Source organism: Oncorhynchus nerka, linkage group LG11 (genome assembly GCF_034236695.1).
Source record: "Oncorhynchus nerka isolate Pitt River linkage group LG11, Oner_Uvic_2.0, whole genome shotgun sequence".
Taxonomy (NCBI): domain Eukaryota; kingdom Metazoa; phylum Chordata; class Actinopteri; order Salmoniformes; family Salmonidae; genus Oncorhynchus; species Oncorhynchus nerka.
The window spans coordinates 55007515-55079603 of record NC_088406.1 but is presented as its reverse complement, the minus strand read 5'-3'; the positions used below and the strand labels follow the sequence as shown (position 1 = coordinate 55079603).

Below are 72089 nucleotides of genomic sequence, written 5' to 3'. Positions count from 1 at the left end.
TACAGCTGCAACATCGAGAGCATCCTGACTGGTTGGATCACTGCCTGGTACGGCAATTGCTCGGCTTCTGACCGCAAGGCACTACAGAGGGTAGTGCGTACGGCCAGTACATCACTGGGGCTAAGCTGCCTTCCATCCAGGACCTCTACACCAAGCGGTGTCAGAGGAAGGACCTAAAAATTGTCAACGACCCCAGCCACCCAAGTCATAGACTGTTCTCTCTACTACCTCAGGGCAAGCGGTACCAGAGTGCCAAGTCTAGGACAAAAAGGCTTCTCAACAGTTTTTACCCCCAAGCCATAAGACTCCTGAACAGGTAATCATATGGCTACCCGGACTATTTGCATTGTGTGCCTCCCCCCAACCCCTCTTTTCACGCTGCTGCTACTCTCTGTTAATCATATATGCATAGTTTAACTATACATTCATGTACATACTACTTCAATTTGGCAGACCAACCAGTGCTCCTGCACATTAGCTAACCGGGCTATCTGCATTGTGTCCCACCCACCACTCGCCAACCCCTCTTTTACACTACTGCTACTCTCTGTTCACCATATATGCATAGTCACTTTAACCATATCTACATGTACATATTACCTCAATCAGCCTGACTAACCAGTGTCTGTATGTAGCCTCGCTACTTTTATAGCCTTGCTACTGTATACAGCCTGTCTTTTTTACTGTTGTTTTTATTTCTTCACCTACCTATTGTTCACCTAATACATTTTTTGCACTATTGGTTAGAGCCTGTAAGTAAGAATTTCACTGTAAGGTCTACACCTGTTGAATTCGGCGCACATGACAAATAAACTTGATTTGATTTGATTTGAAGTAGCTCGTGGATGTGCGATTCAACAATACTTTGTAACTTCGGTAGGGCAAAATCTGAAAAGTAGTGCCTACTTGGTTGTGTGTATCGGGGCTCGAGGTGCTCGACCAGTCGGCGTAAACCAACATCATCCATGACAGAGAACGGTTGATTGTCAAGGGGAGTTAATTCCATTATCTTGGCGTTAATAGATTTCACCTTTGAGTTGTCTCGCTGAAATGTTCTTACTCTTTCAAGTGACTGCTAGACTTGAACTTGTTTAGTTGTTGGAAGTGTGCGCTTAGTAATTTTATGCTTTTGTTCAAAGTAGTCACTGAACATCTGGGGGTGATGCGCTTTCAAATGAGTAATTAGGTTTGTGGTATTGAAAGATTTTACTTTCTCCCCACCTCGGGAAATAATAGCAGCACAAATATTGCATAATGCCTTTTTGTTATCTTCCTTTGAAAGTTCAAAATAGATCTTCACCGCAGACATTGTGGGCTAGGTGAGGAATGCTGTGTTGCACATGTAGCTCTGTATTTTTCGTGGCGTCATTACATCACCCACCTACGTTATATGGGTATGCACTTCAGCTTTGACACTGGTTTTCGACATCGGCGTTAAACTAGACATCGGGTCGATGTTGGCATTTTTGTCTAATATCGTCTGATTCCGATATGCTCACCGATATATTGTGCATCCCTAACAGATAGCTCATCCCTGTATTGGTCATATGGGTATGGTATAGCTTGTACAGACCACTCGCATGTTATGGCTTGAATCACCATTTGCTAACACTCCTCTTCTGCAGTAGCACATGAAATAACTGTCCACATTTCATCTGAGACTGGGCAACTCTTTCTGATAAGGCTTACATGTATGGTCTCGTCCTGCTCATATATCTGGTTTGGTCCTGAGCTGTCAAAAGCTCTGGACAATGTGTCTGCCACTAACAATTCTTTCCCTGGCCTGTACACAAGTTAGGTCATATTTCTGAAGTTTTAAAAACAGTCTCTGTACCCTTGGTGGTGTGTATGTTAGACCCTTCTTTGCAATAGTTTTGTCCCACACTGTTGTACCATAGATTAACACATGGAATTTCTCACGTAGTCCTGAGGCATGGCTCCAGGGCTCAGGTCCTCAGGGAGGGGAGGGGGAGGGAGAGGGGAGAGAGCGAATTAGAGGGAGCATACTTAAGTTCACACAGGACATCGAATAAGACAGGAGAAATACTCCAGATATAACAGACTGACCCTAGCCCCCCGACACAAACTACTGCAGCATAAATACTGGAGGCTGAGACAGGAGGGGTCGGGAGACACTGTGGCCCCATCTGACGATACCCCCGGACAGGGCCAACCAGGCAGGATATAACCCTATCCATTTTGCCAAAGCACAGCCCACACAACACTAGAGGGATATCTTCAACCACCAACTTACTACCCTGACACAAGGTCGAGTATAGACCACGAAGAACTCCCCACGGCACAAACCTGAGGGGGGTGCCAACCCGGACAGGTAGATCACGCATCAGTAAGCCAGTGACTCGGCCCCCGTAATAGGGTTAAAGGCAGAGAATCCCAGTGGAGAGAGGGGACCCGGAAAGGCAGAGACATTGCCTTTCAGTTCACCTTCACACCCCTGTGCCAGACTATACTCAATAATAGGACCTACTGAAGAGATGAGTCTTCAATAAAGACTTAAAGGTCGAGACTGAGTCTGCATCTCTAACATGGATAGGCAGACCGTTCCATAAAAATGGAGCTCTGTAGAAGAAAGCCCTGCCTCCAGCTGTTTGCTTAGAAATTCTAGGGACAATAAGGAGACCTGCGTCTTGTGACCGTAGCGTACGTGTAGGTATGCACGGCAGGACCAAATCGGAGGGATAGGTATGAGCAAGCCCATGTAATGCTTTGTAGGTTATCAGTAAAACCTTGAAATCAGGCCTAGCCTTAACAGGAACCCAGTGTAGAGAGGCTAGCACATTATTTGGTTCTAGTCAAAATTCTAGCAGCTGTGTTTAGCACTAACCGCAGTTTATTTAGTGCTTTATCTGAGTAGCCGGAGCATTGCAGTAGTCTAATCTCGAAGTGACAAAAGCATGGATTTCTGCATCATTTTTGGACATAAAGTTTCAGATTTTTGCAATGTTACGTAGATGGAAAAAAGCTGTCCATGAAATAGTCTTGATATGTTCGTGAAAAGAGAGATCAGGGTCCAGAGGAACGCAGAGGTCCTTCACAGTTTTATTTGAGACGACTGTACAATCATCAAGATTAAGTGTCAGATCCAACAGAAGATCTCTTTGTTTCTTGGGACCTAGAACTAGCATCTCTGTTTTGTCCGAGTTTAAAAGCTAAACATTTGCCGCCATCCACATCCTTATGTCTGAAACACAGGCTTCCAGGGAGGGCAATTTTGGGGCTTCACCATGTTTCATCGAAATGTACAGCTGTGTATTGTCCGCATAGCAGTGAAAGTTAACATTATGTTTCCGAATGACATCACCAAGAGGTAAAATATATAGTGAAAACAATAGTGGTCCTAAAACGGAAACATGAGGAACACCGAAATGCATAGTTGATTTGTCAGGGGACAAACCATCCACAGAGACAAACTGATATCTTTCCGACAGATAAGATCTAAACCAGACCAGAACTTGTCCGTGTAGACCAATTTGGGTTTCCAATCTCTCCAAAACAATGTGGTGATTGATGGTGTCAAAAGCAGCACTAAGGTCTAGGAGCACGAGGACAGATGCAGAGCCTTCGTCTGATGCCATTAAAAGGTCATTTACCACCTTAACAAGTGCAGTCTCAGTGCTATGATGGGGTCTAAAACCAGACTGAAGTGTTTTATATACACTGTTTGTCTTCAGAAAGGCAGTGAGTTGCTGCTTTTCAAAAAATGTTGAGAGGAATGGGAGATTCGATATAGGCTGATTTAGTTTTTTATATTTTCTGGGTCAAGGTTTGGCTTTTTCAAGAGAGGCTTTATTTCTGCCACTTTTAGTGAGTTTGGTACACATCCGGTGGATAGAGAGCCGTTTATTATGTTCAACATAGGAGGGCCAAGCACAGGAAGCAGCTCTTTCAATAGTTTAGTTGGAATAGGGTCCAGTATGCAGCTTGAAGGTTTAGAGGCCATTACTATTTTCATCAATGTGCCAAGATATATTATTAAAAAACTTGAGTCTCTCCCTTGATCCTAGGTCCTGGCAGTGTTGTGCAGACTCAGGACAACTGAGCTTTGGAGAATACACAGATTCAAAGAGGAGTCCATAATTTGCTTTCTAATGATCTTGATCTTTTCATCAAAGAAGTTCATGAATTTATCACTGCTGAAGTGAAAGCCATCCTCTCTTGGGGAATGCTACTTTTTTAGTTAGCTTTGCGACAGTAAATTTGTGATTGTTCTTATTTTCCTCAATTAAGTTGGGTAAATAGGATGATCGAGCAGCAGTGAGGGCTCTTCGATACTGCACGGTACTGTCTTTCCAAGCTAGTCGGAAGACTTACAGTTTGGTGTTGTGCCATTTCCGTCCCAATTTTCTGGGAGCTTGCTTCAGGGATCGGGTATTTTATGTATACCAGGGAGCTAGTTTCTTATGACAAATGTTTTTTGTTTTTAGGGGTGCGACTGCATCTAGGGTATTACGCAAGGCTACATTTAGTTCCTAAGTTAGGTGGTTAGCCGATTTTAGTACTCTGACGTCTTTGGGTAGGTGGAGGGAGTCTTTTAAGGGCATCTAGGAATCTTTGGGTTGTCCGAGAATTTATAGCACGGCTTTTGATGATCCTTGGTTTGGGTCTAAGTAGATTATTTGTTGTGATTGCAAACATAATAAAATGGTGGTCTGATAGTCCAGGATTATGAGGAAAAACATTCAGATCTACAATATTTATTCCACGGGACAAAACTGGGTCCAGTGAGTTGGTCCGGAGACATGTTGGACAAAACCCACTGAGTCGATAATGGCTCCGAAAGCCTTTTGGAGTGGGTCTGTGGACTTTTCCATGTGAATATTAGTCACCAAAAATTTGAATATTTTCTGCCATGACTACAAAGTCAGGGAACTCAGTGAGGAATGCTGTATATGGCCCATGAGGGATAGATTTCATGACTAGAAGCTCAAAAGACGAAAACGCAGTAATTTTTAAATGTTTTAATTTGCTTTCGTAAATGTTAGCAACCTTTGCGGGATGTGCGGGGGATATGGTCAATAGCGTAACCAGGAGGAGAGGACTCATTTAACACATTCAATTCATCAGGCTTCAGCCATGTCTTAGTCAGGCCAATCACATCAAGATTATGATCAGTGATTAGTTCATTGACTATAACTGCCTTGGAAGTGAGGGATCTAACATTAACTAGCCTTATTTTGAGATGTGAGATATCATAATCACTTTCAATAACTAGCCTTATTTTGAGATGTGAGATATCATAATCACTTTCAATAATGACAGGAATGGAGGAGGTCTTTATTCCAGTGAGATTGCTAAGGAGAACACCGCCATGTTTAGTTTTGCCCAACCTAGATCGAGGCACAGACACAGTCTCAATGGGGATAGCTGAGCTGACTACATTGACTGTGCTATTGGCCGACTCCACTAAGCTGACAGGCTGGATAACAGCCTGCTGCCTGGCCTGCACCCTATCTCATTGTGGAGCTAGAGTAGTTAGAGCCCTGTCTATGTTAATAGATAAGATGAGAGCACCCCTCCAGCTAGGATGGAGTCCGTCACTACTCAGCAAGCCAGGCCTGGTCCTGTTTGTGGGTGAGTCCCAGAAAGAGGGACAATTATCTACAAATTCTATCTTTTGGGATGGGAAGAAAACAGTTTTCAACCAGCGATTGAGTTGTGAGACTCTCATCACTCCCCCTAACTGGGAGGGGGCCAGAGACAATTCCTCGATGCCGACACATCTTTCTACCAGATTTACACTCTGAAGCTATATTGCGTTTGGTGACCTCTGACTGTTTCATCCTAACATCGTTGGTACTGATGTGGATAACAATATCCCACTCTAGAGGCATATGCCATCTAGTGGGTGCCATCTAGTGCCACATTTCTGCAACAACACTTCACCTAAACCTGCTTTAGAGGCATATCCTGTGTCTTTGGTTTTGCACCGAACCTCAGTACTGGAGCATGCATGATTAATGCCTTCAGCTGCTCCAACTCTTTCTGTTCCAACACCACTCTGTAGTTTTACACAGTACACTTCTCATCTGACTCGTTTGAGTTGCCAAATTAGGTACATATTTGCCCACATAGTTAACCATGTCTAAGAATCTAAACTAGAAATAGATTAACAGAATCATAGATCACTACGTAATTATGCCATTAACTTAAATCGTAATAAAGAATTATTTTATTGATTATAAAAATTACTCTACAAAGGTATGGAATACAGTTATTGTCTTACTTGGTACATCTATCTCATCACGCCCATCTAGTGTGGAGGTTGATGAGAGAACAATAACAAAACCAGCTCATATTGACAATCATTTAGCAGATTTATTTACAATGAAAATGTATTTACTGAGCGATAATGTAAACACCCATTCTTCCAAACAAGCCATTGTCCAGATTTTAGTGAAGCATTTGATTTAGTGGATCATTAAATCATTGACAAAATGATTGTATTATGGGTTTAAGGAGGCAGCATTGAATTGGGTGCAGTCATATCTAACTGACAGAAAACAGTAAACCTATAATCGATGGGTTGTTTTCTTCCCCTCATGCTTTAAACTGTGGAATACCGCAGGGCAGCTACCTTGGGCCATTTCTTTACTATAGACCTTTCTTATGTAACTCAAGCTACTATATTTGCAGAGGATACTACAAGTTATACAGCAAGACAATTGTTTCAACAGGTACAGCAAACTCTGGGAAATATCAGGGAGTGGGTTTACCAAAGCAAACTAGTTTTGAACACCAAGAAAACCAAGGTTAAGTTGGTCTGTTCCTCCAGGAAAAGGCCAACACAGCATACAATTATGGGGGAGTACAAATTGAGGAAGTGGCAGAAACCAAACTACTAGGAGTGCAGCCAGACAACTGCTTATCATGGTCATCTCAAATAAGTCATTTATGTAAAAATATATAGATATAATTAACTGCATGCATGATCAGAAGGATAGCTAAATATTTACCAGGAAATAGACAAAAGAACAGAGCAATAAAGAAATTGAACAATTTATCTGAGCAAACCAGAAACCTTTCAATATATAAATTCAAACAGTACTTTAGAACCATTTAAATATAATACATTGGAAGGTTGTACAGGACTGTGGTAGTTGAAGGAATCTACTATTTTAGACTGTTAGAGTATTTATTTGGTCAATATGTCAATATGTGTGTTATAAGTGAACATGTGACCATATTAGAAACTGTATGTTTAAGGACTCTTGGAAGATTAGCCCAAATGAAGATTTTATCAAATAAAATCAGTTTAGTGCTCAGTGGTCTAAGGCACTGCATCTCAGTGCTAGAGGCATCACTACAGACCCTGGTTTGATCCCGGGCTGTATCACAACTGGCCGTGATCTGAGTCCCATAGGCCAGAGCACAATTTGCCCAGCGTCATCTGGGTTAGGGGAGGTTTTGGCCGGGGTAGGCCGTAATTGTAAAATAAGAAATTGTTCTTAACTGACTTGCCTAGTTAAATCAAATTAAATAAAAGTGTACACTTTTGTGCCTGGCACACTCAAATATCTGTTGGACTGTCCTATGAAAGACTTCTGTTGCTGAAGTGAGAATAAACAGGAGTACCTACCAAAAGGAGTATTGAAAGTACAAAGCCTTGTACTCTCCTTGTCGAGACTGGACTGCCAAAACCCTGAGGAGGCGTCTCCCTTTGAGAAGTATTTAGCTCTTAATATGTTCTCAAATATCTCCCCTCTGGTAGGCAGCTGAAAGTGTTCCTTTTTACATACTTGTTGAGCTCTTTTGGATCCCATACACAGTCCGAGCAAGCCATCTTTCTTGTCAACTACTACTAGTGAGTGGATCCATTCAGTAGGCTCTTCTACTTTGTCTAGGATATCTAAGGCCTCTAGCCTCTGTAACTCTGCTTTTAGCTGGTCTCTTAGTGATAATGGTACCTTTCTAGGTGCATGGATCACTGGTCTACAGTATTTGGCTGCTCTAACCTTGAGTTTTCCTATTCCCTGAAAAACATCAGCATATGCATCCTCAACATTAGTCTTTTCACCATTCACTGTATGAACCCGTTTCACTAGACCCAGTAAGTTACATGACATGTTTTTTCTCCCTTTACTATGTCAAACTGAACCTTGTGAGATTCATCATCTACCTCCAGCACCAATGTGCATGTGCCTGAAGTGGTAATTGCTTCACCACTGTAAGCTTTCAGTCTTCTCCTTTGTTTTGTGTTCACCACTGGTTTTACCTGTAACGGTAACAATTCAGTCTGTGCTCCAGTGTCAAGTTTGAACACAATGTCGGTCCATTACTCGTGTAGGTAGCAGTCCAGTCCTTGTCTGGTCCTGCAAGTGCGACTGTTCCCACAAAGAGGTCATCTAAAGACCCCTCACTGTACTCTGTTGTCACTGCTGTTGTCCTGGTCCTCATTGACACAGTGTACTGTATTTTGTTGTCTCCGCTGCCTGCATTTGAGTGCGAAGTGGTTCCACAGTTGTAACACTCATGCCACAGTTGTAACACTCTTTTCTATATACTGGGCACTGGCAAGGTCTGTACTCTCCTCCACAGCTGCCGCACGAGGGCTGGTTCCCTGAAGTGTGCTGCTGACTGCTGTCGGTGCTGTCCTTTGCAGTTAGCCATTTAGCTGTAGCTCTTCCTTTGCTAACATACTCCACTTTTCGTACGGTGTCACTACGAATACCTCTGTCCATTGACCGTATGCAACTCTGAGTCACCTGTCTAGCTTGACATCTGTATTGCTCTTTATAGTGTCAATTCATTTTCACCAATTAACTTGTCTCTCACCCCCATGACAATTCTATCTCGTATCAGCGGGTCTGCAATTTGACCGTAATTACGACTGACATTTCAGTGTCAAGTCCATAATAAATTACTCAGCAGTCTGTTTCATTTTGACATACAGTACGAGTCAAAAGTATGGACAAACCAACTCATTCAAGTGTTTTTCTTTATTTGTACTATTTTCTACATTGTGGAATAATAGGGAAGACATCAAAACTATGAAGTAACTGTCACGCCCTGATCTGTTTCACCTGTCCTTGTGATTGTCTCCACCCCCTCCAGGTGTAGCTGATTTCCCCCAGTGTATTTATCCCTGTGTTTCCTGTCTGCTGTTCCAGTTCGTATTGTATGTTTTTAGGCAAGTCAGTTATGAACAAATTCTTATTTACAATGACGGACTACTAAAAGGCCTCCTGCGTGGACGGGGGCCTGGGATAAAATAAAAACAAAAATACAATATAAATATAGGACAAAACACACATCACAACAAGAGAGACACAACACTACATAAAGAGAGACCTAAGACAACATAACAACAAAACATGACAACACAGCATGGAAGCAACACCACATGACAACATGGTAGCAACACAACATGGTAGCAGCACAAAAACATGGTACAAACATTATTGGGCATAGTCAACAGCACAAAGGACAAGAAGGTAGAGACAACATTACATCATACGAAGCAGCCCCAACTGTCAGTAAGAGTGTCCATGATTGAGTCTTTGAATGAAGAGATTGAGATAAAACTGTCAGTTTGAGTGTTTGTTGCAGCTCGTGCAAGTCGCTAGCTGCAGCGAACTGAAAAGAGGAGCGACCCAGGGATATATGTGCTTTGGGGACCTTTAACAGAATGTGACTGGCAGAACGGGTGTTGTATGTGGAGAATGAGGGCTGCAGTAGATATCTCAGATAGGGGGGGTGAGGCCTAAGAGGGTTTAATAAATAAGCATCAACCACTGGGTCTTGCGACGGGTATACAGAGATAACCAGTTTACAGAAGATTATAGAGTGCAGTGATGTGTCCTATGAGGAGCATTGGTGGCAAATCTGATGGCCGAATGGCAAAGAACATCTAGCCGCTCGAGAGTACCCTTTCCTGCCGATCTATAAATTATGTCTCCGTAATCTAGCATAGGTAGGATGGTCATCTGAATCAGGGTTAGTTTGGCAGCTTGGTGAAAGAGGAGCGATTACGATAGAGGAAACCAAGTCAACCAACCCTCCTGCTCCGTGGCTCGACGACTCATTGCGAGCTCACAGAACAGGGCTCCGGGCAGCCGAGCGGAAATGGAGGAAAACTCGCCTCCCTGCGGACCTGGCATCCTTTCACTCCCTCCTCTCTACATTTTCCTCTTCTGTCTCTGCTGCTAAAGCCACTTTCTACCACTCTAAAGTCCAAGCATCTGCCTCTAACCCTAGGAAGCTCTTTGCCACCTTCTCCTCCCTCCTGAATCCTCCTCCCCCTCCCCCCCCCCCTCCTCCCTCTCTGCAGATGACTTCGTCAACCATTTTGAAAAGAAGGTCGACGACATCCGATCCTCGTTTGCTAAGTCAAACGACACCGCTGGTTCTGCTCACACTGCCCTACCCTGTGCTCTGACCTCTTTCTCCCCCCTCTCTCCAGATGAAATCTCGCGTCTTGTGACGGCCGGCCGCCCAACAACCTGCCCGCTTGACCCTATTCCCTCCTCTCTTCTCCAGACCATTTCCGGAGACCTTCTCCCTTACCTCACCTCGCTCATCAACTCATCCCTGACCGCTGGCTACGTCCCTTCTGTCTTCAAGAGAGCGAGAGTTGCACCCCTTCTGAAAAAACCTACACTCGATCCCTCCGATGTCAACAACTACAGACCAGTATCCCTTCTTTCTTTTCTCTCCAAAACTCTTGAACGTGCCGTCCTTGGCCAGCTCTCCCGCTATCTCTCTCAGAATGACCTTCTTGATCCAAATCAGTCAGGTTTCAAGACTAGTCATTCAACTGAGACTGCTCTTCTCTGTATCACGGAGGCCCTCCGCACTGCTAAAGCTAACTCTCTCTCCTCTGCTCTCATCCTTCTAGACCTATCGGCTGCCTTCGATACTGTGAACCATCAGATCCTCCTCTCCACCCTCTCCGAGTTGGGCATCTCCGGCGCGGCCCACGCTTGGATTGCGTCCTACCTGACAGGTCGCTCCTACCAGGTGGCGTGGCGAGAATCTGTCTCCTCACCACGCGCTCTCACCACTGGCGTCCCCAGGGCTCTGTTCTAGGCCCTCTCCTATTCTCGCTATACACCAAGTCACTTGGCTCTGTCATAACCTCACATGGTCTCTCCTATCATTGCTATGCAGACGACACACAATTAATCTTCTCCTTTCCCCCTTCTGATGACCAGGTGGCGAATCGCATCTCTGCATGTCTGGCAGACATATCAGTGTGGATGACGGATCACCACCTCAAGCTGAACCTCGGCAAGACGGAGCTGCTCTTCCTCCCGGGGAAGGACTGCCCGTTCCATGATCTCGCCATCACGGTTGACAACTCCATTGTGTCCTCCTCCCAGAGCGCTAAGAACCTTGGCGTGATCCTGGACAACACCCTGTCGTTCTCAACTAACATCAAGGCGGTGGCCCGTTCTTGTAGGTTCATGCTCTACAACATCCGCAGAGTACGACCCTGCCTCACACAGGAAGCAGCGCAGGTCCTAATCCAGGCACTTGTCATCTCCCGTCTGGATTACTGCAACTCGCTGTTGGCTGGGCTCCCTGCCTGTGCCATTAAACCCTACAACTCATCCAGAACGCCGCAGCCCGTCTGGTGTTCAACCTTCCCAAGTTCTCTCACGTCACCCCGCTCCTCCGCTCTCTCCACTGGCTTCCAGTTGAAGCTCGCATCCGCTACAAGACCATGGTGCTTGCCTACGGAGCTGTGAGGGGAACGGCACCTCAGTACCTCCAGGCTCTGATCAGGCCCTACACCCAAACAAGGGCACTGCGTTCATCCACCTCTGGCCTGCTCGCCTCCCTACCACTGAGGAAGTACAGTTCCCACGCAGCCCAGTCAAAACTGTTTGCTGCTCTGGCCCCCCAATGGTGGAACAAACTCCCTCACGACGCCAGGACAGCGGAGTCAATCACCACCTTCCGGAGACACCTGAAACCCCACCTCTTTCAGGAATACCTAGGATAGGATAAAGTAATCCTTCTCACCCCCCTTAAAAGATTTAGATGCACTATTGTAAAGTGGCTGTTCCACTGGATGTCTTAAGGTGAACGCACCAATTTGTAAGTCGCTCTGGATAAGAGCGTCTGCTAAATGACTTAAATGTAAATGTAAATGTAAGTCTAGATTTAACATTAGGCTGCAGCTTTGATATGTGCTGAGAGAAGGACAGTGCACTGTCTAGCCATACTCCCAAGTACTTGTATGAGGTGACTACCTCAAGCTCTAAACCCTCAGAGGTAGTAATAACACCTGTGGGAAGAGGGGCATTCTTCTCAAACCACATGACCTTTGTTTTGGAGGTGTTCAGAACAAGGTTAAGGGTAGAGAAAGCTTGTTGGACACTAAGAAAGCTTTGTTGTGGAGCATTTAACACAAAATCCTTGGAGGGGCCAGCTGAGTATAAGACTATCATCTGCATATAAATGGATGAGAGGGCTTCCTACTGCCTGAGCTATGTTGTTGATGTAAATTGAGAAGAGCGTGGGGCCTAGGATTGAGCCTTGGGGTACACCCTTGGTGACAGGAAGTGGCTGAGTGTAAGGGTTTTCCTGTGGTGAAGTAGAGGAGGACCAAAACGCAGCGTGGTTATATTGATTCATGTTTAATAAAAACAGATAAACATGAACACTACAAAACAATAAACGTGGGGGAAAAAAACAGCCCTATCTGGTGCAAAACACAGAGACAGGAACAATCACCCACAAACACACAGTGAAACCCAGGCTACCTAAGTATGATTCTCAATCAGAGACAACTAATGACACCTGCCTCTGATTGAGAACCATACTAGACCGAAAACATAGAAATACCCCAAAACATAGAAAAACAAACATAGACTGCCCACCCAACTCACACCCTGACCATACTAAAATAAATACAAAACAAAGGAAATAAAGGTCAGAACGTGACACTGAGACAGGAGATTTTCTGACTTTATACACTGCACTCTTTGAGGGAGGTAGTTAGCAAACCAGGCCAAAGACCCCTCAGAGACACCAATACTCCTTAGCCTGCCCACAAGTATGGAACGGTCTACCGTATCAAAAGCTTTGGCCAAGTCAATAAATATAGAAATAGCAGAATCAAGGGCAATGGTGACATCATTGAGGACCTTCAAGGTTGCCGTGACACATCCATAACCTGATCGGAAACCAGATTGCATACCCGAGAAAATACTATAGACATCAAGAAAGCCGGTCAGTTGATTATTGACATGTTTTTCCAACCCTTTTGATAAACAGGGCAAAATAGAAATAGGCCTATAACAGTTAGGATCAGCTTGATCCCCCCCAGAGAGGAGAGAGATTAAAAAGGTTGGAGATAGCCTTGGTGATTATAGGGAGCAGCAACCTTAAAGAAGAAAGGGTCTAAACCATCCAGATTGTTTAGACCCTGAGAACCACCCAGATGGTTCTTTGGGGTCAAGTTTAAGGAGTTCCTTTAGCACCTCGGACTCAGTGACTGCCTGCTGGGAGAAACTTTGTAGCGGGGCAGGGGAAAAAGAGGGAGAAGCATTGGGGATAGTCACATTAGAAGGGGTGGGAGATGAGGAAATGTTGGACGAGCAAAGAGGCAGGAAATAGGAATAGGAATCATGCCTTAATGAAGTGATGATTAAAGAGCTCAGTCGTGTGCTTCTTGTCAGTAACAACCACATCATCAACATTAAGGGACATGGGCAGCTCTGAGGAAGAGGGTTTATTCTCCAGGAAGGAGGATAGAATTATGGTCAGATTTGCCAAATGGAGGGCGAGGGAGAGCTTTGTATGCGTCTGTGTGTGGAGTATAGGTGGTCCAGAGTTCTTTTCCCTCTGGTTGCACATTTAATATGCTGATAGAAATTTGGTAAAACGGATTTAAGTTTCCCTGCATTAAAGTGCCCGGCTACTAGGAGCGCCGACTCTGGGTGAGCATTTTCTTGTTTGCTTATGGTGGAATACAGCTCATTCAATGCTGTCTTAGTGCCAGCCTCTGACTGTGGTGGTATGTAAACAGCTACAAAGAATATAGATTAAAACTCTCTCGGTAGGTAGTGTGGTCTACAGCTTATCATGAGATACTCTACCTCAGGCGAGCAATATCTTGAGACTTACTTAGATATCATGCACTAGCTGTTGTTTACAAAAATACATGGGCCGCCGACCCTGGTCTTACCAGACGCCGTTGTCCTGCCAGTACATCATATACATCATAACCAGCCAGCTGTATGTTGATGTTGTCATCATTCAGCCACGACTCTGTGAAGCATAAGATGTTACAGTTTTTAATGTCCCGTTGGTAGTTTAATCTTCCGCATAACTCTTCGATTTTATTGTCCAAAGATTGCACGTTTGCTAGCAGAATGGAGGGAAGTGGGGGTTTATTCGATCACCTACGAATTCTCAGAAGGCAGCCCGACCTTCGCCCCTTCTTTCTCCACCTCCTCTTCACACAGACCACGGGGATCAGGGCCTGTTCCCGAGGAAGCGGTGTATTCTTCGCGTCGGACTCATTAGAGTCGTGAAAGGAAAAAGAGGATTCTGCTAGTCTGTGGTGAGTAATCGCATTCCTGATGTCTAGAACTTATTTTTGGTCATAAGAGACGGTAGCGGCAACATTATGTTAAAAAAAAATACAAAAATAGGTTACAGACAATGCAAATAAACAAACAAAAAAACACAATAGGCTGTGGGCACATAAAAAGTCTGACATCCTCTCCGGCGACATTTTTCAACAACACAAAAAGATGCAACAATTCAAGTTTTTCTGTCAATGAAGTATGCTCTCAATGGGATTTTATAGGAGTGACGCCAAATCCAAGCTGGCTTCCCTTGAAGGCAAGAGAAGCCAGCAAGCATCTGGCCTCCCTTGACTACAAAAAGTATTAAAAATGATCTAATCAGTGTTGAGCTAAAGTGAGCGAGCTCAACTGTGAATGGTCCTGGCGCACCAAAAAAAAGTATCAATGGAAGCCAGCTTGGATTTGGCATCACTCCTATCAAATGTTTTCCTTGTTTTCCTCCAATGGCTAGCTATCCAGCTATCTAAAATTGTCCCTTTCCTACATTAGCCATGGATGTAGATAGGGATTTGGACTTTTGGATTTGGGGATTTTACTTAATTCTTTGTACTAGCCAATGATTATAAAGGTGATTCTGATCCAAAAATTAATGCATACATTGATCTGCCCCTTGGCCTGAGAGGATGGAAGTTCAATATGTAGCTTGATGTAGAAGGCTAATGTTAACTAGCTAACATTGCCCATGAATGGAAGTTGGGCTAGTGAGCAATCATTTTAGCCAGGTAGCCAAGGACAACAAAAATGTAATGTGTGTACTGTATGACAGAGTGATTCATCAGCATGAAAGAGAGGAGGATGACATTGGCGTTTCTCTACAAGGAGGGTGAGTCAACATGTTTTTCTACTTGCACAAACATGTATGCACACACACATGCACACACAGAAATCAGAACCATAGACAGACACATTATATTTAGCATACGTTGACTGGACTAAATTGTTTTTGGTGTATTTTAGTTGCCACTGTATTAGACTGAGCAGACATTATTTGATGATGTTGAAATGGTGCTGGAATAGTGAAGGCAGCTCCTGTTTTCTTTGCAACTTGTGGTAACTCTATATGGTTCTACATCAATAGTTGTTTAGTGGTCAAGAAATTGCAGGAACATTTGTGTTTCGGGACCATGCTGTATAGGTCATGTAACTGTTACTGCACATGCAATTTGCTTTCTGGACCTCACCAGACAGAGTTTGCTATGCGGTTTTGTGATAAAAACCAAGATGTGGTTGAATTTATTCTGCCACTGCGTCTTCTTATTGTCTCGGCCTTTACACATATGTATCACGGTCGCAAGGCATATGAATTAACAGGTTATAGAGACAATCACTTTAATAAATAATGATTTCATAAATATACAACAGGCCTACATAGGCCGCACTGTGATGGTTAATGAATGCATGGAATTCTTCGACATCTCCACTAAGAACTGTGGAAAGCAAGCGCCCGAAGCAGTTGGCGGCAGCCAGTAGGAGCCACAATGTATGGAACCAGCGAAAAGACCGCTGATCAAAGCTGACAAGCATCGTCCCATTGCCGTTCTCGTAGCAGCAGGATATTATGGTGGCAGCACGATCGCAGGGTGCAACATTTAAAAATATATAATAAGAGTCCCCCTGCAAAGAAAGGCTCACCTTTGGGAATATCGACACTGTCATCCTTGTCATTGTCATTCTGAACCAATGATGGCCATGGCAAAAGGTAGGGGCAGATATATATGTTCTATTGGAAAAATTACTCTTATCTGCTAGTGGTAGATTACTATTCAAGATACATTGAAATAGCAAAGACACCCATAACCACATCAGATGGTGTTATCAGTACATTTTTGGTTACAGATAACGCTGTTCTCCGTGAGCTCCTTTTCTGCTTTTGCAGAATATGACTTCATACGTGACCAGTAGCCCCTACCATGCACAGAGCAATGGTGAGGCAGAGAGAGCTGTGAAAACAGTCAAGGGACTGCTGAAAAACAACAAGGATCCATACAGGGCTCTGTTAGCTTACAGAATTACACTGCATCGTGGGCCGTCACTTGCCGAGCACCTGATGGGCAGGAGGCTGCACTCCCCATTGCCTGTCTCGCTGGCTCAGTTTAAATCTCAATGACCTAACAGGAAGGCCTTGGCTGAGAGGGACAAACGGCTGAAGCAAACACAAACTGGAGACTTTAATCAGAGACACCGTGCTACGGAGAGACCAAAGTTACAGAAGGTCAACGTGTGTGGATTACAAACTCAAAGACACCAGCAATAGTGCTGAGAAAAGCGGATGCCCCATGTTCCTATATGGTGGACACAGGCTCAGAGGAGGTACGGAGGAACAAAACACACCTCAGAGCTCTTCCAGATCTACCAGCCACACAGGCTGAGGAGGCCACAGACAAGACACAAAAAGAGGGGGAAGGAGAGAATGCTCACAGAGCCACAAGCTCGCCCAAAAGGCATTCTCACAGAGCCACAAGCTCGCCCAAAAGGCATTCTCACAGAGCCACAAGCTCGCCCAAAAGGCATTCTCACAGAGCCACAAGCTCGCCCAAAAAGCATTCTCAGAAAGTCACAAGCTCGCCCAAAAGGCATTCTCACAGAGCCACAAGCTCGCCCAAAAAGCATTCTCACAAATCCACAAGCTCGCCCAAAAAGCATTCTCACAGAGCCACAAGCTCGCCCAAAAGGCATTCTCACAGAGCCACAAGCTCGCCCAAAAAGCATTCTCAGAAAGTCACAAGCTCGCCCAAAAGGCATTCTCACAGAGCCACAAGCTCGCCCAAAAAGCATTCTCACAAATCCACAAACTCGGCCAAAAAGCATTCTCACAGAGCCACAAGCTCGCCCAAAAAGCATTCTCACAGAGCCACAAGCTCGCCCAAAAAGCATTCTCACAGAGCCACAAGCTCGCCAAAAAGGGATGTGAAGCCACCAGTGGCATGAATAGAATACATATTGTTGAGGACCATACCCTGCAAAAAGAGACTGTGTAATTGAATGCTTTCATGCTGTTTCAGAATGTGAAGTAGCATGTTAAGAGAATAATACTGGTTCCAAATTATATTTCAGTTATGCTTCAGTGGTTCTGAATGTTGAATTCTTCTTCATTGGAGAGGGGAAGATGTAGTAGGAAGGCCCTTATGGGTATTCGTACCTACGTATAACATGCACAGACTAGGCTAGTAAAAAATGCTGAAACTAGAACCTTGTTGTCGTTCCTCCTTATTTTAGATGAAGCTACACTCTAGTGCAGTACACCTGTTTTTCACAGCATTGCAACCACCTTTGAAAAAAATGTATGGATAAGTTGACATACTTTTATTTGTAATATTGTATTATTTATACCAGCATTTCTTTAGAAAATTTACACACATACTGATATGTTGAAGCTATTGTATTGGCTATATTTAACGAAGTATACTTTTAATCAAATACAAATATATGTAATTAGAATTACGCAATAGAGTCTGCAAAACATAATTTGGTCTATTGTGCTGACCAACTGGTTTTATACAGAGTGCTGGTGACTCCTAACTCCACCAACTCCATTCGCTGTATATTAATTACATATTGGATCAGAGAGAAAAAAATATCTGGCGTTTCGTGGGAAGTCGAGTTGGAAGATTGATGCACTTCAGATTAAATGAGTAGTTAATAGAGAGAAATTCAAAAGTATATCTGTTGTTTTAGGTGGTGCCTGAAAAGGGGTGGTTGTTCGCTGTCTTTGAGCTGTCGAAACGGTACTTCTAGACCGGAACCCTGGCCACCTGACTAAAGCCCCAACTAAGAAGATCCACATTTCAATTGTGGGCTTTTATTTTGAAGGATTTAATATTACCATACGAAAGTGACGGGATTGTTTGTACTTCTGGCGGAATATTAATCACCGTCCCATTGTTGTTTGTTGAGGCAGCTGGCTAGCTAACTTAGGGTATGTATTAACACCACAAATATTAGCTAAAATATTTAGCGAGTTATTGGAAATAAGAACATGGCAATTATTTATTTTAGTTGAAATGTGTGTATTATGCTGAGCATTCATAAAACATTAGCTTGTTAACTAGCTATGGAAATGGGGGGCTAACAAAGACAGCGAACAACCACCCTTTTTCAGGCACCACCTAAAACGATTTCAGTAACGTTAGTTGCTTTTACAAACTCATGGAAGCCAGACATCTATCGAGCTATATTTGAGTACATCTAGAGAGCTACCTAACGTTAGTTATTTTTGCTATAGCTAGCTGGCTAGCCGTGGCTAACAAGCAAGCTTGGCTGCTGCGCTGACGTTAGGTAACGTTAACAGAGAGCATCTCGATTTTCTTGGCTGTAAACGTACTTGTTTTGTCCCATGTGATACGAGTCAGATTTTCAGTCTCGATTGAGTTTTTAGCAACACTAACACGTAACAACACTAACACGTTAGCTATAACGGTTCGCTAGCACACTGCAAGGCTACGGTTCGTTACCTACGACACAACAATGGGATGGATCCATGATGGCTAGCTAGTAACTATATGTTGAGGGGGCTGGATTCGAAGAACTGCCTTTGTAGCTAGCGACAGCACATCAACCCTCTGCACAATCGCACCGTTAATTAGTTGCAAACAGTATAAAAATATGTTTTGCATTTAGTTAGCATTATTAGTGATTACAAATGTTTATTTGCAAGAAAGGTCGCGACGTGTACCTCCAACCCCCATGATTTGTTATGGGCAGCTAGGGAGGGACACTCATTTAATATGGCCAAAGCTCAGGGTGACAAATTTGGCTTTATGTTTTTGAAACTGTATCTACTGTATCTCTCCTACTAGACCTACACAAGTCACCATGGGGAAAGATCCTAGGAAACCGAGAGGCAAGATGTCGTCATATGCTTACTTCGTGCAGACCTGCAGGGCGGAGCATAAGAAGAAACACCCCGAAGCCAGTGTCAACTTCGCTGAGTTCTCCAAGAAATGCTCAGAGCGATGGAAGGTAGCATTACACAACAGTGAATTACTGTGACATGTTTCTGGTATATACTTAGAATGATTATGGCTATATTTCCACCATAGTATGTTTTGTTACACTTGAGTGACCTTGTGGACAGTCTAGCGGTGGCCATGTAGATATGTAATCTGAATTTATACCTCTATATCCAGCCCATGTCTCCTAAAGAAAAAGGCAAGTTTGAAGACATGGCGAAGCAAGACAAGGTCCGCTACGAGAGAGAAATGAAGAACTACATCCCACCCAATGGCCAGAAAAAGAAGAGGTTCAAGGATCCTAATGCCCCCAAGAGACCACCGTAGGTTTGCATGGCAGCTAGACTGGATAGCAATTATAGAGGTGAATTAAACTTCCCTTTGAATTGACATGCGTTTGTTTTTGTTTCTCAGGTCTGCGTTCTTCATCTTTTGTGCTGACTTCCGGGCCAAGATAAAGAATGAGCACCCAGGCCTGTCCATTGGAGACACTGCTAAGAAGCTGGGAGTGATGTGGAACAGCTCTGCAGCTGAGGAGAAGAAGCCGTACGAGAAGAAGGCCGCCACGCTGAAGGAGAAATACGACAAGGTGAGTAAGGGCTTTGTTAAAATTGAAGTTGATATACAAACGTCTGATTTCCTGATCACGATGCAGTGACAATTTATTTGAATAAGATGGTTGCAGATATAAGATGGGTGCAGACAATTCCACTGATATTAAATAAATAGGATGGGGGGGGAAAAGGGAATCTAATGCTTATCTAAACACATGTGACCATTCTCATGTCACAATGTAACGTTTTAAGCATTTTCTTGGACAATTGTTCTTTTGGATGGCAATATGAGAATTCCGTGTGGGAAAAATTGCTTTTTAATTTTCCCGCTGTAAAACGGTATGTCTGCAGATGTCTTGGATCCCAGAAAAGCATATTGGTCAGGCTCTAAATAATTGTTGTTACACAGGATATCGCCTCATACCGCACCAATGGTAGAGTGGATACGGCCTCCTCCGCAGCTGCTGACGACGAAGAAGAGGATGATGAGGAAGATGACGATGAGGATGATGACGAGTAGCCTCTCTGCTGTTGTAGCCTACATACTTGTTTTAATGCTATGTAACTCTATTGTACACACCTTACATCTCTGAACAGACCCAGATGCAACGAGAACACATTAGGATGTGTGTATATTTAATGTTCTTAAGATGGATGGTGTTATGCTCCCTTAAAGTTAACACTACATGTCTTGAATTTGATGTTCTGATATTTTTGTTGTTGTTCCTGCCCTTGCCTGTGACTGCTTTGGAGGATTATGAATCAATATGGAAGTAATAGGTGTGCAACTCTCAAATCAGATTTCTGGGTTGGTAGCTAGTGTATTTTTTATTTTTTCCTGTATTTGTTTGAAAGAATATTTTTTCATGTTTGTCACAAGGTCTTTTTATTGTTCTTTGAATACCACTCTAATTGCAGCTGACATTCAGGAATGTCTTAAATAAAGGTCTTTTTTAATAAATGTGTTTTTCTTTTTGGAAGATTTACCATGAACTAAGGCATTTGGTTGATTTCGATAAATATGTACATAGTGCCTTCAGAAAGTATTCATACCCTTTTGACTTATTCCACATTTTGTTGTCAAAGACTGAATTCAAAATGGATTAAATATTTTTTTTCATCCATCTACACAATACCCCATAATGACAAGGTGAAAACACGTTTAGATATTTTAGCTAATTAATTACATGAAATACATACATTTCTAATTTACTTAAGTATTATGTTCAGAGTCAGTAATTTCAGCTTTGCACACCTGGATAGTACAATATTTGTGAATTCTTTAAAAAATTATTCAAGCTCTGAAGTTGGTTGTCAACCACTGCCATACAGACATGTTCAAATGTGGCTATAGACTTTCAAGCTGATTAAAGTTTTAATGTTCAATCTTGTAATGAAAGAAACTCCTGTGTTTTAGGTTATTGTCTGGTGGAAAGCAGACAATCAGGTTTTCCTCTAGGATTTTGCCTCTGCTTAGCTCTATTCCATTTCTTTTTATCCTAAAACACACCCTAGTCCTTGCCAATAACAAGCATACCCACAACATAATGCAGCCACCACAATGCTTGAAAATATGAAGTGGTATTCGGTGATGTTTTGTTGGATTTGCCCCAAACAACGCTTTCTATTCAGGATATTAGACATGGGGTTTTAAATGCCTTATTGCTAGCAGTTTTGGAATACTTGTATTGTGTACTGGCTTCCTTCTTTTCACTCTGTCATTTAGGTTAGTATTGGGGATTAACTATGTTGTTCTGTCCTCAGTTTTCTATCACAGCCATTAAACTCTAACTGTTTTAAAGTCACCATTGGCATCATGGTGAAATTCCTGAGCGGTTTCCATTCTCTCCGGCAACTGAGTTAGGAAGGACACCTGTATTTTTGTTGTATTGATACACCATCCAAAGTATAATTAATTACTTCACCATGATCAAAGGGATATTCAATGTCTGTTGTTATTTACACATCTACCAATAAAACAGTTACAGTTAATGGCTGTGAAAGGAGGAAACTGAGGATGGAACAACACCATTGTAGTAACTCCATAATACTAACCTATTTGACAGAGTGAAAAGGAGGAAGCTTCTACATAAGGAAACCTTTGTGAGGCATTGGAAAACCTCCCTGATCTTTGTGGTTGAATCTGTGTTTGAAATTCCCTGCTCAACTGAGGGACTTTACAGATAATTGTATGTGGGATACAGAGATGAGGTAGTCATTCAAAAATCATGTTAAACACTATTATTGCACACAGAGTGAGTCCATGCAACTTATTGTGGGACTTGATAAGCACATTTCTACTCCTGAACTTTTTTAAGCTTGCCAAAAAAAGTGGTTGAATACTTGTTGACTCAAAGACATTTCAGCTTTTCATTTTGTATTCATTTGTAAACATTTCAAAAATCAAAATTCCACTTTGACATTATGGGGTATTGTGTGTAGGCCAATGACACATCTCAATTTAATCAGTTTTAATTTTAAGATAAACAACAAAATGTGGAAAAAGTCAAGGGGTATGAATACTCTGAAGGCAGTGTAGATTTCATATGACCGTTTCAATAATCTCAGATGATAACCTTTATTTAATCTAATTATAAGAACGCTCTAATACATGTTTAGTATTAACCATAAAAGGTTCTATTTGTGTGATCGAGTTTCACAATAGTGGCAGTAGAATACAAGTGTACAGTCGTGGCCAAAAGTTTTGGGAATGACACAAATATAAATGTTCTGCTGCCTCAGTTTGTATGATGGCAATTTGCAATTAATTGCAAAGTCCCTCTTTGCCATGCAAATGAACTGAATCCCCCAAAAACATTTCCACTGCATTTCAGCCCTGCCACAAAAGGATCAGCTGACATCATGTCTGATTCTCTCGTTAACACAGGTGTGAGTGTTGACGAGGACAAGGCTGGTGATCACTCTGTCATGCTGATTGAGTTAGAATAACAGACTGGAAGCTTCCAAAGGAGGGTGGTGCTTGGAATCATTGTTCTTCCTCTGTCAGCCATGGTTACCTGCAAGGAAACACGTGCCATCATCATTGCTTTGCACAAAAAAAGCTTCACAAGCAAGGATATTGCTGCCAGTAAGATTGCACCTAAATCATCCATTTATCGGATCATCAAGAACTTCAAGGAGAGTGGTTCAATTGTTGTGAAGAAGGCTTCAGGGCGCCCAAGAAAGTCCAGCAAGCACCAGGACCGTCTCCTAAAGTTGATCCAGCTGCAGGATCGGGGCAACACAAGTACATAGCTTGCTCAGGAATGGCAGCAGGCACGTGTGAGTGCATCTGCACGCACAATGAGGCGAAGACTTTTGGAGGATGTCCTAGTGTCAAGAAGGGCAGCAAATAAGCCACTTATCTCCAGGGGAAACATCAGGGATAGACTGATATTCTGCAAAAGGTACAGGGATTGGACTGCTGAGGACTGGGGTAAAGTCATTTTCTCTGATGAATCCCCTTTCCGATTGTTTGGGGCATCTGGAAAAAGCCTGTCCGGAGAAGACAAGGTGAACGCTACCATCAGTCCTGTGTCATGCCAACAGTAAAGCATCCTGAGACCATTCATGTGTGGGGTTGCTTCTCAGCCAAGGGAGTGGGCTCACTCACAATTTTGCCTAAGAACACAGCCATGAATAAAGAATGGTACCAACACATCCTCCGAGAGCAACTTCTCCCAACCATCCAGGAACCGTTTGGTGATGAACAATGCCTTTTTAGCACCTTGCCATAAGGCAAAAGTGCTAACGAAGTGGCTCGGGGAACAAAACATCGATATTTTGGGTCCATGGCCAGGAAACTCCCCAGACCTTAATCCCATTAAGAACTTGTGGTCAATCCTCAAGAGGCGGGTGGACAAACAAAACCCCACAAATTCTGACAAACTCCAAGCATTGATTACACAAGAATGGGCTGCCATCAGTCGGGATGTGGCCCAGAAGTTAATTGACAACGTGCCAGGGTGAATTGCAGAGGTCTTGAAAAAGAAGGGTCAACACTGCAAATATTGACTCTTTACATCAACTTCATGTAATTGTCAATAAAAGACTTTGACACTTATGAAATAATTGTAATTATACTTCAGTATTCCATAGTAACATCTGACAGAAATATCTAAAGACACTGAAGCAGCAGACTCTGTGGAAATTAAATAGTTGTGTCATTCTCAAAACTTTTGTCCACGACTATATGTAAGTAGTATGTAAATCCAGCAAGTGGTGCCATGGAAAGGAAGGTTTGCTGTCCAAAGGAGATATGGAGAAGGACAAATGAGAAGGAAATGAAAATGGCAGGGACCACCTGAAAACCACAGCGTTTGACAGAGATGCACTGTTGAGGCCCATTGCTCCAAATATGAGCTGGAAGGAATAAGAAATAACAGTGTCTCTTGATAAATGCATATCACTAAATAATTCAAATAGAATCTATGTTCAACCATAAGACCTTTGATCAAATATGTGAAGCAATGCAATGGTATGCTGAGCTATACAGACTCCAGAACCTGGCATAGATATGCCTCCCAGCATCTGATGTATGAGTTGACCAAAAATAAAATGATTATTGAAATACAATCCAAAATGTACACATTGAATTCATTTGTTCAGAAGGCAATAGATTTTGACTGGTTGCAGGTTCATATCAACAAAGAACAAGAATTACAGTATCACAGAGACAAAGGACACGTTTGTGAGATGCAGGGCACAGTACTGTAAAAATAGGGGTACAAGGTCTGTACCCAAACAATTCAAGCTTCTATTTTTAAAAATCCATCTTTCCAGAAACAAGTCTCTCACGGTTGCCACTTGCTATAGACCACCCTCTGCCCCCAGCTGTGCCCTGGACTCCATATGTGAATTGATTGCCCTCCATCTATCTTCAGAGTTTGTGCTGCTAGGTGACCTAAACTGGGACATGCTTAACACCCCAGCCTTCCTACAACCTAAACTTGATGCCCTCAATCTCACACAAATTATCAATGAACCTACCAGGTACAACTCCAAATCCGTAAACACAGGCACCCTCATAGATATCATCCTAACCAACTTGCCCTCCAAATACACCTCTGCTGATGTCTGCAAGATCTCAGCGATCACTGCCTCATTGCCTGCATCAGAAATGGTTATGCAGTCAAACGACCACCCCTCATCAATGTCAAACTTCAGCGAGCAGGCCTTTCTAATCGACCTGGCCGTGGTATCCTGGAAAGATATTGACCTCATCCCGTCAGTAGAGGATGCCTGGCTATTCTTTAAAAGTGCCTTCCTCACCATCTTAATAAGCATGCCGCATTCAAAAAATGTAGAACCAGGAACAGATATAGCCCTTGGTTCTCTCCAGACCTGACTGCCCTTGACCAGCACAAAAACATCCTGTGGCGTTCTGCATTAGCATCCAATAGCCCCCGTGAAATGCAACTTTTCAGGGAAGTAGGAACCAATATACACAGGCAGTTAGGAAAGCTAAGGCTAGCTTTTTCAAGCAGAAATTTGCATCCTGTAGCACAAACGCAAACTCAAAACAGCACACTGTAAAGGCCATGGAGAATAAGAGACCCTCCTCCCAGCTGCCCACTGCACTGAGGCTAGGAAACACTGTCATCCACTATAATTGAGAATTTCAATAACCATTTTTCTACGGCTGGCCATGCTTTCCACCTGGCTACCCCTACGCCCGATCAACAGCCCTCCACTCCCCACAGTAACTCGCCCAAGCCTCCCCCATTTCTCATTCACCCAAATCCAGATAGCTGATGTTCTGAAAGAGCTGAAAAATCTGGACCCCTAAAAATCAGCCGGGCTAGACAATCTGGACCCTCTCTTTCTAAAAGGATCTGCCGAAATGGTTGCAATCCCTATTACTAGCCTGTTCAACCTCTCTTTCATATCGTCTGAGATTCTCAACGATGGGAAAGCTGCTGTGGTCATCCCCCTCTTCAAAGGGGGAGACACTCTAGACCCAAACTGCTACAGACCTATATCTATCCTACCCTGCTTTTCTAAGGTCTTCAAAAGCCAAGTTAACAAACAGATTACCGACCATTTCAAATCCCACCGTACCTTCTCCGCTATGCAATCTGGTTTCAGAGCTGGTCATAGGTGCACCTCAGCCACACTCAAGGTCCTAAACGATATCATAACGGCTATAGATAATAGACAATACTGTGCAGCTGTATTCATCGACCTGGCCAAGGCTTTCGACTCTGTCAATCACCCCATTCTTATCGGCAAGACTCAACAGCCTTGGTTTCTCAAATGATTGCCTCGCCTGGTTCACCAACTACTTCTCTGATAGATTTCAGTGTGTCAAATCGGAGGGCCTGTTGTCTGGACCTCTGGCAGTCTCTATGGGGGTGCCATAGGGTTAATTTCTCGGGCCGACTCTCTTCTCTGTATACATCAATGATGTCGCTCTTGCTGCTGCTGATTCTCTGATCCACCTCTATGCAGACGACACCATTCTGTATACCTCTGGCCCTTCTTTGGACACCTTGGAGAGAGTTGAAAGTCCGTGTTGCCCAGCAACAGCCCCAAAACATCACTGCTCTAGAGGAGATCTGCATGGAGGAATGGGCCAAAATACCAGCAACAGTGTGTGAAAACCTTGTAAAGACTTAGAGAAAACGTTTGAGCTCTGTCATTGCCAACAAAGGGTATACAACAAAGTATTGAGATAAACCTTTGTTATTGACCAAATACTTATTTTACACCATCATTTGCAAATGAATTAATTACAAATTCTACAATATGATTTTCTGGATTTCTTTCCCCTCATTTTGTCTGTCATAGTTGAAGTGTACCTATGATGAAAAAAATAAAGGGAACACTAAAATAACATATCCTAGATCTGAATGAATGAAATATTTTTCTTAATTTAACATGTGCTGACAACAAAATCACACAAAAATTCTCAATGGAAATCAAATCTATCAACCCATGGAGGTCTGGATTTGGAGTCACACTCAAAATTAAAGTGGAAAACCACACTACAGGCTGGTCCAACTTTGATGTAATTAAAACAAGTCAAAATGAGGCTCAGTAGTGTGTGTGGCCTCCACGTGCCTGTTTGACCTCCCTACAACGCCTGGGCATGCTCCTGATGAGGTGGCGGATGGTCTCCTGAGGGATCTCCTCCCAGACCTGGACTAAAGCATCCGCCAACTCCTGGACAGTCTGTGGTGCAACGTGGCATTGGTGGATGGAGCGAGACATGATGTCCCAGATGTGCTCAATTGGATTCAGGTCTGGGGAATGGGCGGCCCCCCAAAGAAATGCCACCTCACACCATGACTGACCCACCGCCAAACCGGTCATGCTGGAGGATGTTGCAGGCAGCAGAACGTTCTTCACGGCATCTCCAGGCTGTCACATGTGCTCAGTGTGAACCTGCTTTCATCTGTGAAGAGCACAGGGTGCCAGTGGCGAATTTGCCAATCATGGTGCTCTCTGGCAAATGCCAAACGTCCTGCACGGTGTTGGGCTGTAAGCACAACCCCCACCTATGGACGTCGGGCCCTCATACCACCCTCATGGAGTCTGTTTTTGACCGTTTGAGCAGACACATGCACATTTGTGGCCTGCTGGAGGTCATTTTGCAGGGCTCTGGCAGTGCTCCTCCTTGCACAAAGGCGGAGATAGCAGTCCTGCTGCTGGGTTGTTGCCCTCCTATGGCCTCCTCCACGTCTCCTGATGTACTGGCCTGTCTCCTGGTAGCGCCTCCATGCTCTGGACACTACGCTGACAGACACAGCAAACCATCTTGCCACAGCTCGCATTGATATTCCATCCTGGATGAGCTGCACTACCTGAGCCACTAGTGTGGGTTGTAGACTCCATCTCATGCTACCACTAGAGTGAAAGCACCGCCAGCATTCAAAAGGGACCAAAACATCAGCCAGGAAGCATAGGAACTGAGAAGTGGTCTGTGGTCACCACCTCCAGAACCACTCCTTTATTGGGGGTGTCTTGCTAATTGCCTATAATTTCCACCTGTTGTCCATTCCATTTGCACAACAGCATGTGAAATTTATTGTCAATCAGTGTTGCTTCCTAAGTGGACAGTTTGATTTCACAGAAGTCTGATTGACTTGGAGTTACATTGTGTTGTTTAAGTGTTCCCTTTATTTTATATATATATTCTGCACATCTACCATTCCAGTGTTTAATTGCTATATTGTAATTACTTCACTAACATGGTCTATTTATTGCCTTTACCTCCCTTATCCTACCTCATTTGCACATATTGTATACAGACCTTCTCTACTGTATGTTTGTTTATTCCATGTGTAACTCTGTGTTGTTGTGTGTGCTTTCGAACTGCTTTGCTTTATCTTGGCCAGGTCGCAGTTGCAAATGAGAACTTGTTCTCAACTAACCTACCTGGTTAAATAAAGGTGAAATAAAAATAAATAAAATAATCTCTCTGGAATAAAGACATCCCCCATTCCTGTCATTATTGAAAGAGATTGTGATACCTCACATCTCAAAATAGGGCTATTTAATGTTAGATCCCTCACTTCCAAGGCAGTTAACTAATCACGGATCATAATCTTGATGTGATTGGCATGACGGAAACATGGCTCAAGCCTGATGAATTTACTGTGTTAAATGAGGCCTCACCTCCTGGTTACACTATTGACCATACCCCCTTCACGTCCCGCAAAGGCAGAGGTGTACATTTCAACCCCCCACCGTTTTCGTCTTTTGAGCTTCTAGTCATGAAATCTATGCAGCCTACTCAATCACTTTTTATAGCTACTGTTTACAGGCCTCCTAGGCCATATACAGCGTTCCTCACTGAGTTCCCTGAATTCCTATCGGACCTTGTTGTCATGGCAGATAATATTCAAATTTTTGGTGACTTTAATATTTACATGGAAAAGTCCACAGACCCACTCCAAAAGGCTTTCGGAGCCATCATCGACTCAGTTGGTTTTGTCCAACATGTCTCCGGACCTACTCACTGTCCCAGTCATACTCTGGACCTAGTTTTGTCCCGTGGAATAAATATTGTGGATCTTAATGTTTTCCTCATAATCTTGGACTATCGGACCACCATTTTATTACGTTTGCAATCGCAACAAATAATCTGCTCAGACCCCAACCAGAGATCATCAAAAGTAGTGCTATAAATTCTCGGACAACCCAAAGATCCCTAGGTGCCCTTCCGGACACCCTCAGTCTACCCAAGGACGTCAGAGGACAAAAATCAGTTAACCACCTAACTGAGGAACTCAATTTAACCTTACGCAATACCCTAGATGCAGCTGCACCCCTAAAAACAAAAAACATTTGTCATAAGAAACTAGGTCCCTGTTATACAGAAAATACCCGAGCTCTGAAGCAAGCTTCCAGAAAATTGCAACGGAAATGGCGCCACACCAAACTGGAAGTCTTCCGACTAGCTTGGAAAGACAGTACCGTGCAGTATCGAAGAGCCCTCACTGCTGCTCGATCATCCTATTTTTCCAACTTAATTGAGGAAAATAAGAACAATCCCAAATTTCTTTTTGATACTGTCGCAAAGCTAACTAAAATGCAGCATTCCCCAAGAGAGGATGGATTTCACTTCAAGAGTGATTAAATGCAAGAACTTCTTTGAGGAAAAGATTGTGATTATTAGAAAACAAATTATGGACTCCTCTTTAAATCTGCGTATTGCTCCAAAGCTCAGTTGTCCTGAGTCTGCAAAACTCTGCCAGGACCTAGGATCAAGGGAGAGACTCAAGTTTCTTAGTACTATATCTCGTGACATAATGATGAAAATAATCATGGCCTCTAAACCCCCAAGCTGCATACTGGACCCTATTCCAACTAAACTACTGAAAGAGCTGCTTCTTGTGCTTGACCCTCCTATGTTGAACATAATAAACGGCTCCCTATCCACCGGATGTGTACAAAACTCACTAAAAGTGGCAGTAATAAAGCCTCTTTTGAAATAGCCAAACCTTGCCCCAGAAACTATTTAAAAAACTTTCGGCCTACATCGAATCTCCCATTCCTCTCATTTTTTTTGAAAAAGCTGTTGCGTAGCATCTCACTGCCTTCCCTAAGACAAACAATGTATACGAAATGCTTCAGTCTGGTTTTAGACCCCATATCATAGCATTGAGACTGCACTTGTGAAGGTGGTAAATTACCTTTTAATGGTGTCAGACCGAGGCTCTGCATCTGTCCTGTGCTCCTAGACCTTAGTGCTGCTTTTGATACCATCGATAACCATTCTTTTGGAGATTGGAAACCCAAATTGGTCTTCACCGAAAAGTTCTGGCCTGGTTTAGATCTTATCTGTCGGAAAGATATCAGTTTGTCTCTGTGGATGGTTTGTCCTCTGACAAATCAACTGTAAATGTCGGTGTTCCTGACGGTTCGGTTTTAGGACCACTATTGTTTTCACTATATATTTTACCTCTTGGGGATGTCATTCGGAAACATAATGTTAACTTTCACCGCTATGCGGATGACACACAGATGTACATGGTGAAGCCCCAAATTTGCCCTCCCTGGAAGCCTGTGTTTCAGACATAAGGAAATGGATGACTGCAAATGTTCTACTTTTAAACTCGGACAAAACAGAGATGCTTGCTCTAGGTCCCAAGAAACAAAGAGTTCTTCTGTTGAATCTGACAATTAATTTTGATGGTTGTACAGTCGTCTCAAATAAAACTGTGAAGGACCTCGGCGTTACTCTGGACCCTGATCTCTCTATTGGCAAACATATCAAACTGTTTCAAGGACAACTTTTTTTCCATCTAAGTAACATTGGAAAAATCAGAACCATTCTGTCCAAAAATGCAGAAAAATGTAACCATGCTTTTGTCACTTCTAGGTTAGACTACTGCAGTGCTCTACTTTCAGCTACGTGGATAAAGCACTAAATAAACTTCAGTTAGTGCTAAACACGGCTGCTAGAATCTTGACTAAATGTGATCATATTACTCCAGTGCTAGCCTCTCTGCACTGGCTTCCTGTTAAGGCAAGGGCTGATTTCAAGGTTTTACTGCTGACCTACAAAGCATTACATGGGCTTGCTCCTACCTATCTTTCCGATTTGGTCCTGCCGTACATACCTACACATACGCTACGGTCACAAGACGCAGGGCTCCTTACTGTCCCTAGAATTCTAAGCAAACAGCTGGAAGCAGGGCTTTCTCCTATAGAGCTCCATTTTCATGGAATGGTCTGCTTACACGTGAGAGACGCAGACTCGGTCTCAACCTCTGTCTCAAACCCTATTACGGGGGGGCTGAGTTACTGGCTTACTGGTGTTCTTCCATGCCGTCTCTAGGAGGGGTGCGTCACTTGAGTGGGTTAAGTCTCTGACGTGGTCTTCCTGTCTGGGTTGGCTCCCCCCCTTGGGTTGTGCCATGGCGGAGATCTTTGTGGGCTATACTCTGCCTTGTCTCAGGATGGTAAGTTGGTGGTTGAAGATATCCCTCTAGTGGTGTGGGGGCTATGCTTTGGCAAAGTGGGTGGGGTTATATTCTGCCTGTTTAGCCCTGTCCGAGGGTATCATCGGATGGGGCCACAGTGTCCCCTGACTCCTCCAGTCTCAGCCTCCAGTATTTATGTTGCAGTAGTTTGTCGGGGGGCTAGGGTCAGTCTGTTATATCTGGAGTATTTCTCCTGTCTTATCCGGTGTCCTGTGTGAATTTAAGTATGCTCTCTCTAGGAGGACCTGATCCCTGGGACCATGCCTCAGGACTACCTGGGCTTATGACTCCTTGCTGTCCCCAGTCTACCTGGCCGTGCTGCTGCTCCAGTTTCAACTGTTCTGCCTGCGGCTATGGAATCCTGACCTGTTCAGCGGACGTGCTACCTGTCCCAGACCTGCTGTTTCCAACTCTCTAGAGACAGCAGGAGCGGTGGAGATACTCTGAATGATCGGCTATGAAAAGCCAACTGACATATACTCCTGATGTGCTGACCTGTTGCACCCTCGACAACTAATGTGATTATTATTATGTATGAACATTTGAACATCTTGGCCATGTTCTGTTATAATCTCCACCCGGCACAGCCAGAAGAGGACTGGCCACCTCTCATAGCCTGGTTTCTTCCTAGGTTCTGGCCTTTCTAGGGGGTTTTTCCGAGCCACCGTGTTTCTACATCTGCATTGCTTGCTGTTTGGGGTTTTAGGCTGGGTTTTCTGTACAGCACTTTGATATATCAGCTGATGTAAGAAGGGCTATATAAATACATTTGATTTGAAGTTCTGTCATCTCTGCTTCATTGGCGGAGCAAAGACATTTAGGGGCCGGGGAGAAAATGCAATAGGAAATGGAAAGCTGTGAAAACAACCCAAATGGTTTCTGAAAATATTTAAATTTGGGCTTCGATGCATATTTTGTGGTTGAAATACTAACAGCTGTTATGATGCTGATAGAGATGGCACCCCTACAGACCAACTTCACATTTTCTTAAAATGCTAAACAAATATTATTTACCCACTCCTGTTCCCAGGTCCCAATCTTATCTACATTTGGTGTATAATTTTACTGCAAGAAATGGTTAATTCTACAGGAGTTAATATTAAGGCTGTGAGAGGTTATAGACCTACAGTCAGTGTCCAGATTTCAGACTCCATTTAACCTCTGAACAGCAGGCTACTGTTACCTTGACACACCATAGGACTATTTGAAGTCCCCGTCTTGTGACTGTCAAATTTGTATAGCTCCTCACAATCATCACATATAACATAGCCGGGACAGGCATCATCCTCTTTTACTACTTTCCCAAACAATTTCTGGCCCTCCCTTCTCTTTACTTCAACTCTCCATTTCACAGCTTTACTGTTTTTCAATTAAACTCAGATTATTTTCCGACGTGGACAACGTCCACTTTTTCTGCTGTTCCCCAAAGCATTTGGCATGTAGGTTATTTAACATGCACACGGTTATAGGCCCTAAAGCTTAGAGATTTACGCACTCATGCCAGAAATTATTTTATGCAAAATATAGCGTATTATGCAAAATATAGCGTATATATAGCGTAAAATACACAAGAATAATACATTTATGGATTTTTTATAAAGGTATTGTTTTCTCGGTCGGCTATAAAAGTGGAACTGACAGCGTTTTAACTACTTGCATATATGAAACAGACAGACAATCATATCAGTCATAAATATAAAATTGTTAGTTAACGTTACAAAACACACTTTATAAAGAGTTTTTACAAATACAGTACCAGTCAAAAGTTTGGACATCTACTCATTCCAGGGCTTTTCTTAAATTGTACTATTTTCTACGCATTCTGCCTCCTAGAGATGAGCGTACTATGGAGCGAAAGGTGCAAATCAATCCCAGAACAGCAAAGGACCTTGTGAAGATGGTGGAGGAAACAGGTACAAAAGTATCTATATCCACAGTAAAATGAGTCCTATATCGACATAACCTGAAAGGCCGCTCAGCAAGGAAGAAACCACTGCTCCAAAACCACCAGAAAAAAAGCCAGACGACGGTTTGCAACTGCACATGGGGACAAAGATCGTACTTTTTGGAGAAATGTCCTCTGGTCTGATGAAACAAAAATAGAACTGTTTGGCCATAATGACCATTATGTTTGGAGGAAAAAGGCTAGCAAGCCCGAACACCACCCCAACCGTGAGGCACGGGGGTGGCAGCATCATGTTGTGGGGGTGCTTTGCTGCAGGAAGGACTGGTGCACGTCACAAAATAGATGGCATCATGAGGGAGGAAAATTATGTGGGAATATTGAAGCAACATCTCAAGACATCAGTCAGGAAGTTCAAGCTTGGTCGCAAATGGGTCTTCCAAATGGACATTGACCCAAAGCATACTTCCAAAGTTGTGGCAAAATGGCTTAAGGACAACAAAGCAAATGTATTGGAGTGGCCATCACAAAGCCCTGACCTCAATCCTATAGAAAATTTGTGGGCAGAACTGAAAAAGCGTGTGCGAGCAAGGAGGCCTACAAACCTAACTCAGTTACGCCACCTGTCAGGAGGAATGGGCCAAAATTCACCCGACCTATTGTGGGAAGCTTGTGGAAGGCTACCAGAAATGTTTGATCCAAGTTAAATAATTTAAAGGCAATGCTACCGAATACTAATTGAGTGTATGTAAACTTCTGACCCACAGGGAATGTGATGAAAAAAATAAAAGCTATAGTAAATCACTCTTTTATTCTGACATTTTACATTCTTAAAATAAAGTGGTGATCCTAACTCACCTAAGGATTTTACAAGGATTAAAATGTCAGGAATTTAAACTGAGTTTAAATGTATTTGGCTAAGGTGTATGTAACCTCAGACTTCAACTTTGCTTATGAAATTAGTAAAGCAGTCCGTAAACATTAAAGTGACTAGTATTCCATTTTTAAAGTGGCCAGTGATTTCAATTCTATGTATATAGGGCAGAAGCTTCTTATGTGCTGGGTTGAGTAACCATGTGGTAGCGGCTGAGCACGCACCCTTGTGGGGCCCCAGTGTTACGGATCAGTGAAGTGGAGGTGTTGTTTCCTACCTTCACCACCTGGGAGCGGCCTGTCAGTAAGTCCAGGACCCAGTTGCACAGGGTGTGGTTCAGACCCAGGGCCCCAAGCTTGATGAGCGTGGAGGGTACATTGATATTGAAGGCTGAGCTAAAGTCAATGATAAGCAGTCTTGGGTATTCCTCTTGTTCAAGTGGGATAAGGAAGCATGCAGTGCAATAGCAATTGCATCGTCTGTGGATCTATTGGGGAGGTAAGGAAATTAAAGTGGGTCTAGGATGTCAGGTAAGGTAGAGGTGATATGATCCTAAACTAGCCTCAAAGCACTTCATGATGACAGAAGTGGGTGCTACAGGGCGATAGTAGTTCAGTTACCTTTGCTTTCTTGGGTACAGGAGCAATAGTGGAGACTAAAATTGAGCTTTTTGGCCATCAAGGAAAACGCTATATCTGGTGCAAACCCAACACCTCTCATCACCCCAAGAACACCATCACAGTGAAGCATGGTGGTGGCAGCATCACACTGTGGGGATGTTTTTCCATCGGCGGGGACTGGGAATCTGGTCAGAATTGATGGATGGTGCCAAATACAGGGAAATTCTTCAGTGAAACCTGTTTCAGTGTTCCAGAGATTCGAGACTGGTACGGCGGTGATTCCAGCAGGACAATGGCCCTAAGCATACTGCTAAAGCAACACTTGAGTGGTTTAAGGGTTAACATTTAAATGTCTTGGTCAAAGCCCAGACATCAATCCAATTGAGAATCTGTGGTATGACGTAAAATTGCTGTATATCAGCGGAACCCATCCAACTTGAAGGAGCTGGAGCGGTTTTGCCTTCAAATAGGCAAAGATCCCAGTGGCTAGATGTGCCAAGCTTATAGATACATACCCCAAAAGACTTGCAGCTGTAATTGCTGCAAAAAGTGTCTCAAAGTATAGACTAGTTATGCACGCTCAAATCCTGTTTTTTTGTCTTATATTTTGTTTGTTTCACAAAAAAAATATTTTGCATCTTCAAAGTGATAGGCATGTTGTGTAAATCAAATGATTCAAACCCCTCAATCTATTTTAATTCCATGTTGGAAGGCATCAAAATAGGCCGTCATTGTAAATAACCCCCCCCCCCCCCCCCCCCAGTAAAGGACTAGGACGGCTGACGGTGATTTTTTAAAACATTTTATTTAACCCGTACGTAACTAGGCAAGCCAGTTCAAAATTGTAAATAAGAATTTGTTCTTATTTAACTAGGCAAGTCAGTTGAACAAATTCTTATTTACAATGATTCATCACTAGGAACCGAACAATGACGGCCTACCCCGGCCAAACCCTAATGACGCTGGGCCAATTGTGCGCCGCCTATGGGACTCCCAATCAAGGCCGGTTGTGACACAGCCTGGAATCGAACCAGGATCTGTAGTGATTCCCCTCAGCACTGGGAGCAGCTCCTGAACGTGGGTGTGTTGACACCTACGCCCCAGTGTTTGAGGACATAGCAGGGCTGTCATGGAACAACCACCTTGCTGGGACAGGCAAAGCGATCTGGAGTTCATGACAGCCGACCACACGACAGGCTAAGAAAATAACATTTAAATGTACAAGAATTATGGTCAAGATCACTTTTTCCATTGTAAGAGAGCTGTGCCAGGGAATAAGTGTTGTGTTTTTATTCAAGCATGTGTTTGCATAGTAATTGAGGGTAAAGTCCTTCCCTGTCAATGTATGTGTTGTCAGTGTTGTGGACTTCAGAATGGACAGCAGAATGTACTGTAGGCAGAATATATGACTATATTTAAGCACCAGTATGATTTTACAATGTCAAAACATGTAACATTAATTAATACATTATGTAGTGACTCAGTTCGTCCTGAGGGGTATTCATCACTAGGAACCAAACGGAACCATAGAGGGAGGGACCTACCTGAATTTCTCCAATAGAAAACGTTTACTGTTTGCAAATGTACCCATACTGGCACAGGCAATGCTTTACTTCTGCCACTAAGAAGCACTGCTGTGTCAAACATCCTATCCCACCCATTTCTCTTCACCAACTGTTGCATTGAAATAGCCCGGGAGGCAGTCCGGTTCCCGAAACGAATGCAATCACTCTTTAAAAGAACCCCCTGTGTCAAGTGACTGACTAATCTCATTTTTACAGGTACACCAATCTGTAGAGAGCATTGAAATAATCGACTGAAATAAGTTCATATTGACAAGTCTGTAGAGAACCATATTCACATGCGCGCGCAGTCCACACCTTCAAGAACTCAAATTGTGACTGATTATGCATCGGTTTAGAATTGCCACAAAACATTGAGTATTTGTCGTTTGGTAGATACTCTATTGATACATCTTCTCTAGATTGTTATGATACAGGTTCCATTTTGTCTGAATAATAAAGTAATGAACCATAGAGAGCAGATCAGACCTGGCAGATGGATTATTAAAGCGGTTTAATTAGTATGGTGTTATAATTGAATAGCTCTTAAAACACCTATTTATAAGTTAGCAATGTAACAGGATGATTTAAAAATATATATATATTCTGAATTTCTTAGATAAATCAACTGGGTGGTTTGAGCCCTGAATAGCTAACAGTCGTGTTATTTCAGACCGTGTAGCATGGGTATGACAACACATTTTTACTGCTCTAATTATGTTGGTAACCAGTTTATAATAGCAATAAGGCACCAAGGGTGTGTGATATATGGCCACTATACCACAGCTAAGGGCTGTGTGCGTAAGAACAGCCCTTAGCTGTGGTATATTGGCCATATACCACAAACCCTTGGATCCTTTTTGCTTAAATACTTTACTTGGTTGGAGATTGTGGGGAAGAAGCAGCAGAGACCTGGAGCCAGCTGCTGCTGTTGTAGAAATCATTGTTTTTGTGCTTGTGGTTTCCCATGCTGACACAGATATGGATGTTTCCAGGATTGTCTTCATTCGGGCACGCAACAGGAAACATTTTGCAACAGAAAATGAGCATTTCTTATAGGACAAGTCCACGTAATCCCTCCCTGTTTCAGACTGTTTTATTTAATTTGGTGCCTAATGAACAAGACCAGGGGTGTCTGAAATGACACCATTTTGGCTAGTTGCCAAAATACTACACTATGTTGGGAACAGGGAGTCATTTCAGCTTCACCCCGGGTTCCACTGAAAAAAGAGATGCTCCCTCTCCTTCCAAGAACACACATGTTCAGGAGAAAAATCAATCCATATGCACTTGAAATGTATCCTCGCTCTCTCTCTCTCTCTCCCACTCAATCACATAAAACACATGCACACATATTCGACACGGATTAAGAAATCGAGAATTTTTGTTAATTTTCTGATGTACATATTCGGCCCTAAACTGATATTACTAAGAGCTAAAAGGATGTAGCATTATTCCAAGATGGCTGCCCACATGGGGTTAACAGTTAGAGGGTACAGCACCCCCACCTTCACAAGATGGACTATCCTCCTTGATGATAAGTGAACCAAACCAGCTCAAACTATTATGATGAGGAAGGTTGGGAGTGGGGAGGCCGGAGCAGTTTGAGTATACAGAGTGCACGCACAATTGACATTCCATTTGGACAGAGTTTGCACTCCATGTAGCCTAAAACCTGCCTGCTTCAGGACAATAGACAAGAGTATGTCACTTTGAACTGCCGGGCCGAGCTAAATGGCAAACAAAACACAAACGGTGGTGTGGGGGAGCAGAGAGGATGATGGGAAAGCAGCCAGTAAAACTCAGTTCTCACTCTGAGGATGATGATTGGCAGTCGGGAAATAGAGAGTGGGGGGGCTTTAGGTTATTGGGGTTGAAGTCAATTGGTAACTTGGCATGTCTGTCATAGTTGGCGTAATGGGCAAGTTGCCTGGGGTGGTAGGTTTTGGAAAGTCCTTCCTGTCCCTCACAGGTAGCCCTCCTTGCGGAACTGTTCCTGCAAGATATCCCGGTACTCGTCAAAGCCCCCCTCCACTCGCCGCACGTTCCCGTGCTCACAGACCCACAGCTCTCTGCACACCATCCGGATCAGACGCTCGTCGTGAGAGACAAGGACCACCCCACCCTGAGGAGAGGATAGAGTTTTAAAAAAGGGCATATATGCACATTAAAACTTCCAAGTGTTCAAGTGCTATCACTTCCATTGATTGTTAGCCAAATTAAGCTTGTAGTGGCTGTTTAAAGAAAACCAATTTCATGGATAAGTTTTCTCCAGATTTACTCTATTGATTAACATTGTGAGCTAAATAAAGACATTTTCTCAGCAACTTCTAGTTTAATCAACAAGCTTACTTTGAATTTGTTGAGCGCCTTCGCTAGCGCCTCGATCGTTTCCATGTCCAGGTGATTGGTCGGCTCGTCAAGGATATAGAAGTTTGGGCTGAGAGAGAAAACGTGAGTAAGAGACAAATTATAGCTGCAAGCAGCAATGAAACAGGATGCTGGTTTATGAGCAGGCTGAAAGAGACAGCTGCATTGAAGCATTATACATCCTTGTACATGTAACAATTCAAAATACTATGTGCAAGTGTTCACTAAATACACTGCTCAAAAAAATTAAGGGAACACTAAAATAACACATCCTAGATCTGAACTAATGAAATATTCTTATTAAATACTTTTTTTCTTTACATAGTTGAATCACACAGAAATCATCAATGGAAATCAAATTTATCAACCCATGGAGGTCTGGATTTGGAGTCACACTCAAAATTAAAGTGGAAAATCACACTACAGGCTGATCAAACTTTGATGTAATGTCCTTAAAACAAGTCAAAATGAGGCTCAGTAGTGTGTGTGGCCTCCACGTGCCTGTTTGACCTCCCTACAACGCCTGGGCATGCTCCTGATGAGGTGGCGGATGGTCTCCTGAGGGATCTCCTCCCAGACCTGGACTAAAGCATTCGCCAACTCCTGGACAGTCTGTGGTGCAACGTGGCGTTGGTGGATGGAGCGAAACATGATGTCCCAGATGTGCTCAATTGGATTCAGGTCTGGGGAACGGGCGGGTCAGTCCATTGCATCAATGCCTTCCTCTTGCAGGAACTGCTGACACACTCCAGCCACATGAGGTCTAGCATTGTCTTGCATTAGGAGGAACCCAGGGCCAACCGCACCAGCATATGGTCTCACAAGGGGTCTGAGGATCTCATCTCGGTACCTAATGGCAGTCAGGCTACCTCTGGCGAGCACATGGAGGGCCACCCCACACCATGACTGACCCATCGCCAAACCGGTCATGCTGGAGGATGTTGCAGGCAACAGAACGTTCTCCACGGCATCTCCAGACTGTCACGTCTGTCACATGTGCTCAGTGTGAACCTGCTTTCATTTGTGAAGAGCACAGGGCGCCAGTGGCGAATTTGCCAATCTTGGTGTTCTCTGGCAAATGCCAAACGTCCTGCACGGTGTTGGGCTGTAAGCACAACCCCCACCTGAGGAAGTCGGGCCCTCATACCACCCTCATGGAGTCTGTTTCTGACCGTTTGAGCAGACACATGCACATTTGTGGCCTGCTGGAGGTCATTTTGCAGGGCTCTGGCAGTGCACCTCCTGCTCCTCCTTGCACAAAGGCAGAGGTAGTGGTCCTGCTGCTGGGTTGTTGCCCTCCTACGGCCTCCTCCACGTATCCTGATGTACTGGCCTGTCTCCTGGTAGCGCCTCCATGCTCTGGACACTACGCTGACAGACACAGCAAACCTTCTTGCCACAGCTCGCATTGATGTTCCATCCTGGATGAGCTGCAATACCTGGGCCACTTGTGTGGGTTGTAGACTCCGTCTCATGCTAGAGTGAAAGCACCGCCAGCATTCAAAAGTGACCAAAACATCAGCCAGGAAGCATAGGAACTGAGAAGTGGACTGTGGTTATCACCTGCAGAACCACTCCTTTATTGGGGGGGGGGGGGGGGGGGTCTTGCTAATTGCCTATAATTTCCACCTGTTGTCTATTCCATTTGCACAACAGCATGTGAAATTTATTGTCAATCAGTGTTGCTTCCTAAGTGGACAGTTGACTTGGAGTTACATTGTGTTGTTTAAGTGTTCCCTTTATTTTTTTGAGCAGTGTATAATAAATTATTTATAGCGTCATGAAATGACTGACGTAGCAATTATTTCTTTGCAAACTTTGTTGGGACTAACAAACGCCGTAATCGCCAAATCTCTTGACCTTCTTTGAAGAATCTCTTTTTAGCATAAATGCTAGCTATCGGTTGGAGGTTTTTATATTAACACCTGTTTTGAAATACACCTTCCTACTAGAGTCGTCAAGAGCCTTAATCAGTTTAAAGGTGATACAGCGAAGACAAGTTATTCATATATATTTTTTTTTACAAAGTTGCCATTTTCTCTTCCATCTTTTGACGTATTGCTTTCCTCAAACTTCGTAAAGACATACATTGAGTTTCTAGTCAAGCCAACCGGATATATGGTTCATGAGAAGATTTGATTTAAAAAATCCAACATGTTGGAAAATTCAATATGGCGGACTTCATGGGTCCTTGAAGCAAATTTGTTCCTTATGAGAAACACTGATATACCAAATTCTGTGGTTATATGTCAAACGGGGTGGTGGGGCTGAGCATTAGACTCTAATACAACGCCACCTAGTAGTAGTGGTTTTGATATACACTGATACCGCCAAAGTCTACATTTTTTTGACCAATCGGGCATTGAGCTATTCCAACAATATTATTAGGGGTGCTTCACTGCCAGCAACCCTAATAATAAATTCTGCGGCGGATTATAACCATCTCATCAATAGGATCTTGACACTTCTCTAAATGAATAGTGTTCTTATAACCATCTCATCAATAGGATCTTGACACTTCTCTAAATGAATAGTGTTCTCATGTCCTCTCTCTCCAGTTCTGTTCCTAGTGTTATCACTTCTCTAAATGAATAGCGTTCTCGTGTCCTCTCTCCAGTTCTGTTCCTAGTGTTATCACTTCTCTAAATGAATAGTGTTCTCATGTCCTCTCTCTCCAGTTCTGTTCCTAGTGTTATCAGAGCAGTATATTTCTTATTTACAAGGTAAGTTGGTTGAAAACATGTACAGCAAGGACCCGTGGATGAGTTACAGGGGAGAGGAGAGGTTGAACAAGCCAACTGGAAGCTGGGGATGATAATTAGGTGGCCGTGGTGGTATGAGGGGCCATTAGGGAATTTAAGCCGGACACCGGGTTTATCACCACAACTCTTGCAACAACTACAATGGGTTCTTGAAAAGGCCACAGAGAGGGTTTAGCATCGGAAGGATAGAGAAATGTAATCCCATTATTAGACATCATGGTCAAGTTGTATACTGCTTGTACAAGGACGTTTTTTCAACTCAACTAAAACCAATTTACTACCATAAAATTACCATCTGACATTGTGAGAAATCATGTGTGAAATATTGCGGTCATGAAGTGTAATGATGAAAAGGCATTACCAAGGCATGGTCATCTGAGCGAAGGCCACCCGGCTCTTCTGCCCTCCTGACAGACTGGCCACCGGCCGAGTTGCCAGCTCACCGGTTATCCCATAGCCACCCAGTTGGTGCCTGTACTCCTCCTCGTTACGACCTGGGAGGGAGGGACGAGGAGAGAGAGAAAAGGGGTTACAAATTAAAGATTGCAGGGTATAGATGGGTTGGTTGTTAAGCAACATTGGCCCAAACAGACAAGGTTGGTTTAGATTGTTGTCAGCACGTAAAATAGATTTAATCTCCAATGTTTATTGACAACAAATACATTTGCTCACTTCTCTCAAATACATCTTTACAGTTGTTGGTTAGCTAGCTAGCAAATTTGAGTCATATTAGCATAGTGACAGTCAAAACACCTCAAGAACAAGATAAAACTAGCTGAAAAGAGCTACCTACGATTCCTCACGACAGCTTTATGTCATTTTTGCGAGCTATCTGGCCATCCAGAATCACAACACACTGCCTTTTGCACCATTGAAGCGTGTGCATTGTCTTTGTGACGTTGTCAGCTATGCCATCTACAGGGATCCATAACAACCACCAGGGTCGTGTTCATTAGGGTAGGCAACAAAAAAACAGGGCATTTCTTATTGGACCAAGTCCAGGTAGTCATGTTCCAATCAGTTTCCTTTGCATTTGGTGCCTAATGAACACAAGCCCAGGCTTTGATAGTAATAAGTATTTGTATGTTTTGGTGGTGGTGGTCACCTGGGAATTTGTTGAGTAGCAGCTCAATTGAACACACATTGAGGTCCAGTTGATCCACGTGGTGCTGACTGAAATAACCGATCTTCAGGTTCCTGAGCGAGAAAGGGAAATAAAGCTGTCCTTTACTTCCCTGCACGCACACCCACCGAGACACACACTAGCAGCAGAGGAACATGGCTGACGTCAAGCATGGAACCTCACCGATGGGCATGTCTGATGCCGTTGACAGGCGTTAACTCTCCCATCAGTAGCTTGAGCATGGTGGATTTACCCGCCCCGTTCTCACCCACCTGAGAGCGAGAGAGAGAGAGAGAGAGATCGACTGTAGGTACTACTTTAGCAGTTGGAAGGTTGCACAGAGCATTGTCTGTGGAAGTGTTTCACAGATTTAAAGTACAGTATTAAAGGATGCACAATATATCAGTGACCCGATGTGGGGGCAAAGATATGTTCTTACTAGCCTTATGAACATAGAAACTTGTTTGCAGTTCAGATCTGTGCTAGGATGGTTAAAAATTCGCTAATGTAAATGTTCGCTGCTCTGGCCCCCCAATGGTGGAACAAACTCCCTCACGACGCCAGGACAGCGGAGTCAATCACCACCTTCCGGAGACACCTGAAACCCCACCTCTTTAAGGAATACCTAGGATAGGATAAAGTAATCCTTCTCATCCCCCCCCCCTTAAAAGATTTAGATGCACTATTGTAAAGTGGCTGTTCCACTGGATGTCTTAAGGTGAACGCACCAATTTGTAAGTCGCTCTGGATAAGAGCGTCTGCTAAATGACTTAAATGTAAATGTAAAAATAGCCATAAAATGAAAAAAATGTCTGAATCAGTCGATATTGCAAAGAAAATATTGGCATCAACCCAGAATGATCACATCTGTGCACCCCTAACTATTAGCAGTACATGTGATTTAGAACTAGTCATCAGGATTGAGAGCAGTGTGATTAATACGTACGATGCAGATGCGAGACTCCAGGTCTGCAGACACAGACAGCTGTGTGAAGAGGCGCTGGTCAGTGTTATAGTAGAACTCCACCTCATCCAACTGGAGCACCGGGGGAGACAGCTTCTCAAAGTTATCAGGGAACCTGTGGACAGACGCACGTACGCACGTTAGCGCTCAGATTAATATGAGAATTGAAACCTGACTTCATTCGGGACAGGAGGAGCGGTCTCTTACTTTAAGGTGACTTCGGTTTCCTTCTCCAGAGGTTTGAGTTCAGGCCTGCAGGAGACAAGAGAAGAGTAGTGAGGGAATGGAAGACTGATGACAACAATAGATATTCTTCACAATGACCATTACCTGTGCACAGGCAAACAAACACGCAGAGGTCATCATGCATTGGCAAGACGGAAGTTATCCTTTACAATGAATTGGACTTTCAGGCTGTAATTCCCAAGGGAGCACGACATGAGAGAAAGCAGGGTGGGGCGCATGTTATCTTATTTTGAAATAGATGGTTACTCACAGTTTTTCTAAGAGCTTCAGTTTGCTCTGCACCTGTGCCGCTCTGTTGGCGTTGTATCTGAACCGGTCGATAAACACCTGGCACACAGAGGGAGGGGATCAATCCACAATTATAATGTATAGTAATAAGACACTATAATATATATTCTAATAGGCATATCAAGATCTAAAATAAACAAACACTAATCAGCAAAGATAAATGCTGAGAAAGTGCATTGTTATTACACTTGTCATAGGGCTTTTAGTTTGTCTGTATGTACGCAGGACGGTGTGTATAAGCCAGTGTGTGGGCTCCTAACCTGGATGTGCTCTCTGTACTGAAACTGGGCCTCGTACTCCCTCTGCTGGTTCTTCAGGCGGTCCTCTTTGGTCTTGACAAAGTTCTCGTAGTCGCCGCGGTAACTCTCCAGCCGCTGCGAGTGCAGGTGGATGATGTCAGTCACCACGGCGTTGAGGAAGTTCCGGTCGTGGGACACCACCAGGATGGTGGTCTGCCAGGTCTGTGGGGGGCGGAGGAGTTAAACAGGCCATATGGAAGTTGAACTTGTTGCTCATGCTTTATCTCTCCATCCTCCGAATGGAGGATTCGTTCACTTCAATTCACTGAAAATAAGTGGTATAAGAAATATGGTGGTAACTCCACCTAGCCAATACCTCCACCAATCCAATGTAGGTTTGTAGGAAGTATTGAACGAGTGCACACAATTTCATAAGTGGTGAAAGCAAACAATCCATTTGAAGCTAACTATGTATGCGTCACTGATGGGTGTGCCCCTCCTGCCAATTTAGCAGAGCCTCTTTTTGTTGTTGCCGGACCCCTTTTTGGCTCAAGAGCACCCCCAGAGGCAGAAGTTGACAGCAAATCAGAATTACCCACCCCAATCTAGCAATGCAAACTTCCATTTGTTCCTATTCTTCACCCTTCTCCCTGAAATGTCCACTCATTCACACCCCTTGCCTTGGACTGGTGTAAGAAATATGACGGAAAGCCCCTCTAGTCCACGCTTGCCCATGCTTTCACCAATCCAATGCTTTTAAATACTGTAGTAAGAATGTGCACACTTTGGGGAGAAGGGAACCCGATTGGATTTGGCATGCAATGTTAAGTGTGTCGGTAAGCAGGAGTAACCTACCTGCAGGTAATTCTCCAGCCAAAGAATGGCTCGGACATCCAACATGTTGGTGGGCTCTGAGAAACAAACAGACAGAAAGACAGAGACAGTCAGTCAAAAGGGCGTTTTGCACTGACTATTGGACACCGTCAAACTGTTCAAAGATACTCAATACAAAAATACTTAATGTGGTTTAATCACTCACCGTCAAGTAACAAAAGATCAGGCCTAAAAAAAGGAATGAAAAATACACACATTATTTGGAGAGTTGAAGCTAGCCTTCAACATTTAGCAGAGCCACATTTCTCTTCATAAACTGTCTGCTGAATTGATGGTCTATAAATTGAGATTCAGGAAACAGCTCATAAGAGTTATAAATGTACATCAATATTGTAATATCTCTGTCCTTGTATTTTAATTGGGTAGACTGTCCTTTGGATAAAAGAAGTGACAAGGAGAAACTCACTTGGCAAAGAGAGCTCTAGCCAGAGCTAATCTCATCCTCCAGCCTCCAGAAAACTCCCTGTGAAGAGCACACCGAGAGATCAGTTAATCACATGCACGCACACACACACACACACACACACACACACACACACACACACACACACACACACACACACACACACAGACACACACACACTAACTTACTTGGTTGTCTGCGTTTGCATTTTAGGAGAAAAACCTAAACCACATAGGATGATTGAAGCTCTGTGTAAAAGAGAGAGAAACATCAATCAATCATCTCATTAAATCAGAAAATGCATACACCCTGGCTACAATTCTACTGCATAGTCATCGGTTTTAGAAAACACCATTGACAATATGTATGAATATAAATGCTAATAGTGATGCAGATACTTTCCTTGCAAAAAACAAAACGATAGTTAATGTAGACAAATGTGGCCTTCTGTTGAATTGATGGTCTATACATTCGTCTATAAATTGAGAAATTCCTTACAAAAAAAACCCCTGTACCGATATTTTCTTAGCCAAACCCACCCAATACCGACATTTTCCTTGACAAAAACGCACCCCACCGATACCGATATTTTCACTGACAAAAACCCCCGATACCAATATTTAACATTTTTGCGGCCTTTTAAGCATTCCAGTACAGTTAAATAGTTAACACACATGGACGCAGTGGTCTAAGGCCCTGCATTTCAGTGCAAGAGGCGTCACTACAGTACCTGGTTCGGATCCAGGCTGTATCACATCCAGCCATGACCGATTGGCCCAGCGTCGTCCGGGCCGTCATTGTAAATAAGAATTTGTTCTTTATTTAACTTGGCAAGTTAGTTAAGGTTACACACACACTACCCTTAACAAAAAGTTATTTTGTTGGCATTTACATATGTCTCCATTACCAGTAAAACATAATCAAAACCTATTTCTTTCACTTACTTGGTGTGCTGTTTCATTGTTCAGTCGTTTCATTCTCAACCAGGATTTCTATGGAACGCTGTTTGGGTCTTTGTGTGTCAAAAAATATACTATTTAACACTGTCAAATAACAATATTTGACATGTAAAATAAGCTTGTTGACCAATTAAGACCTGAATATGACTGCACGTCACATAATACATTTAACGCGTTCATACATGTTTTACTCGTATTTCATATGTCACAACGATTCATCGATACGTATGCTATGATGCTGGTAAAGTTGTCTCGCACACCTACAGTACTGGTCATAAAAGAAAGTTAGCTTCCCCAAAAACTTAGCAAAACGACAATCTGTTTCAGTAGCTATAGCTACCTATATAGCTAGGTGTCATCTAAAATAACCCTCATTTATAAGACAGTTCTTATTTGATTAATGGTGGTCGGACCCATCTATGTTAAATTAGCCACATTAAGGATTAGCCACACTAGTGGACTTTGTAGTTAGCCTTCAAAATAAAAGTTTGGCATAAGTTTACTATTTGTATTAATTTAATTTCACTTTTATTTTGAAGGCAAACCACAAATTCCACTTTATGCCTAATCCTTATTGTGGCTTGCTTCACAACACAAAGCTAGCTGGCTGCTTATAACATTAGCTTTGGGCAATTTTCATGATCTGAAGTTCATTTTCAATAGGTGAACAACAAGTACCTACCAAGCTAATACTTAGTCACAAGGATTCCTAAATCATTGCTAAGAATAATGAAAATGACAGTTTCTACTGGTCATTGTTTACAGGCTGGATGTATTGTGGTGCCCCAGAAGTTGCAGTCAAACAAATAATTTATCAACGCGGTATTGTAAACACATTGTTCGTGGCCAGTGTGTGCTTGTTTGCAGACTTTTGTTGTACAGCTTTGACAGTGCTACTGTACCTTTTTTGACATGCAAAGATTCAAACGGTATTCCACAGTATGTCGTGAAGCTAATAGCAGTGACGCTATTACTGTAGGTAGGGTGACAAAATAGCACACTTGGTCGTGTGTACCAGTGCTAGTTCAGTCGGCGAAAGCAAACATCACCCACGACAGAGAACGGTTGATTGTCAAGGGCAACGAAGTCCATTATCTTGGCATTAATGGATTTCGCCTTTGAGTTGTCTCGCTGAATTGTTCATACTCTTTCAAATGACTGCTGGACTTGTTGACTGCTCAATCCACACAGCAGACATTTTGTGGGCTAGGTATGGAATGCTATGTGGTAGTGGTGGAGTAGGGGTTTGAGGACACACAGTGTGTTGTGAAATCTGTAAATGTATTGTAATGTTTTTAAAATTGTATAAACTGCCTTAATGTCACCTTCCGGAGACACCTGAAACCCCACCTCTTTCAGGAATACCTAGGATAGGATAAAGTAATCCTTCTCACCCCCCCTTAAAAGATTTAGATGCACTATTGTAAAGTGGCTGTTCCACTGGATGTCTTAAGGTGAACGCACCAATTTGTAAGTCGCTCTGGATAAGAGCGTCTGCTAAATGACTTAAATGTAAATGTAAATGTAATGTTGCTTTACCCCAGGAAAAGTAGCTGCTGCTTTGCATTGTGGGCTGTGTAGCGCAACATTTGACGTGGCGTTATTACGTCACATTATATAGGTACGCACGGTAGCTTTGACATCGATTTTTAACATGGCTGTTAAACTTGTCATCTGCCAATACCGATGCTAATATCGTACGATTCCGATATGTTCAGCGATATATCGTGCATCCCTAACTAATGTAACAAACACAGATATATTATATACAGACATGTTAAGTGTGGCTCTTTACCGGGCAGGTGCCTTGTCTGCTTCAATCTCCTCCAGTTTAGCATAGATCTCCGACAGTCGAACAGTTTCCATTCCTTCAGCACTAACATGGAATAGAATAAACTGCGAGTTAAGTGACTATTGCAGTTTCAAATCTAAAATTCCTGCAACAATAACATTTAAGTCTGCCAAGGCTGCCAGGATTGACTCCTTCCAATATGAGCCCTCCGTTGCCAACTTCGGGGAGAATTTGGGCAAGTAAGACTGACGTACGTTCCGTTGGCTATGCGCGCATTGAGCAGGCGTTCCTCTGTCAGGAGACCCTCCCGGACCGTGTCGCTCTCCAGCACGCTCTGAAGTGCCCCAGTGTCGTCTCCAGCGACCTCCTGCTCCACGTGCAGGATTGTGATGTGGGCAGGGACACGCAGGCTGCGGCTCGCCAGCATCTTTAGCAGCGTGGTCTTCCCCAGGCCGTTGCGGCCAATCAGGCCATAGCGGCGACCTGTTGACAGAGACAGCTCTGCCCCCTGCAGCAAAGACCTGGAAATACAGAGCGAGAGAGAGACAAGTTGCTTGCATATTGCTTTATGGTAGAGACTAAGAAGTGTCTCTCGCCTACTCTTTGTCTCTCTAGTATTAAGAAATTACATACAATTGTAATTACACAGTAATAACTTGATTTACTCAGTTTGTGATTTATTTAAACAAGCACTGCTACTCACCATTTTATATCAGGTAGTTGTGTTGAATTCTTAAGTCATTTGCAGAAAGTAGCGACCATAACCACAACAATGCCTTTTACATGCAAGGTAAATACCGGTGGAAACGGTGTCCAGCTAACAACATTGCATGATGCTAATTATAATGAATCACCTGCTCCAGTGCTGGATACAGTAGGGGAAAGCGTAAGTATGGTTTCATCCCAAATGGCACCTTATTCCCTATATGGCGCACTACTATACATTTGGCCCTTGTCAAAAGAAGTGCACTTAATAGGGATGGGGTGCCATTTGGGACGAAGCCTAGGGGTTAAACCCTCACCTCTCGCCAAACGACACATCAAAGTTCTCGATGCGAATATCGTAGCTGCGATTCTTCCCGGACAAGTCGACGCGACTGTCTTTCTTGCTACTGGCCTGGCTGGCTGATGCCTCCTCCAGTACCCTGAGACAAACAGAGACAGAGGGGTTAAGGACAGAGTGAGACAGACACAGAGGGACACGAAGAGATAGAAGTACAGAGAGCAAATACAGAAGAAGGTGTAAGAGGGAGAGAGAGGTGAAACATCAGTCTGACAGTATTACCAAACTTCATCACACATTGGTGAATGGAAAAGTGTATTTTGCTATTGCAATACCAAACCAATGATCAGTGGTGTAAAGTACTTAAGTGAACATACTTTCAAGTACTACTTAAACCATTTTTGGGGGGGCATCTGTACTTTATTTACACACACACACACACACACACATATATATATATATATATATATAGTACCAGTCAAAAGTTGACACACCTACTCAATCCAGGGTTTTTATTTGTACTATTTTCTATATTGTAGAATAATAGTGAAGACATCAAAACTATGAACTAACGTGGAATCATGTAGAAACCAAAACAATATTAAACCAATCAAAACATTTTATATTCTTCAAAGTAGCCTCTTGTTTCCTTTATGACAGCTTTGCACTCTTGGCATTCCCTCAACCAGCTTCACGAGTTAATCACCTGGAATGCATTTCAATTAACAGGTGTGCCTTGTTAAAAGTTACTTTGCGGAATTTCTTTCCTTTTTAATGGGTTTGAGCCAAATCAGTTGTGTTGTGACACGGTAGGGGCGGTATACAAAAAAATGACCTTATTTGGTAAAAGACCAAGTCCATATTATGGCAAAAACAGCCCAAATAAGCAAAGAGAAACAGCAGTCCATCATTACTTTAAGACATGAAGGTCAGTCAATGCAGAAAATGTCAAGAACTTTGAAAGAGCAGACTCAAAAAACCATCAAGCGCTATGATGAAACCGGCTCTCATGAGGACCGCCACAGGAAAGGAAGACCCAGAGTTCATTAGAGTTACCAGCCCTTGAAATTGCAGCCCAAATAAATGCGTCAGTGTTCAAGTAACAGACATCTCAACATCAACTGCGTGTCCTCATCAACTCATGCATTAACTCATGCTCTGGAACGCGGAATCCCCAAAGACATGGTAAATCTTCCAGAGGGCCATCCTCAGTAGAACACACACAGATGAGCATTCTAACAACCCCTTATTCTGTTTCATAAAACAACCGTTAGATGCAATAACAGCATTATAACAATCTTGTCATTTCCACAATATGATTCCAAATTTGAGATTTCTGGTTCCAGCCGGCGTGTCTTTGCGAGACGCTGAGTAGGTGAATGGATGATCTCCACATGTGTAGGCACGGAGGTGGTGGTGTGGGGTCTTTGCTGGTGACAGTCAGTGATTTATTTAGAATTCAAGGCACACTTAACCAGCATGGCTACCACAGCATTCTGCAGTGATACGCCATCCCATCTGGTTTACGCTTGGTGGGACTATAATTTGATTTTTTAACAGGACAATGACCCAACACACCTCCAGGCTGTGTAAGGGCTATTTGACCAAGGAGGAGTGATGGAGTGCTGCATCAGATGGCCACAATCACCCAACCTCAACCAATTGAGATGGTTTGGGATGAGTTGGACTGTAGAGTGAAGGAAAAGCAGCAAACAAGTGCTCAGCATATGCTGGAACTCCTTCAAGACTATTGGAAAAGCATTCCAGGTGAAGCTGGTTGAGAAAATGCTAAGAGTGTGAAACGCTGTCAAGGCAAAGAGTAGCTACTTTGAAGAATCTAAAATATATTTTGAATGAGGTGTGTCCAAACTTGACTGGTATTGAACATACATTTTTTTGTACATTCCACAAAAACAAAAAACGTATACATACGAACGACAACTTACAGACACGTACAATGACTACACATTCCCTCAAGGTCGTTCTGATGTCCAAAAGATTTCAAATCGAAATTGTGTTGCAATTTAAGTTTCATTGTATTCCAAACTATCTACACTGAACAAAAATATTTTAAAAAACAACATGCAACAATTTCAAACATTTTACTGAATAAGAATTGATAAGGAAATCAGTCATTTGAAATAAATTCATTAGGTCGTGATCTATGGATTTAACATGACTGGGAAAGGGCACAGCCACGGGTGGGTCTGGGAGGGCATAGGCCCACCCACTGGGGAGCCAGCACCAACCAATCAGAATACATTTTTCCCCACGAAAGGGCTTTATAACAGAGAGAAATACTCCTCAGAACCCCCACCCTATCCCACCGGTGAAGAAGCCTGATGTAGAGATCGTGTGCTGGCATGGTTACATGTGGTCTGCAGTTGTGAGTCCGGTTGGACATAATGTAAAATACTCTGAAACGATGTTGGAGGCAGCTTATGGTAGAAAAATGAACATTAAATTATCTGGCAACAGCCCTGGAGGACATCCATGCAGTCAGCATGCCAATTGCACACTCCCTCAAAACTTGAGACATCTGTGGCATTGTATTGTGTGACAAAACTGCACATTTAAGGGAGCCCTTTTATTGTCCCGGCACAAGATGCACCCGTGTAATGATCATGTTTAATCAGCTTCTTGATATGCCACAACTGTCAGATGGATTATCTTGGTGTAATGCTCACTAACAGGGATGTAAACAAATTTGTACGCAAAATAAAGAAATAAGCTTTTGGAAAATATTTCTGAGATGAATTATTTCAGCTCATGCAACCAACACTTTACATATTGCTTTTATATTTTTGTTCAGTTCAAAATTACTTTTTACATTTTGTCATGGAAAAAAACGTATTTCCTGTTACAAAGTCATTTACGGTTTCCATTCCTTTGGTTTTCCATGTGAACCAATTTAAAAATGGATGAATTCTGAAAAGCTATCCAAGGATTATTCCATAAAGTTCTGATTCTGGTTCTTGTAAAATATATTTCATTTTCTTCCATATTGTTATAATATTCTTAATTAAGAAGTTGTTACTGTTCTTTATCCTTTTTATATATTTCACAACTTTTACTTTATTACATTCCCAAAGACAATAATGTACTTTTTACGGCATACGTTTTCCCTGACACCCGAAAGTACCTGTTACATGTTGAATGCAAAGCAGGACAAGAAAATGGTCCAACTCACACTTCTCAAGAGAACATCCCTGGTCATCCCTACCGCCTCTGATCTGGAGGACTCACTAAACAGAGAACATCCCTGGTCATCCCTACCGCCTCTGATCTGGTGGACTCCCTAAACAGAGAACATCCCTGGTCATCCCTACCGCCTCTGATCTGGCAGACTTACGAAACACAAATGATTCATTTGTAAATGGTGTCTGAGTGTTGGTGTATCCCTGTCTATCTGTAAAAATAAAAGAATGTGCCATCTGGTTTGCTTAATATAAAGGAATTTAACATATCTACTTTTACTTTTGATACTTAAGTATATTTAAAACCAAATACTTTTACTCAAGTAGTATTTTACTGGGTGACTTTTACTTGAGTCATTTTCTATTAAGATATCTTTACTTCTACTCCAGTATGACAATTGGGTACTTTTTCCACCATTGCCAATGATAAACTGTTTGCATAGTCTTCGGGTATAGATGAAAAGCATATGAAACTCACAGTGGATTAGTCGTTTTTTGCGAATCCCGTTCATTCCTTCTCCCTTGTTTTTGCTTCAGCTTGGCTTCGGCCTTCTCTAGCTTCCTCGCGTCCACAGTCTGAGGTGGTGTGTGTGTGGAAGAAGAAAAAGTGGATGAAGTTGACAGGAGAATAACATAGCTACAGGGCTGACTTGAACCTTCAACAAAAAACATAATACACAAGAAGCTACAATGCAACAAAAATTATTCTAAAATACTTTACTGTATTCTGGCCCCTCTTCATCATCCAGATCCCTTGGACATCGTTAGTGACAGATACTGAGGCGAGAAAGACAGAAGGAGTGGAATGAGACGCAACAATAAGTCAGGGAGGATATTAAAAAGACATGGGAGAGGGGGTAGGAAGGGTAGAGAAAATAGGAAGTACGAGCAGTAGTGGACGGGAAAGATGTATAATAAAAAATTAAATATATATTTTTTTAAAGGCTAAAAACAGAATACATGTCAACAGGCTACCAAAATTCATATCAAACATTGACCGTAAAGCTAACAAAGAGGAATACCTAAATCCCCCTGCAGACAAGGGACTCACCACACTCTGCAGATATCTGAGACAACCGCACCGGAGCGTCGAGCAGCACTTGCTTTGAAGCGGCATGGCCGTTATTCCTGATGGAAAAGACAAGTATATTTTTAATGAGTCAGCAAGCGGAAATACATCAAATATTAGCTTTTGGTGTGTGACAATTAGTCTTTGTGTTGTATATTGGTTGTGAAAGAGGTCTCTGGGTCCAATCTCCACCCGGCACAGCCAGAGGAGGACTGGTCACCCCTCATAGCCTGGTTCCTCTCTAGGTTTCTTCCTAGGTTCTGGCCTTTCTAGGGAGTTTTTCCTTGCCACCGTGCTTCTACACCTGCATTGCTTGTGCTGTTTGGGGTTTTATGCTGGGTTTCTGTATATCAGCTAATGTAAGAAGGGCTTAATAAATACATTTGTTTGATCAGTGTTAAGGTTGTGTGTGTGTGTGTGTTGCACTTACAGTTTAAGAGTGTTGAACATCTGCTGACAGATGTCCCGAATGTCATCCTCGTTTTTACAGTCAGCCGACGACCCCTGCAACAGCCCTCCAATCGCATCATACACCTCCTCTCCATCCTCAAACTCCACCCCTCCACAGTCCAACACACCTATCACAGAGGAATGCCACAGGCTAGAAATCAGAGGAGCATTTAGAAGGATGCAGCTTTTAGAGCCTTCAGATAGAGAAATGCTAATCATGTGGCCCTCTGACATGTAGAATAAGGAAACACGTTGGTTCTATTCATTCATTCTCCCCAATTTCGTGGTATCCAATTGGTAGTTACAGTCTTCTCTCATCGCTGCAACTCCCAAATGGACTTGGGAGAGGCGAAGGTCGAGAGCCATGCGTCCTCTGAAACATGACCCTGCCAAGCCGTACTGCTTCTTGACACAATGACCGCTTAACCCGGAAGCCAGCCACACCAATGTGTCGGGGGAAACACTGTACACCTGGCGACCGTGTCAGCGTGCATGCGCCCGGCACGCCACAGGAGTCGCTAGTGCGCGATGGAACAAGGACATCCCTGCCGACCAAACCCTCCCCTAACCAGGATGATGCAGGGCCAATTGTGCGCCACCCCATGGGTCTCGCCAGTCGCGACAGAGCCTGGACTCAAACCAGGATATCTAGTGGCACAACTAGCAACTGCGATGCAGTGTCTTCGACCACTGCACCACATCATGAGATTTCTAACTGCAAATTTCAGCTACTGAACATGGCTCAGGATCAATCTTACCTGTAGATTCTCAGACAAAGTAACACACTGAGGGACACTACGCAACATGTTATCATGAAGCAGTCTTGTAAGCAGCTAGACTTAGCCTGGTTCCAGATCGGTTTGTGCTCTTGACAACTCCATGCGCTGGTGTACAAAGATGTTTGGTGTCCATTACTGGGGGTTTACAGGAAAGCCCCACACAAACCACAGGCATAGATTTTTCACCTCAAGTTCAGTGGGGCAAAAAAGTATTTAGTCAGCCACCAATTGTGCAAGTTCTCCCACTTAAAAAGATGAGGCCTGTAATTTTCATCATAGGTACACTTCAACTTTGACAGACGAATGAGAAAAACAAATCCAGAAAAATCACATTGTAGGATTTTTTATGAATTTATTTGCAAATTATGGTGGAAAATAAGTATTTGGTCAATAACAAAAGTTTCTCAATACTTTGTTATATACCCTTTGTTGGCAATGACGGTCAAACGTTTTCTGTAAGTCTTCACAAGGTTTTCACACACTGTTGCTGGTATTTTGGCCCATTCCTCCATGCAGATCTCCTCTAGAGCAGTGATGTTTTGGGGCTGTTGCTGGGCAACACGGACTTTCAACTCCCTCCAAAGATTTTCTATGAGGTTGAGATCTGGAGACCGGCTAGGCCACTCCAGGACCTTGAAATGCTTCTTACGAAGCCACTCCTTCGTTGCCCGGGCGGTGTGTTTGGGATCATTGTCATGCTGAAAGACCCAGCCATGTTTCATCTTCAATGCCCTTGCTGATGGAAGGAGGTTTTCACTCAAAATCTCACGATACATGGCCCCATTCATTCTTTCTTTTACACGGATCAGTCGTCCTGGTCCCTTTGCAGAAAAATAGCCCCAAAGCATGATGTTTCCACCCCCATGCTTCACAGTAGGTATGGTGTTCTTTGGATGCAACTCAGCATTCTTTGTCCTCCAAACACAACGAGTTGAGTTTTTACCAAAAAGTTATATTTTGGTTTCATCTGACCATATGACATTCTCCCAATCTTCTTCTGGATCATCCAAATGTTCTCCAGCAAACTTCAGACGGGCCTGGACATGTACTGGCTTAAGCAGGGGGACACGTCTGGCACTGCAGGATTTGAGTCCCTGGCGGCGTAGTGTGTTACTGATGGTAGGCTTTGTTAATTTGGTCCCAGCTCTCTGCAGGTTATTCACTAGGTCCCCCCGTGTGGTTCTGGGATTTTTGCTCATCGTTCTTGTGATCATTTTGACCCCATGGGGTGAGATCTTGCGTGGAGCCCCAGATCGAGGGAGATTATCAGTGGTCTTGTATGTCTTCCATTTCCTAATAATTGCTCCCACAGTTGATTTCTTCAAACCAAGCTGCTTACCTATTGCATATTCAGTCTTCCCAGCCTGGTGCAGGTCTACAATTTTGTTTCTGGTGTCCTTTGACAGGTCTTTGGTCTTGGCCATAGTGGAGTTTGGAGTGTGACTGTTTGAGGTTGTGGACAGGTGTCTTTTATACTGATAACAAGTTCAAACAGGTGCCATTAATACAGGTAACGAGTGGAGGACAGAGGAGCCTCTTAAAGAAGAAGTTACAGGTCGGTGAGAGCCAGAAATCTTGCTTATTTGTAGGTGACCAAATACTTATTTTCCACCATAATCTGCTAATAAATTCATTAAAAATCCTACAAAGTGATTTCTGGATTTTTTTTTCTCATTTTGTCTGTCATAGTTGAAGTGTACCTATGATGAAAATTACAGGCCTCTCTCATCTTTTTAAAAGTGGGAGAACTTGCACAATTGGTGGCTGACTAAATACTTTTTTGCCCCACTATGTTAGAAATGTCCGTTTCTGGAAAAAGGCATTTCTAAGATGCTTCTTCGTTCTCAATTCGGTGAAAAGGGTGTCACCAAAAACAGGTTAGTTAAATTCATGGTGGCAGTTTCTACGGTTATATCACATATAGCATTGGCTTGCGTAACTTCTAACTTCCTTCATACTGTACAAAGAGACACAAAAATGGTATCCACAACTTCCTCTGACTACGGGGAAGAAGATAAAGTAGGGCCCTATGAGTTCCGTGATGCGGAAAATGAGGACGGAATCGCGGAATTTGGTCATAAAAATTGAATCAAAAGTAAAACGTGGAATATTGAAGAATTTTCCATAATTTGGCTGAAATGTATTAATAATCACAAGTAGGCCTAATTATTGTAGTAACCAGCCAAGTCGCCAAAAAAACGAAAATTCAACCCTAACCCCTAAATTCAGAGCAGAGCAATACCCAAAGGAATATCATGAGTCAGGGATAAGCTGTTTTGCAAATTGTCAACATACTAATGATTGGAGGCGTAAAAATCCTTGTGAGGACTACTTAAAGTCTAAAGCCCATGTGAAGAACAAGGAAAAGCACCGTGTTAAAACAACCATTACCAGTGTAATGAGCATCAGCAGATTCAAGACGATCATTTGTTCAGTACTTTGTAACTGTGTGCGCCGAGTCTGACATCCCCTTAGAAAAGCTTCTAGTGAAGCATTGCAAACAGGGAGGAGCGTTGCCCGAAAATCACAGCAGCCTCCGTCAAACTCACCTGCCCCGTATGTTTGACCGACTGCCGTTCGACAGAAGATCAGCGGGAAGAAGTTTGCAGTGGTTGTTGACGAGACAACAGATACAAAGGGATTGCAGCGTTCTAAACATTGTCATTGGTGAGTTGAACTTAACCTATTAAATATACAGTTGCAATAACCTACATTTACATTCTGCAATGTGAATTGTCCACATGCAAATTGTGTTATTCCAAACGACGAGCTACCGTGGTGAAATATAGCGATGCATTATGTCAGCAGCAGTCTGCCTCTCCATCTAGCTAACTATCGCTGTATCTATATTGTGTTAACACTTAATTTAAATAACACTTATTTAGTCACAATATTATTTTAGGTTAAAACATAAAGTTGTTCCTTATCTTTCATTGCAGGTGTTGAAAACCAGTACTTTCTGGCAGATGTCATTTTCATGGACAGATGCAACTACTCAATGTTTTCCTAAGCAACACTAGCCTCCCTCCACAGCAACGATCTGAACCTGAATGATGTCTGGGAAGTGGTCACAGATAATGTCTCCTACTGCCTGAAGACATACAAGGAGGTTCTGAAAGGAGTGATGCCCAACGGTGTCCATGTAACCTGTCTCTGCCATGTCATCAATCTGGTGGGTGAGACCTGGCAGCGCTACAAATACTTCTCTGAAGTTGCATCTCTTGTGACATGGATGAGATCTGTCTCCTTCAAGAAGCCTGCCAGAAAGAGAAGATAGGTGAGCTTCCTCATTATGAAGGAGTTTGTGCAGGCCAAGGCTCCTCCTGAAGCAGTGACCTCCAGATGGAATAGCTGGTTTGAGGCAGTGAAGTACCATTCAGAGCATGTTCGTTCATCTGTAGAGTTTTTGTTGGCAGAAAAGTCATCACCCCAGGCAGTTACAAACATCCTCAGCCAGCTGGAAACAGAGAAGGTGCAGGCCCTCACTGATAAGATAACCTTCCTCTCGGACGGCTGCTCCAAACTGAAGACAGCTCTGTCAATCCTGTAAGGAACCCACTGTCCCACAGCAGTGTCTGCTTACAATGTCATGGAGGATCTGGGCTCTTACCTAGTGAATGGAACGGAAAAAACACGTGGGTATGGAGCCAAGACAGATGAGCTATTGAGAAAGATGGGGATTGGAGAGAGGAGGGAGGTGCTTGACCATCTCCATGATGCATTCCACTTGGCCTTCAAAGTTGTCAAAGCACTGGGACATACATCCAGCCAGAGAGGTCTACAGGCTGGCTAGTGTGTTCGATCCTAGGCAGGATCCAGCCATGGAAAAGCAGATTGAAGTCTACACACAACTGAAACCCATGGCAAGCCCTTCAACAGAGCTCAGTGAAGAATGGATTGCCTATCAGCACTGTGTCCAGGGAGACCTCATATGCTTTGGAGCTTGCTGATTACTGGAGGGGCCTGAGTGCAAGATTCCCAACAGCTGCAGAAGTTGAAGTGCCCTACAGTCAGCTCAGTCGACTGTGAGGAGTTTCAGCAAATACAAGACTCTACTCACAGACAAGCGAGGCTCTCGCCGAGCTCAACACAAAGTGGCTGACAATCATGTACTTCAATAGAGATGTCTGTGATAGATGGAAATGGACATAGGAGCTCATAAGGTAGTCCCATAGAGTTTGCCTATTGCTGCATTATTTCCTAGATTCTTGCATGAATCTTTTTTTCATTGTAAATGAAACACTTATGTGAAGCACTTTATGTTACAAAAAACAATGAATGCAAGTTACACAAGTGTAACTCTTGGTTTTGCCTATTTCTTGCTGCGTTGTTTCCTAGATTCTTGCATTACTTTTTTCATTTATAATGAAACACTTAGTAGAACTCTGTATTGAAGCACTTGCCTTGATAAAAAGAATAGTGCACTGTATTGCATCATTACACATTTGCTGTTATATCTTATTCAATGTTTGCTGTTTTATTTATTCACATTATTAGACACACTATCTGATGATCAAATGTGCGTAAATCACAGAAATCAGAAAAAAAAACAAAAAAAAGGTTATTTCGGGGAAAAAAGGAGTTAATAGGGCCCTAATAAAGGGCCTTACTGCCAAAATCCTGAATAATCCCTTTAAACCACATTAGGAGCCGTTTTGGGTGTAGTTACCCTTTAACCATGAAGAGTCTATGCCTGGGGGGGGTTCTACTAAGCAATATAGAATTGTTTTATGGTCATACGAAGGTTATTTTTGCTATTTCATTTGGAATTTTAAGACCCCTTATAGTATCAAAAATATCTATATTTTAACTCCTTATTTTTGGCACTAAACAGTCCCTTATATACGCTTCCATAAATTTTTTCAACTGGTACCGGGGACTTTGAAATGAGCAAAACAACTGACATGTACGTTTGTGAGAGTCTCACCTTTGCACAGAATGGTCATATTAGTGTGTAATCCAAACTATACGGACACTACAGACAGAAGTTGGCAGATCGGCTGTACCGACTTCAGATGAGTTCCAAGACGCTCCAGACGATTTTGTGAGAATACTGATTTTAATGATGTTTCATGGTCTGACAAACACCACTCTAGCTCTGTGAAATAGGCAGATGCAGTGAATTGAGACGCAGCCAATGCAACAAAAAAAAAGACAGACTACATGACCAAAAGTATTTGGACACCTGCTCGTCAAATCTCTCATTCCATTAATATGGAGTTAGTCCACCCTTTGCTGATATAACAGCCTGCAATGTTCTGGGAATGCTTTCCGTTTGCCACAAAGTCCCGTCATTGGAACTAAGGGGCCTAGCCCAAACCATGAAAATAAGCCCCTGACCATTATTCGTCCTCCACCAAACTTTACAGTTGGCACTATGTATTCGGACAAGTAGTGTTCTCCTGGCATCCGCCAATCCCAGATTTGTCCAGTGAACTGCCAGATGGTGAAGCGTGATTCATCACTCCAGAGTACTCGTTTCCACTGTTCCAAAGTCCAATCGAACTTTACACCACAAATGCCGACACTTGGCATTGCGCATGGTGATTTTAGGATTGTGTGCAGCTACTCGGCCATTGCTCCCGAAGAACAGTTCTTGTGCCGATGTTGCTTCCAGAAGCAGTTTGGAAATAGTGAGTGTTGCAACCGAGGACACAACTCGGTGGTCCCGTTCTATAAGCGTGTGGCCTATCACTTCTTGGATGAGCAGTTGTTGCTTCTAGACGTTTCCACTTAACAATAACAGCACTTACAGTTTACTGGGGCAGCTCTAGCAGATTAGAAATTTGACTAAATTACTTATTGGAAACGTGGTATTCTTTGACGGTGCCACGTTGAAAGTCACCGAGCTTGTCAGTAAAGCCATTCTACTGCCAATGTTTGTCTATGGAGATTGCATGGCTGTGTGCTCAATTTTATACACCTGTAGGCAACGGGTGTGGCTGAAATAGCCAAATACACCACTTTGAAGGGGTGTCCACGTACACAGAGCATTCGGAAAGTATTCAGATACGTTAGACTTAAATTAAATTCCTCAATATACACACAAAACCACATGATGACACTGCAAACAGAGGTTTAGAAATGTGTTCAAATTCATTAAACACACAAATCTGAAAACGTTTTTTACATAACTATTCAGACCCTTTGCTATGAGACTAATTGAGCTCAGGTGCAACCTGTTTCCATTGATCCTCCTTGAGATGTTTCTACAACTTTATTGAAATCCACTTGTGGTAAATTCAATTGATTATTTGGAAAGGCACACACCTGTCTATATAAGATCCCACAGTTGACGTGAAAGTTAGAGCAAAAACCAAGCCATGAGGTCGAAGGAATTGTACGTAGAGCTCTGAGACTGGATTGTGTCGATGCACAGATATGGGGAAGGGCACAAAAAAAATTCTGCAGCATTTAAGGTCCCCAAGAACACAATGGCCTCCGTCATTCTTAAATGGAAGACATTTGGAACCACCAAGACTCTTCCTAGAGCTGGCCCCCTGACCAGCCTGAACAAACTGGGGAGAAGGGCCTTGGTCAGGGAGGTGACAAAGAACCCAATGGTCACTCTGACAGAGCTCTAGAGTTCCTCTACAGAGATGGGAGAACCTTCCAGAAAGACAACCATCTCTGCAGCACTCCCAATTAGATGTTTATGGTAGTGGCCAGACGGAAGCCACTCAACAGTAAAAGACACATGACAGCCCACTTGGAGTTTGCCAAAAGGTAAGAAACAGGTTTCTCTGGTCTGATGAAACCAAGATTAAACTCTATGGCCTGAATGCCAACATCACATCTGGAGGAAACCAAGCACCGTCCCTATGGTGAAGCGTAGTGGTTGCAGCATCATGCCGTGGGGATGTTTTTCAGAGCCCGGACTTCAAACCGATCGAACATCTCTGGAGAGACCTGAAAATAGCTACACTCCCCATCCAACCTGACCAAGCTTGAGGATCTGCAGAGAAAAATGGGAGAAACTCCCCAAATACAGGTGTGCCAAGCTTGTAGATTCATACCCAAGAAGAATAGAAGCTGTAATTGCTGCCAAAGGTGCTTCAACAATGCGCTGGGTTAAGGGTCTGAATACTTATGTAAATGTGATATTTTTGTTTTTACTTTGTCATTATGGGGTATTGTGTGTAGATTGATGAAGGGCCTCTGTCATAACCGCCATTTGGAGCCAGCGACCAGATTTTTGGATTAAGCATTAATTGGCTTTTAGTCTAAATTAGTTCACGGAGATACGGGCATATTTATTTTTATTTCAACATTTATTTTTAACTAGTTAAGGACAAATTCTTATTTTACAATGACGGCCTACGCCGGCCAACCCCTCCCCCAACCCGGATGACGCTGGGCCAATTTAACGCCCTATTGGAATCTCGACCACGGACGAGACACAGCCCGGGATTGAACCAGGAACGGTTGTGACACCTCTAGCATTGAGATCCAGTGCATTAGACCGCTGCGCCACTGGGAGACACCACTCGAAAGTTTGGAAGTGTAAGTGTATACTCGTCAGACGTCATGATACTTTATCAGTGTCCACCAAATTTGAGGGTTGAGGGTGTGTCTTAAGTGTTTGGACCACACACCATGACGTCTGACGAGTATTCACTTGTTGGGCAAGGGGCAAGGAATTTATTTTTAAATGGACCGCCCTTGCCAGGACATTTGTCACTGTTAATCCCGCGATGATTGTGTTTTCAGCCACCGGTAGCTTGTGTGAGCTTTATATGCGCTACAGTCAAATATGATTGCATGTCTAATTACACTGCTCAAAAAAATAAAGGGAACACTTAAACAACACAATGTAACTCCTAGTCAATCACACTTCTGTGAAATCAAACTGTCCACTTAGGAAGCAACACTGACAATACATTTCACATGCTGTTGTGCAAATGGAATAGACAACAGTTAGAAATTATAGGCATTTAGCAAGACACCCCCAATAAAGGAGTGGTTCATGCAGGTGGTGACCACAGACCACTTCTCAGTTCCTATGCTTCCTGGCTGATGTTTTGGTCACTTTTGAATGCTGGCGGTGCTTTCACTCTAGTGGTAGCATGAGATGGAGTCTACAACCCACACAAGTGGCTCAGGTAGTGCAGCTCATCCAGGATGGCACATCAATGCGAGCTGTGGCAAGAAGGTTTGCTGTCAGCGTAGTGTCCAGAGCATGGAGGCGCTACCAGGAGACAGGCCAGTACATCAGGAGACGTGGAGGAGGCCGTAGGAGGGCAACAACCCAGCAGGACCGCTACCTCCGCCTTTGTGCAAGGAGGAGCACTGCCAGAGCCCTGCAAAATGACCTCCAGCAGGCCACAAATGTGCATGTGTCTGTTCAAACGGTCAGAAACAGACTCCATGAGGGTGGTATGAGGGCCCGACGTCCACAGGTGGGGGTTGTGCTTACAGCCCAACACCGTGCAGGACGTTTGGCATTTGCCAGAGAACACCAAGATTGGCAAATTTGCCACTGGCGCCCTGTGCTCTTCACAGATGAAAGCAGGTTCACACTGAGCACATGTGACAGACGTGACAGTCTGGAGACGCCGTGGAGAACGTTTGGCTGCCTGCAACATCCTCCAGCATGACCTGTTTGGCGGTGGGTCAGTCATGGTGTGGGGTGGCATTTCTTTGGGGGGCCGCACAGCCCTCCATGTGCTCGGCAGAGGTAGCCTGACTGCCATTAGGTACCAAGATGAGATCCTCAGACCCCTTGTGAGACCATATGCTGGTGCGGTTGGCCCTGGGTTCCTCCTAATGCAAGACAATGCTAGACCTCATGTGGCTGGAGTGTGTCACCAGTTCCTGCAAGAGGAAGGCATTGATGCTATGGACTGGCCCGCCCAGACCTGATTCCAATTGAGCACATCTGGGACATCATGTCTCGCTCCGTCCACCAACTGTACAGGAGTTGGCGGATGCTTTAGTCCAGGTCTGGGAGGAGATCCCTCAGGAGACCATCCGCCACCTCATCAGGAGCATGCCCAGGCGTTGTAGGGAGGTCATACAGACATGTGGAGGCCACACACACTACTGAGCCTCATTTTGACTTGTTTTAAGGACATTACATCAAAGGTGGATCAGCCTGTAGTGTGGTTTTCCACTTTAATTTTGAGTGCGACTCCAAATCCAGACCTCTATGGGTTGATAAATTTGATTTCCATTGATCATTTTTGTGTGATTTTGTTGTCAGCACATTCAACTATGTAAAGAAAAAAGTATTTAATAAGAATATTTCATTCATTCAGATCTAGGATGTGTTATTTTAGTGTTCCCTTTATTTTTTTGAGCAGTGTATATTAACTATATAATTATTAATATGCCTACTGTATGATAGCTAGCAAATTAATTAGCTAACTAACGTTGGCCTGCCTAGTTACTTCTGAAGAAGGAAAAACTTTTATTTCCACAATTTCCAAAAGCTAACCAAACATTACTTTTATGGGACTTTTGTGCATTAGTTGCACAATTTCTAACTTATTTACATTAGTTTTTACTTACACTTGTATGTTGACTACATGTTGAGGTTTTATGTTTTGGCAGAATTTTCTTAGCGGATGTACAATCATGGCGAATTGAATTATGGGGGGTTTTAGGCCCTGAAGTGAACATGATTGTACACTCGCAAACTCCATTAAAACCGAGGGCTGAGCGGCTTACTTTGCATACTTCCCTTGCTTGGCTAATCATTTGGACCAACGACATATGGCCGAGGGGATACCCCCAAGGGTTTAGGACTGTCTACTTTGAGTTTGAAACGCAGTCCGGGTTCATATCCAAACCCCGTACCTCCCCATACACTGATAAATTACGCTTTCACTTCCCTGAGCCCACCCCTCTCCTTGTTCAGGTTTAGGCTGAGGTTGTTTTAACTCCCGTTTTGTTTTGCGACTTTGGGCCCATGAAAATCGCAATATTACTAAGTCCATTTAATTATTATTATTGCATGCCGGTAAACGTACACATTTTGTTGGCTATTAATTGAAGGCAATAAATTGGCTAGCCTAGCTCATCTGGTTAGTGGTTCAAATAGGCCGATTATTAGCTAACTACCGGCATGTTACGTGTAGGCTAACGTTAGATAGTCTCCCCCTTGACTGTGCCTCAATGCTGTGTGGGACGGCTATGCTAGCTAACGTTACTTCGCGTGGCAAAGAAGTCGTCCGCCACTCATCAAGCCCGTGGCATTTTAAAGTGTACGGGATCTACACACCATCTCCATTAATTTACAGTCTCTTACCCGTGATATATTCGAACACTTCGGTGTCAATTTCGGGAAACTCGCTCTTCAGAATATCCACGTATGTCGCCATGATACACCGGCTCTTCCACAAGAACAGCGCATGTGCACACAATGTGCGTCAAGGCATGTCCGGAAACGATGCATTATGGGTATTGTAGTATTTTGGTTAATGCGATTTGATCTCAGCTTTTACCTCCCTCCACCTCTAATTTGTGTTTGTTCCCTTCACCTCTAATTTGTGTTTGGTTCCATCAACCTCTCATGTAATGACATCAAAGTTCATTATAACTGAACTAACATAGATCACAGCCCGTCGTTTCGAATGGAAACAAATTAGTCATAGTTGGCAGAACAAGCACGAGCTAGCTAGATCCTATTGCCCCGTTCTCAACCCAGGTAAATAGTTTCATGTTGGATATTCGCCTGTAGTTTTCCTTACTTCCACCAACTGCACTTAGGGATCGTCAACATAGTGACAAATCAAAATTTTCACGTTTCAATAGCTGTTTAACCATTACTCAAAACTGGTTGTAGCTAACCTAATGGCATAGACACACATTGCACAACCTTTAGTTTGTCAATTTTAATGTCACAAGATTTTAAAGGAATTTTTCCAAATGTAGAATTTCAATAGCTCCTTGATCATGTGACCTGGTGACAAGGTTCAGAATGTCCACTCAGTGGCGCTACACATTGCACACCCTTTAGTTTGTCTATTTTCATCTCACATAATTGTACATACATTTTTCAAAATGTAAAATTTCAATAGCTCCTTGGTCATGTGACCTAATGTCCGCTGACAACCCTCCTATATTGCACACTCTTATTTGTGTACTGTAAAATCACGCAGTGTAAGTTACATTTTTTCATAGTTTCAAATTTGCAATAGCTCCTTGGTCATGTCAATTGCACACCTAAGAAGCATACAGTGGATATACACCCATATTGCATAGCCTCTAGTCATGTATCTTCTATATTGTGTACATTAATATTAGTTTGACAATTAGGGGGTTCAGTCCAGTGTTGTGTTTACCCTTTTCTTTAATATTTATGTACAATCATAGGTAGTTCTAAGTACTTATCCCCCCCCCCCACCCCACCACAGTATTTAACAGTGGTACACAATAGGAGAGAGACAGATATCTCCTTTCGTCGTCGCTCTGGATAAGAGCGTCTGCTAAATGACTTAAATGTAAATGTAATGTTAATATCAACCATAAAGGGAAAGGGCAAAGTACGAGAGTCATGCTATTAATTGTCCAAAGCAGGGTTGGAGAGTGAGCTAGTGAGGTAGGCTGCAGTGGGTTTGCTGGTCAATACATATACTAAACATGTAACCATAGTAATGGTGGCCAGTAAATCAATTAATAAAAAGGTCATCTTGACAAATTAAACAGAAATGGTAGACCTTTAATCTTTTACAACATGTCAACAGACACTTAACTTCAATTAACTACAAAACGTTTTACAGTGTTAACTTTCTCTTTATCCCTGGTTGAGGTACATTTCAGAGCCTCTTCAGTGTGGGTGGGGTATAGCATACATTTTCAACATCAAAGACTGCACTTCCAGTTTGTGTTCTTTACTCTGTTGAACTCTTTTGTCTTCATTCCTAGGCACAGCACATGGAACCACCGTTGGCATGCAAAACATTCAATCTAAAACAAAACAAAGCGTAACACGTTATAAATAATATCAAATATTAATGCAGTATGACGAATTAGCCATCCATTGTGTTATATCATAAGTTGTCTTACATCCAGTCACTGTTTTCAAAAGATTATAAACATGTTAATAACCTCTTAAGCCTACCCCCCCACTTTTTCCAATTTCTGCCTGAAGACATACCCAAATCTAACTGCCTGTAGCTCTGGCCCAGAAGCAAGGACATGCATATTCTTGGTACCATTTGAAAGGAAACACTCTGAATTTTGTGTAAATGTGAATTGAATGTAGGAGAATAGAACACCATAGATCTGGTAGAAGAAAATACAAGGAAATTAACATTCGTTTTCTGTTTTTATTGTTGCGGAATCATCTTTCAACTGAACAAGAACATCCAAACATACAGATGGGATGCTGGGGGTGGTAGAAATGGAGAACATAAGATGGCAACAGTATTTGAAAAAAGTTTTAGAAAGATATCTTCAGGAATGAGTGAGCTACATGACATTGAGCATGTAGTCACCCAGGTGTCCCACACAAGGTGCCCAAATGTACCCAAATGTACAGTGATACATTGAAGTAAATGACTATATACAAAACACTCAAATGCCATTCTAACATACCCCCCCAAAAAATGAACATTTGAAACATTTTCAAATAACAAGGGTAAACTATTTACACACATTCAATGTATAATGTACAATATTGTGAACACCCTCAGTCCTCTACACAATATTGTTCTCCTGATGCCATGCCCAATAGCAGTCTCTTTCTGCTGTAAAGCAGAGGGTTACTGAACAGCTGGTGCAGGTGATGGGGCATTTCCTGTGACAAAGGACACAACGACGTCTCCCTATTGTGCCCTTTTTGCCCTGAGGCACATTCATGCCTGCAGAGATGAATCTGGGCAGGTGAACACTACTGGTTGGAGCAGAGGGGCCAGACGTAGAGGGGACAGAAGGTGCTACAGTGGACTTGCTGTAGCTAGCAAGCTCATGGATGAGCAGCTCCCTGAAGGCTAGCTGTGAGATGGGGGGATGTCCACAGCTCTGAGCCATTTCCTTCTGGAGGATGAAGGCATTCACCACAGCAATGTCAACGAAATGATAGAAAAATGTCTTGCACCAATTCATTGTCTTGTTGAGAACATTGTAGTATCCTATAAGCGCATCAGAGAGGTCTACACCTCCCATGCTCTTGTTGTAGTCCTTGATTGCGTCAGGAATGGGGACATTTTTGGTGGTCCATGCCCCAGCAGCGTCCTTCACACGCCTGACGACGTGATCTCCACTGAAGGACTTGTGGATACTGGAGCACATGACCACCTCTCTGGTGTCCATCCACTTCACAAAGAGCAGGCCATCTTCACGGATCCATCTCATGGTACCCCTCTCAGCCCGCTTAGACATGTCATTCACCTTGGTTTTCGGAAAGCCCACTCTATTGGGCCGAATGGTGCCACAAGCCCACACATCCCGCTTCCTCAGCTCTGTAAACAGGGTAGGGCTTGTGTAAAAGTTGTCCACAAAAAGTTTGTAGCCCTTCCCCAGCAGTTGAAAATCTAATAACTGCATAACAGAGTCATAACTAAGTCCCTTACCGGTCGCAAAACTGCTCTTCCCCTCATAAACAAAAAAATTGCACGTGTATGCACACACCGAATCAGCCAAAACAAACAGTTTGTAACCCCATTTAGTTGGTTTGTTGCGCATGTATTGTTTTAGGCCAATTCTGGCTTTTGAAGCTACCATCCTCTCATCGATGGAAATGTTCTGGGCAGGCTGAAAATAGGTTTTGCAAGCCTCAACGATGCTGGGGTAGAGAGGTTTTATTTTGCACAGCCTATCAAACCTAGCTGTGCCTCTCTTCTTCTCGTTGTCCTCATCAACTTCTAGGTCACTGATATGAAGCGCCCCTGAGATTGTCATAAACCTTTTGCATGATATGACCGTGGATGGGAAAGGCAGTTGATAGAGGGAAGCAGTTTTCCAGTAGTCTTTCAGGGATTTTAGCTTCACAAGACCCATGTAAATGACCATTGACATGAACCCAAAAAAATCTGAAATGGAAATGGGCTTCCATCCCTCTTTCTTGCCCGCCTGCTTCTTAGCACCATACTTGTTTGTGTTCGACACCAGGGAATCAACAACTGCCGAGGTGAAAAACAGCTGAAAAAGTTGCATGGGGCTGTACTTAGAAGTCATGTCCAGCTGAGGTCCTGTTGGCCTCTTCGGTCTGAATACTGGAGGTGTAGGCAACACATCCTCCTCCAGCACAGAGTGCCAACGACCCTCCTCCTCTCTGATTGCAGGTTTAGCCCTTCCCCACCTCCGCTTCTTTGTCACAGACTTCACACCTTGCAGGGCAGGGGTAAGTGTGGAGCCGGAGACAGCAGGGGTCCGGCTAGATGGTCCAGCTCCTTTCAGTGGGGGCTCCCAATCAGAATCAGAGGGACTGGGACTGTGAAATAAAGACACAGAAACACAGATTATATTAGAGTAGGGAATGTAAATCACTCAGGTGAGGTTCAGACACAAGGCAAAGGGAAAGCCATGTGGCCACCTCTACAAACATTTCATGTTTAGATAAACTACATTATATTTAGGAACAGCGCAAAGGGAAAGCCATGTGGCCACCTCTAGAAACATTTCATGTTTAGATACACTACATTATATTTATGAACACACGCGCAAAGGGAAAGCCATGTGGCCACCTCTACAAACATTTCATTACTGAATATATAAATATATATATGTCAAATATTTCAAACAACTGCATGAGAAATACTTACCAATCGAGAATGGCATCCTCACCATGCATAAACATGTCCTCAAAGTGACTGTCCAAACTTGACACACAATCTGATAGATCATCTGTGTCACTTTCTCGTTCAATCTCGCAAATAATCTCATGGAGATACGTATACTTGGACTTTGTCTTTGCTTTTACAGATTTACTCGCCATAATTACTTCAATAAAAGAGAGGAAAATTATCTTGACTAAATACTGCGTCGCGCAAAGAAAATGGCTCCTTCTGGTAGAAATTCCAATGGCGAATGGCTGCTTTACGCTCGAGTTTCGGTCAAGAGCTGGTCTTCCCTGATACAAACATTTGCTATTTCCATTTCCATACAGTCATTCAAAGAAGCACAGGTGAGATCATTGGCGCGTATCAGGTCATTGTTTGCTGGGTTCAGATCACCTCCTTTCGGTCAATACGCACCTAACAAGAGCCATCAGGTGTCGTGTTACTAACAAACAAAGGATTTCAATGAAACCAACCATGACTAGATAACGTCAATGCTGTGTGACTGATTGCATCCCATGTCTCGTTGAACGTCGAAGGATACGGAATTCACCACACAAGCCTTTTACAAAATGTGTCGTTTTATGCATAAAAACATGATTTAATCGAACAAAGCAACCATTTATTGTGAAGATTGGACATTTTGTATTGCCAAAAGAAGATTGCTGAAAAGCATTTAAAAAATCTGACACTGGTTGGATTAAGAGGAAGTTAAGCTTTTAAATGATGTTAGATACATGTATTTACAAGAAAGTTTAACATTATGAATTGTGCATTTAGTATCTTTGCGCTATGCTATTTCACAGGATGTTAGCCTATGTGGGACGCTGACGTCTCTTTTTTTATGTAAAAATAATGGAATTCTGATTAGTTATAGGCAAATGTATAAACAAGCCAAACTTGTATGCTGTTTACCTTAATAACTATAATCTAATAGGAATTTATTAGTAGAGGTAATTTCCTTTATGCCCCATTCTACACACAGCCTAAATTATAGGCACTGAACCATTTACAGGACAATAATAAAAGTAGCATATAGGATCCAACCCTATCACATAGTGAAAAAATGTAGAGCGTTTGTAGACTTTAAGAAAAAAATATTAAGTGACAGTTTCATCAGTACGTGCTTAAGGAAAGTCATATCACAAAGATCACAGATGACAGTGCTCACCAAGTCCATGACAATAGAGAATGAATTGTAAGCACCAAAGTGTGTTTGTCAAAATAATATCTGAAAATGTCAGCTGTTGAACATAATACTTCTATTTGCCATAGCAATTTATGATATATGCAGTTGAGGAATATTCCATGTACCAACACTACATGTAGGATGGACATAAGACATTCCCACATACAGTATTTTTAAAATGTTTTATTTCACCTTTATTCAACCAGGTAAGCCAGTTGAGAACAAGTTCTCATTTACAACTGCGACCTGGCCAAGATAAAGCAAAGCAGTGTGACACAAACAACACAGAGTTACACATGGAATAAACAAACCTACAGTCAATAACACAATGCAAAAGTCTATATACAGTGTGTGCAAATGAAGTAAGATTCGGGAGGTAAGGCAATAAATAGGCCGTTAGTGGCGAAATAATTACAATTTCGCAAATAAACACTGGAGTGAGATGTGCAGAAGATGAATGTGCAAGTAGAGATACTGTGGTGCAAAGAAGCAAAAAAATATAAATAACAATATGGGGATGAGGTAGTTGGATGGGATATTTACAGATGAGCTACGTACAGATGCAATGATCTGTTAGCTGCTCTGATAGCTGATGCTTAAAGATAGTGAGGGAGATATGAGTCTCCAGCTTCAGTGATTTTTGCAATTCGTTCCATTCATTGGCAGCAGAGAACTGGAAGAAAACGCGTCCAAAGGAGGAATTGGCTTTGGGGGTGACCAGTGAAATATACCTGCTGGAGCGCGTGCTATGGGTGGGTGCTGCTATGGTGACCAGTGAGCTGCGATAAGGCAGGGCTTTACCTAGCAAGGACTTATAGATGACCTGGGGCCAGTGGATTTGGCGAAAAATATGAAGCAAGGGCCAGCCAACGAGAGCATACAGGTCGCAGTGGTGGGTAGTATATGGGGCTTTGGTGACGAAACGGATGGCACTGTGATAGACTGCATACAATTTGCTGAGTAGAGTGTTCGATGCTAATGCAGTATGCCACAGGATGTTTTTGTGCTGGTCAAGGGCAGTCAGATCTGGAGTGAAACAAGGGCTATAATCTGTTCCTGGTTCTACATTTTTTGAATGGGGCATGCTTATTTAAGATGGAGAGGAAAGCACTTTAAAAGAATAGCCAGGCGTCCTCTACTGACTGAATGAGGTCAATATCCTTCCAGGATACCTGGGCCAGGTC

The 72089-nt window shown here is 43.1% G+C and overlaps 3 protein-coding genes across 3 annotated transcripts; 1 reads left to right on the top strand and 2 right to left on the bottom strand.

The window, feature by feature from the left end:
- Positions 1–18369: 18369 nt before the first annotated feature.
- Positions 18370–21025, top strand: LOC115137171 (high mobility group protein B1-like). The gene is made up of 5 exons (XM_029673295.2): positions 18370–18477; positions 19358–19520; positions 19688–19833; positions 19925–20099; positions 20474–21025. Exons 2-5 carry the CDS (start codon positions 19374–19376, stop codon positions 20582–20584), a joined length of 579 nt encoding a protein of 192 aa, XP_029529155.1. The 5' UTR covers positions 18370–18477; positions 19358–19373; the 3' UTR covers positions 20585–21025.
- Positions 21026–36952: 15927 nt separating this feature from the next.
- Positions 36953–65346, bottom strand: LOC115137170 (ATP-binding cassette sub-family F member 3-like). Its single transcript, XM_029673294.2, has 21 exons — positions 65243–65346; positions 54195–54342; positions 53747–53823; positions 53417–53472; positions 53174–53271; positions 49518–49640; positions 48750–49016; positions 48499–48579; positions 45933–45992; positions 45748–45804; positions 45487–45509; positions 45303–45358; positions 44469–44669; positions 44171–44247; positions 43882–43926; positions 43657–43789; positions 42894–42982; positions 42693–42784; positions 41949–42081; positions 38808–38895; positions 36953–38580 (listed from the first exon to the last, which is right to left on the bottom strand). The coding sequence occupies exons 1-21, from the start codon at positions 65313–65315 to the stop codon at positions 38422–38424; spliced, it is 2136 nt and encodes a 711-aa protein (XP_029529154.2). The 5' UTR covers positions 65316–65346; the 3' UTR covers positions 36953–38421.
- Positions 65347–67251: 1905 nt separating this feature from the next.
- LOC135574004 (piggyBac transposable element-derived protein 4-like) lies at positions 67252–70198 on the bottom strand. The gene is made up of 2 exons (XM_065024670.1): positions 69702–70198; positions 67252–69370 (listed from the first exon to the last, which is right to left on the bottom strand). Exons 1-2 carry the CDS (start codon positions 69872–69874, stop codon positions 67636–67638), a joined length of 1908 nt encoding a protein of 635 aa, XP_064880742.1. The 5' UTR covers positions 69875–70198; the 3' UTR covers positions 67252–67635.
- Positions 70199–72089: the final 1891 nt, after the last annotated feature.

Coding starts and splice junctions, on each gene's coding strand:
- LOC115137170 (XM_029673294.2), bottom strand. CDS start 65,315: ATGGCGACATACGTGGATATTCTGAAGAGCGAGTTTCCCGAAATTGAC. Junction 53,473..53,746: donor TCAGATATCTGCAGAGTGTG/GTGAGTCCCTTG, acceptor TTCTCGCCTCAG/TATCTGTCACTAACGATGTC. Junction 45,993..48,498: donor GCAGACAAGGCACCTGCCCG/GTAAAGAGCCAC, acceptor TCTTTTACACAG/AGCTTCAATCATCCTATGTG.
- LOC135574004 (XM_065024670.1), bottom strand. CDS start 69,874: ATGGCGAGTAAATCTGTAAAAGCAAAGACAAAGTCCAAGTATACGTAT. Junction 69,371..69,701: donor GAGGATGCCATTCTCGATTG/GTAAGTATTTCT, acceptor TTTATTTCACAG/TCCCAGTCCCTCTGATTCTG.
- LOC115137171 (XM_029673295.2), top strand. CDS start 19,374: ATGGGGAAAGATCCTAGGAAACCGAGAGGCAAGATGTCGTCATATGCT. Junction 19,834..19,924: donor AATGCCCCCAAGAGACCACC/GTAGGTTTGCAT, acceptor TTTGTTTCTCAG/GTCTGCGTTCTTCATCTTTT. Junction 20,100..20,473: donor TGAAGGAGAAATACGACAAG/GTGAGTAAGGGC, acceptor GTTGTTACACAG/GATATCGCCTCATACCGCAC.